This window comes from Hordeum vulgare, chromosome 3H (genome assembly GCF_904849725.1).
Source record: "Hordeum vulgare subsp. vulgare chromosome 3H, MorexV3_pseudomolecules_assembly, whole genome shotgun sequence".
NCBI classification, from domain to species: Eukaryota; Viridiplantae; Streptophyta; class Magnoliopsida; order Poales; family Poaceae; genus Hordeum; species Hordeum vulgare.
In genome coordinates this window covers 277,923,913-277,996,001 of record NC_058520.1, presented here as the reverse complement: position 1 = coordinate 277,996,001, position 72,089 = coordinate 277,923,913, and the positions used below count along the sequence as shown (strand labels likewise).

The 72,089-nt window shown below is 46.1% G+C and overlaps 1 protein-coding gene across 4 annotated transcripts; it reads left to right on the top strand.

Annotated features, from left to right (window-relative positions):
* Positions 1–33,018: 33,018 nt before the first annotated feature.
* On the top strand, positions 33,019–62,143 carry LOC123443654. Of its 4 annotated transcripts, none has more exons than XR_006630756.1 (10): positions 33,019–33,509; positions 33,619–33,681; positions 35,893–36,504; positions 37,244–37,378; positions 46,145–46,228; positions 46,826–46,882; positions 47,003–47,089; positions 47,687–47,735; positions 47,847–47,911; positions 61,746–62,143. XR_006630756.1 is itself a non-coding variant. In XM_045120130.1 (9 exons), exons 1-8 carry the CDS (start codon positions 33,087–33,089, stop codon positions 47,693–47,695), a joined length of 1,470 nt encoding a protein of 489 aa, XP_044976065.1. In that variant the 5' UTR covers positions 33,019–33,086; the 3' UTR covers positions 47,696–47,735; positions 61,746–62,143. The 4 variants fall into 4 exon arrangements, 2 of the variants coding, with proteins under 2 accessions (XP_044976065.1, XP_044976064.1); XR_006630755.1 differs by having other exon boundaries at positions 47,847–47,933; XM_045120130.1 differs by lacking the exon at positions 47,847–47,911.
* Positions 62,144–72,089: the final 9,946 nt, after the last annotated feature.

Here is a 72,089-nt window from a genome sequence, read left to right as displayed (position 1 = left end):
GATGAACACCTCATGTTCACCCTCTATGCCAAGTCATCCGACTTGACTACAATAGCCTCTTTCTCGTATACACCTTTGTCATGCATGCACACTTGGTTTATGCAAAAACGATTGGACATAGTTTAAGCAGGATTACCCAACTGTCCTTGACCATGGACATGGCTATTCGAATAGTTTTACACTCTGTGGAGGTTGTGCGTTGTACCCACAAGACTTGGGGAGCTTCCGTGTCATCCACGACTTGCGGTATATATCATACCCGAGGTAAGCACACGAACAATGCCTTTCCCCTGACGATACTAGACAAAGAGTCCACTCGATTGGTACCCAACCCACATGATGTACATCATACGAGCCTCGCTTTGGATCATATCATCCATGTAGGACCAACGGTGTGCTCGGAACCTGTAAAAACAGCATAGTTGTCCTACCTGGAACGACCCCGTCCCGAGAATGACGATGTCACTCCCATCACTAGTAGTGCAGGCTCTTTGCTAGTACCGACCAAAGTAATCAACAAAGCCCCATCCCATAAGGGGTATCATGGACGCACATGTGAGGTTGGGATGGTCGACACTTCTTAAATCTCGCCTTGTTTTTGAAACCACACATAGAAAACCTTCTTCTCGTACACCACTTCTTCCTCAAGTGGTCACCATCTCAACTACTCACCCTCGGGCATTAGTGGCACCCGACAGGGTTTTTGAAACGCTTTTGAAATCACCTATGTGTTACCATCAGCATGCATATGCTCATCCTATGCGTAGCATTACTATCAACCTACCGACTTTTATCCGCGTGACCCTCGTAGATGGTAGGGTCATGCTTAAATGCAAGTCCTATCGAGGAATCATCGGAAACACCACATCAAGGGGTTTACCGACTCAATCAGGATCATATGCATCGGAATGGAATATTAAACATGGCATGCATGAAATATTTTTCTCAAACATGGTCAAAGGGCAGCTTGCCTTGGTCAACAAAGTCTCCTGGGTCTTCAGGCCTTCGGGTCCAAGTCCTTCGTCAATCACGTGATCTATCGTTGCGATAATAATATAAAATAAGAAGAATCACAACAAAACCAAGGCACACAATCCACTTCTAAAACGTTACCCTATTCTCTAAAATACCAATTTCATTTCTATAAATATTTGTTTCTGATTTTTGAGTGAAAAAAGATTTTAAAAACATTTTTAACAGAGGCTGAAATATCTTTATTCTAGGTTTTAAAATAAACTCTGTACAAAGGTTTTTGTAAAAATTACAGAAATAGTTTTATTAAATTCTCTACATTTAAATAAGAATTGTGGTGGAATTATTTGAATTAGAAGTATTAACAACCCTGGAATTGAATTAAATAAATCCTAAAAATAAAAAGAAAAAGGGCCAAGTGGCCAGGCCAGAGCCAGCCAGCCAACCAGCCCACGTGTGTGCGTGCCGTCAGGTTTGAACCTCACGTGCGGGGCCCTGCGACCAGTGACTGGGAGGGGGGAGAGAGGGACAGACGCTGACACGTGGGACACCCCTCTCAGGTCGTCTTCTACCCCACGGCAGGGAGAGGGGAGAGCTCACCGGTGGCAACACAAGCGATGGCGAGGAAGGGCGAGTGCAGAAATGGGTTCCTTGCACTCCCACCTTTCGGGTGGTGGTCGAGGGAGAGCCGAAGATGGCTGGAGTCACCGACGACGAGCTAGCCGCGGCGGAAGCTTTCAGGAGATGGATGGCGACGACGTTCAGAGAGTGGAAACGGTCTCGGAAGAGGCGGAGACGAAGCAGCAGGCGACTATGGTCAGGATGGGGGCAAAATGAGCGCCGGAGCAAGCCTGTGTCCCGAGATCGACTGAGCTCCGACGCAGCGGGGCCTCGGTTGATCTCGAGCACTAGTGCTCGAATAGGGTGATTGGGGGGTTCGGGGAGGCGATTGGAGGTGTGGTGAAGTCGAAGGGGGTGAGAGAAGAGTCGGGGGAGGCCTATTTATAGGGGCTCCACGGTCCACCAAGTGGTGGTGCGCCGGTGAGTTTGCAGCAACGATAGGGGAGGAAGAGGGGGTCCTCGGGCGTGTCTGGGGTCTTCGTGTCTGATGCCTACTTGAACTGAGCGGGTCAAATAGGAGAGGGTCGCGCCTTTGATGCGTCGCAGTGGAAAGCTCCGCCTGACAGGCCCGGGTGCGCGCGGGCACACGCCGCCATGACAAGATAAAGGCGGGGAGAGAGGGGCCCTGTGCCGCGCTGGAGCCAGTCGTTGATTAAGAGGCTTTTGGCCAGGTTGTGGGGGCAAGGCCTGGTCGGGGCTAGCTTCCGTTGATGAAGGTGCACTCTATGGCACGTCCAGAGCGCCATTTTGGCATGCCATGGCATGCTGGCGTGCTCTGGCATGTCTAGATCATATCTGGTAGCACCTGGGGGTTATGGAGATGCTCTCTAGAGGTTTTGGCGTCGAGGGAAACACTGATGGTCAAAGAGGGAGTGAAGAACAGGTGTTGCGAGAGTGCATTCAAAGTGAAAATTGAGGATTTTATCTTGCTCTCTCTAAACTTGACCTAAAGCTCTCGACTGCAGGTGTGGGGCTACACAGCAACATGTGATAGAGATTCTGGGTGAAGGAGTGGTGTGCAAGGGGTATTTGTGGCTGATTTACAAAATCAGCATAAGGTGTTTGATGCTGGTTTGGAGAAGTTAATCTTCCCCAACTGCAGTGAAACTTAACACGATTGGACAATGGGAAAAAATAACAAGTTTTACCAAGTTTGGGCTTATTTGAGCCAGTTTGATAATGTACACTTGGAAAACCCCGAAAATGGATAGTATTACAATCCGGTGGGCAAGTGTGATCAAATCAACACCCACAAATGCAAAACTTGGCATGCCCTCCTCATTCGGTGGTTTGAACACTCCTGTAAAGTTTGGGATCAATTGGACAAACTTGGCAATGTAGAGTTTTTCCAACTTGGTTCTCCAAAGAAAGGTTTTCTGGGTTATTGGGTGAACCAAACCACCTTATATGGGGATGAAACAAGGCATTGTAATCACATATGATATGCGGGACATGCTGGAATTTTATTGGAATTTATTGAGAATTATTCCTTTGTAAACATCTCAAAAGATCAGAATAGACAGAAATGGTTTTCAGGGGATTAGTTCGATATACTAAACATGACCATGGGTTGAAACTCACATATACGGAAAATATATGTCCTTTGAGTTTCCCTAATTTTCTCAGAATTTTCTAAGGCACGAAAATAATTTTCCCCTATGAAATACCATTTTTGACCTCACAAAAAGTCAGTTAAGTAATATAGGAAAATAACTTTTAAAATAATTCTTTTAGGGTTTTGAGAAGTTATTTTAATAATGGAAACAAGTGAAAACCTTTGGGGCCAAATATCTCCCTTAGATTAGGGACTTGTAGAACAAATCCCAACCTAGGGGTTAGGGAAATTAAAAATAAGAAAAAGGGGTTTTGTTGGATTAATATAATATAAAAGTTAATTCTAGTGATATACCCATGGCATGACCATTGGGCAGGGGTTTGGAGTCAAGGTGCAAGTTCCTTATAGGAAAACTTGTTTTAGTGAGCCACTCACAAGCATATCGAAAGTGCGTTATATCGACTAGAGGGGGTGAATAGGCGATTCTTACAATTTCATCACCCAGGAAATTCCTAGTGAGGAAAGTCCTCAATCATGAACTAAGTGCAGCGGAAATAGTACAGGATCAGGTGTGCAAAAACGACTACAGCAAAGTACTCGATGAGATTTCTGAGATTCGGTTTACACAGTTCGCAAGTAGAGAGTAAGCAGGTGAAGATTAACTCAAGTGAAGAATTTGAGGTTGAGGAAATTCAGAGAAAAGTCTTGAAACAGTACAGATGAAAGTCTTCAACGTACAGTTGAGAAAATGAAAGAGTTTAAGAAATAGAACATGTAGCTCGATGAAGACAGTTGTTGATGACCCAGTTCCAACTGCTATGACAGTTGTACGTCTGGTTCGGAACATCTTGGTATTGAAACCAAAAGGACTATGTCCCGGGACACACAGTCTCTACCATATTCTTCTTGAGCTAAGGACACACAGTCCTCGGCCAACACTTGTGGTAAGTCTTCAGGGCAGACTTCCAAACCCTCACAAACTCGGTCACCCGGCGATCCACAATTGACTGCTGGATGCTCTAGACCATGACGCCTAACCGTCTGGAGGATACACAGTCCTCAAAGGTAATAAGTGTCGGTTCCACACACAAACAACTTCTTCAGTGATGCTCAATCACTTGGTTTTTGGTTTGGGTTCGGTGTTTGGGGTATTTCCTCACTTGATGATTTTCTCTCGAAGACTATGAGGAATTTGGGTTGCTCTAAATGACAAGTGTCAGTTTCTCTTGAAGCAGCCAACCAGCAAGTGGTTGTGAGGGCGGCTATTTATGTTGGAAATATGCCTTAGAGGCAATAATAAAATAGTTATTATTATATTTCTTGTTTCAAGATAATCGTTTATTGTCCATGCTATAACTGTATTGAATGGAAACATAAATGCATGTGTGGACATATGGACAAAATAATGTCCCTAGTAAGTCTCTAGTTTGACTAGCGTGTTGATCAAGGATGGTTAAGGTTTCCTAGACATAGGCAAGGGTTGTCACTTGATGACGGGATCACATCATTAGGATAATGATGTGATGGACAAGACCCAAACTATGAACATAGCATATGATCGTGTAATTTTGTTGCTATTTTTTTCTGCATGTCAAGTGTACATTCCTATGACCATGAGATCATGTGACTCACTCACAACGGAGGAATACTTTGTATGTATCAAAACGTCACAACGTAACTGGGTGACTATAAAGGTGCTCTACAGGTATCTCCGAAGGTGTCCGTTGAGTTATCATGGATCGAGACTGGGATTTGTCACTCCGTATGACGGAGAGGTATGTCGGGGCCCACTCGGTAATACAACATCACAAACAAGCCTTGCAAGCAATGTGACTAAAGAGTTAGCCACAGGACCTTGTATTACGGAACGAGTAAAGAGACTTGCCGGTAATGAGATTTAAATAGGTATTGCGATACCGACGATCGAATCTTGGGCAAGTTACACACCGAAGGACAAAGGGAATGGTATACGGGATTATATGAATCCTTGACATAGAGGTTCAACCGATAAGATCTTTGTAGAATATGTAGGATCCAATATGGGCGTCCCGGTCCCGCTATTGGATATTGACCGGAGAGTGTCTCAGGTCATGTCTACATAGTTCTCGAACCCGCAGGGTCTGCACACTTAAGGTTTGGTGACGTTTCGGTATAGTTGAGTTGTGGGTGCCGGTGACCGAAGTTTTGTTTGGAGTCCCAAATGAGATCCCGGACGTCACGAGTAGTTCTGAAATGGTCCGGAAACGAAGATTGATATATAGGAAGTTGGTGTTTGGATTCTGGAAGGATTTCGGGCATTACCGACAGTGTACCGGGAGTGACGAATGGGTTCCGGGAGTCCACCAAGTGGGCCACCACTCCCCAAGGGGGCACATGGACTTTATGGTGGTGCAATATCCCTGGATAGGCTGACTAGTCAACCAAAGAAAGCCCATGAGGAAAAAGGTGGAAAAAACAAAAGAGGTGGACAACTTGGAGAGGAGTCCTAATCCAAGTAGGATTGGAGGAGAACTCCTCCCCTCCTAGTTCGGTCGAGCCCAAGGGAGGCTCCCTTGGTGCACAAGCCTACCCCCTCCTTCCTCCTATATATACTAGAGGTTTGAGGGGTTTTGAGACACAATATTCAACCATGTGCTACCCTCTCCTCTAGTTCGTAGTTCTTCCTCTAGATCGGATTTCTGCGGTGCTTAGGCGAAGCCCTGCAGGAATAGATCACCACCATCACTGGTGCATCGTCACGCTCACGGAGAACTCATCTACTTCCCTGTCTCTCTTGCTGGATCAAGAAGGCGGAGATCGTCATCGATCTGTACGTGTGTTGAACGCGGAGGTGTCGTCCGTTTGGTGCTAGATCGGTACTGATTGTGGGACAGCGGCGATTTGGATCGCGAAGACGTTCCACTACATCAACCGCGTTTCTTAACGCTTCCATCTTAGTGATCTACAAGGGTATGTAGATCTGATCTCCCTCTCGTGGATGATCATCACCATGATAGGTCTTCGTGTGCGTAGGATTTGTTTTTTGTTTCCCATGCAACGTTCCCTTACAATTTATAGCCTGGGAGCATCCCGACATGATTTGACATAAATATCCTTAAATAATATGACCGTTGGTTGGATAAGATTGGTGAGGTGGCGCGTGGTGCGGCAACGGTCGGAACTTTCAACTATAAAAGTCCTCATGTCTCTCATATTCCTCACTTTGAGGCTTTGGTAGATTTAGGCTTGAGTTGAGCATCATGAGGAAAATCATTCCGTAGTTTCACCTCGACCCCCTTTAACAGTATCGTGTTCCTATGACTCAAGTGTAAAGAAAATGAAACAGAAAGGGTAAACCTTCACGCTTCAAAGTCTTCAGAGTGTTATCTTCAGGACATATCGAATTCCTCATCTTCAATATCTTCATGAGGAATATCAATTTCTTTGCAATTTCTTCGTGATCAAAGTCTTCAAGGAAAGACCAAAGTCTTCACCAGAAGACATACATTTTTAGGGGTCGATATTCATCGGATAACTCAAACTCCTCAGCGACTTATAGGGCATGTGTACACTCACAAACATGTTAGTCTCTTAACCTATAAGTCTTTAAACCACCAAAATCACTAAGGGGCACTAGATGCACTTACAATCTCCCCCTTTTTGGTGGTTCATGACAATTAGGTTAAATTTTCAACCGGGATAATAATATGGAATGTAAGTACAAGTTTGAGGAATTTGAAATCAAGATACAGAGAAACTCCCCATGAAGATGTGCATATTTTGAGGAGTTAGCTTTGTACACCACATGCACATTGACGATTTATATCATGTAGATCTCCCCCTGTATCTTGCAAATTATGCATGCATTTTGCATATAGTATGACGAATTGGTGATGCATGATGAAAAATGGTATCTGGCGAATTTCAGCATGCCTGCATTAGTGAACTTTGAGGAATAAGCATGCGAGTAAAAACGTTCAAAAGAGTCAGAGCACCATTGGTCTTAAGTTACAACTCATTACATCAAAAACTTCACAAGAGCCAAGAGTTTGTAACTTAATAAAATATTTAAGCCCATAATGAATCCCGCTTGAAGATTAACTCTCATATTTCTCCCCCTTTGTCATCAAGTGACAAAAAGAGACAAAACTGAGGACTAACGCCCATGAAGAAATTCACTTCTTTGTTGATGTAGAGGCGTGAGCATCCTTGGCAACACACTTCTTCCTTGGACCAGTTGCAGTGTCCTCTAGTTCTTCATCTGATTATGCAGTGCGAAATGAAGAAAATGAACTGTCCTCCAAGTCAGGAACTGGAATAGGCTTGAATTTCTTCTTTGGAGGCCATGACCAGTCAAAGTCTTGAGTAAATTCCATTTCTTCAAGTTCCTCAGAAGTCTTCAGGTGAGCCAAGGTGGCCCAAGTGCGATCAAATACCTCATGAAGATAATAGTGATTTTTCTTCACCGAGTTTCGTTGAGGGTTTTCACAATGGCGCCAAACCGGCGTTTCACCCACTTGTGATTGCGATCGACTTTCTGCTTAAGACTAAGGAGAAGCTCTCTGTTAGTCATCACCCTTGGGGCAGTTGGGCTTGAAGGGTTGTGAGTGGTTGTGTCATCATATGAAGAATAAGAGTCAACCTTACGAAATTGACCATCCAGAGGCCGATTTCCTTCATCAATTACAGACTTGACATTGCCTTCAACTGGTTCAAACGATTCTTTGATGACTTTGATAGGAGGTAGATATCCGAGATGATTCTGAAAGTCAGCTTGGTAGTTGATGCCCGATCTGTTCCTGATGAATCTCATGATCTGATGTGCATAAATCTTCAGATCATATGGTGACAAAGCATTGTGAGCCAAAGTCCTCAAGAAGAAATCATGAAGATTCATAGGGATGCCATGAATGACATTGAAAAGGATATTATTCATGATGCCTACGACATCTTCTTCATTGGCTTGCCTTTGATAGGTGCGAAGGAATATGACAAGATCATATAGATAGTTCTGGGCTCATACTTCAAATCCTACACCAGGAATATAGTCCTTGGAGGTTGGCCCTTAGCCAAAGGCTTCATGAGGACTTCCATGAGCTTGTTGGGAAGTTCTCTTTCATCATACATTCTGACTGCATCTTCTGAAGGAATTTACATTGGAAGAGCTCGAAGCAATTCTGTGGTTGGAGCTTTATAATGAGTGTGATGAGTCATCCAGTCCAAGACCCATGTGTTGACGTCTTTGGGGTCTCCTGAGATATGCAGTGTGGCATAGAATTGAAGAATTATATCAGTATTCCAGTCACCGAGATCTGTACAGAATGGCAGTAGCCCTGCTTCATGAAGAACATTGAGGACTGGGGTCAAGCGAGGTATTTCCTCCATGTCATAGTGAGGAATATGAGTGTGATGAAATATCTTCTTTCTTCCACAGAGCACAGAAGCATAGTAGTTGAGTTGATTTCTGGTTCAGAACTTTCTATGCCTGATGCGGAGCTTGTCATAGGGATTTTCTCGTGTGAAGTAATGACGTTCATCATAGAATGCTTCCTTGTGAAACTCTGGCCTCTTGGAGAAGGGATAATGAGGTTTTGGTTGACGATTATGCTCTTGAGGAGTTGTGGCCACCACAATTGCAGTATCAGGGTTCACCACGACAATTGCAGTTTCAACATTTTGGGCAGAAGCATTTTCTTCAGCTTGAAGAATTTGCTGACCAAAGGAAGCAGTTGCAGTTTTGGTGTTGTATTTTCTTCAGATGATGCAGCTGATTCTCGGTGTTGTGCTGATTCCTCATGTGAGCTCTTTTCATCAGAGCCAGTCGGAATCTCCGTGGTTGTAGGAGTCTAAGGAATTTGAGCTAATCTTGGTGAGTTTGGATGAGTCTCTTCCCAGAACTCATCACGTATCACAAGTGTGATGCATCCAATTTCTTCATCACCCCCCTTTTCTTGAGTAGTCATTGGAGGTGCTGTGGTTTGAGGAATATCATCAACTTGAATTTCCTCATCCATTGGTGTGGATGCACGAGAGCGATTGTCTGCCATTTCTTCATCCTCTTCTGGAATGATGTATTCCTCACCGAAAGGAACAATCATATACGATGGTGCTACATTTAGAGGAGTAGCATCCACCGGGGCTGATGAATACTCTGAAGGCATAGTCTTCAGACGTTTTGCTTCTGAGGATTCTGAAGCAATTCAAGCTTTTCTCTTCTTAGCTTCCTTTTCAACAGCTTTGGTTTTCTTCACGTCTGCTGCAGATGGAGGAGTCACTTTCTTCACCTTCGAGGATTTAGGGGGAGGAGCATTTTCATCAGGCATTGCTTCATTAGTGCCAGGCCTGGCAGATTCTTCAGCTGGAATGTTTTGAGGAATTTCTTCAGCTGCTGGTTCTTCATTTGTTGGCTCCTTTGAAGCGGCAACCCTACTGTTGTATTCATCAACTGTTGCAGTTGCGGCTTTGACGAATTCTACTTTGGCGCCCTTTTGATCTGCATGAAGACTTGTATATCTGTCTGTGAGAGTCTTCAGCTCAGCCTGAGTAGAAACAAGTTTCTAAGGGGATAAGGTGAGGAGGTTCTGTTTCAAGAATTTCTCCTTTTTGATCTTGGCAGGCCTAGCTTGTTTGGCTTGTTGATCCTTCCATTTAGCTTCATTGATGAAAATGGCAACCATGTGGCTGACTCGAGGAGGAAGCTTCAAATCATCAATTGGAGTGTTTGGATTCTCATGCCAACGATCAATGAAGTTTAGCAATTCCTTCGGATCCAGCACGAGAGGAATGGTGCTACGAGTGGATTGTGCAACTCTTTGTTGCTTGTTTCTGTCTTTCTGATGATGGCTTTAAGAGTTTCATCATCATATTCTTCACTTCCTTCTGATGCAGAAGGAATATTGACGACTTTGCGAGGGCTTGGCCTGGTACCTCTACCAGCAGTCATCTTAGTCTTCAACGGACTTGGTGAAGACTTTGACGCAGAGCCAGTGGCAGATGGCACAGAGTAACTAGGGTTTTTAGATTGAATCTTACTGAGCTGCTTTTGCGGAGGAGGTGAAGACTTTGCTGCAGTTGAGGATTTTGCAGTCGTTGCAACTTTCTGAGGAAATTGCTCTTTTGATGGAGTTGTTGAGGCTTTTGGCTTGAGACTTGGTTTCTTCACCAGAGCCTTCTTTTGAGGAATTTTAGTAGCAGAGACCTCAGTAGGTGAAGAAGTGGCAGCAGTAGCTGAGCAACAAATTCCTCATTGAATTTCGTCACAACAGCTTTAGCCTTTTTCTGCAGTTTAGACAAATATTTGTCTCTTTCATCAGGGTAATCCACAATAGTGGCTATGCTTGAGGGATGAGCTGCTTGTTGATCTCCGTGTGGAAATTTTTTGCAGGGAGGCTTGAGGGCAAGTATCTTGGCATATTTTGGAGTAACATACCTATAATCCTTCCACTCCTTTGCCCATCTGAGTTCAATCTCCTGAAGTCTTATCCTGCGTTTTTCCATAGTTTCTTTGCCATAGATTTCTTCATCTGGCGTGCACTACTCGGCATAGATGTCCTTAGGGATCTCAAAGGCAGTGTTCTATTCTAGCTTCTTGCCACCTTTCTGTTTCCGGTCTTCCTCCATTTTCTTGAGCTGAGGCTTTTGCTGAGGAATTTGTATTCTTGATGATTCTGAGGACACATGTAATGTTTCTCTTAGAAATGCTGCAAAAGCTATGATTTGAGGAGTGTAGGTGCCTAGTGATTCATCAGCTAACATTTTACTTAAGTTGATGAGAACCTATTGATTCATCAGCTGACATTTTGTACCTGTGAACACAGTATAGGTGCGAAGAATTTGGAGAGGTCATATGCGTTCTCAGATTTGAGGAAATTGAAAAATTACTTAAGTTGAGGAAATTTGACCGAGTTGAGGAATTTGACTAAGCATCCTGATCTTGGGTTCCAGAGTTGTGCAGATTCGAAAATTTACACAATTCAGGAATCTTGTGAAGAATTTTAGTGACTTAGTGAAATTCATCAAGTGTTCTAGACATGGGTTTGCACAACTGAGAGAATTTCTGAGGAAAAACCATTTTCACGAATCTAAAGAGAATTAAGATATCAACATGGGCAGTAAAATAGGATTTTATTTACCCTATGCAAAGAACACGACGAACTGATGCAATAAAAAGAGGAAGTTCTTCGGTCCAGATCTTCAGTGCCCTAACTTGGCGACTGAAGACAGCTACGGCGGCGGAGGAGGAAGATGTCCTATAGTCGGCGTGAGTCCGGCGACGGCGAGGGTGAGGCAGCGAAGCTTTTCCTCACCAGCGACGAAGATGCTAGCGGCGGTGCTAGGGTTTGAGCTCGAGCGGAGAAGACAAGAGGAAGAGAAGAGTTTTGACTGAGGGGGGTAAAGGGGCTATTTATAGCTCAGGTGAAAACCGGTCCGGGCCAAAACTTTCAGACCGAACTGCTCTTGCCCTTTCGTCTTCGCATGACACGTGCTACCCACGATCGAAGCGGTGGAGATCGTGGTTATCCGAACGTGAGTAGTGGGTGTGGTTACTGTGGTAACGATAAAAATAAATTTTGAATTTTGAGGATTTTGTTGCAAAGTCCTTAGCTCACAAGGACTCAGTGAGTATTTTGAACAAGTTTCAAACAGAAACATATGAAGAATTGAGAATAGATTGGGTTGAGCTTAGCATAGAGGGGTGTCGGGTCCGATCACATTCACTTAGAGGAAATTCCAAATTTAAGACAGAGCAATGAGTGAATGTTCTTGAGGACATTGAAAGCTCAATAACACACACACACACATATATGTATATGTATATATATATATATAATTAAATGAAGATCGCCAAAAAGTTTTGAAGAATTTGAAGATTGTGAAGACTTTGAAAATTTTGAGGATTTTGTTACAAAGTCTCACATTGAAGAGTTTAACTTTGAAGAATTTCCAACTTAAAGAATTTAAAAGTTGGTGATACGTCCCAAACGTATCTATAATTTCTGCTTGTTCCATGATCTTTTCGGTGACAATGTTATATGTTTTGCTACACTTTTATATCATTTTACACATATTTGGACTAACCTACTAACTCAGTGCACCCAGTGCCAGTTTATGTCTGGTGATGTCTTTTTTGCAGGGGCTTTTACCCAATTTTCCGAAGCCCGAAAAAACCCAGAAAAATATATATAAAAAATTAGCGAAACAAAAGCTTCGGGATCACCAAAGGAGGACCACAGGGGGGGCAGGGACCTCCTAGGCGGCCTGCTGGCGCAGTGAGGGCCCAGGCCGCGCCAGGAGGTCGCCTGGGTGGGCCACACCTCCTCCGGTGCCCTCCTTTGGCCTATATTTAGTGTTTTGTGAGGAAACACTCACAGATTTTCTGGAATCACGAATTTCTCCATCGTTCTGCCACCGCAGCGCTTCCAAGATCGGGAGCGTCAGGAGACCTCTTCCCGGCACCCTGTCGGAGGGAGGATTGACCTCCGGGAGCTTCTCCACCGTCATGGACGCCTCCCGGATTTGCCGTGAGTAGTTTTCCTTGGACGATGAGTCCATGACCGGTAGCTATGTGATGTCTTCTCTCCAATCTTGTGCTTCAATGGTTAGTCCTTGTGAGCTGCCCTACATGATCAAGGCATCTATGTAATCCTCTTGCTTTTTCTATACTCGGTTTGTTGGGATCCGATGGATTATGAGATTATGTTCAGATTGTTATGAGTTATATATTTGATTATCCTTTTGTATTATGTTCCTTAGTAATTTTTGCATGTTCTCCGTTGCTTTTTATTGCTTTGGCCAAGTAGTAGATCGTAACTCCAAGAGGGAGTGTTATGCATGATTGTGGGTTCGGGCCCCTCGATGTCTAGCTTGAGCGACAGAAACATGGGACTAGGGGATGTGCTTGTTGCCACCAGGGAGAAAACAACGGTGCTTGTAACCACGGTTGCAAGGATTGTTTACCTTACGCATAGTTTGTTAATGCAGTTGTCTGTTGCTTTGAATTTACACTTTGGGTGGGGCTCGCAACTTAATACCGGAGAGTTGTTCTCGATAGATATCTCAAGGTGGATGATTAGTAAGTAGATGCTGATGAATAAACACTCTACTTGTCTTGGTGTATTGCCCATTACCATTGAACCTCTAACTATCAAGGAGCATAATTAGCATTGTGGTGCGATCATAATTCTGTCAATTGCCCAACTGTGATTTGTTTACCCTAGCATAGTTGTTTATCGTCTTTTGGGAGAGAGACATCACTAGTGAACATCACGTGACTCCGGTTCATATCACCATCATTGCTTACACCGCCACCATTTACCACTTTTATTTACTTTTCCGTTGCAATCACTATTACCTTCCTCTTGTGTTTTGATTTGCAAACTACAAGGCCGGAGAGATTGAAAACCTCTCTATACTCGTTGGGAGCAAAGTTATTTTTTGTGTGTGCAGGTCCACGTCTTCTGCTAGCGCCAGGGTGGAAGACACCTACTTGTTGAGCCTAGGAGTCCTCCTAGTTCGATAAACCTTACAGTCTCTGTGTGAGGGAAATTTGTTGCTGACTACATCTCTACCTTCTACTTGGGGTCCAACGAGGGGCGAGAAGCATATACATCACCTTGTCATCAAGCGAATTTCTGGCGCCGTTGCCGGGGACTCCAGTCTTCAAGATAGGGGAGTTGCACGCTATCCTTTACCTTTTCTTTTTAGTCTTGTTAGTTTGCTTTCTTGTTTTTGCTTTAGAGTCTTATACCAAAAACCACAAAAAAATAGTTCCTTTGTTCTTGCTTGTCGCTGCTGCTATGGGTTCCACTTAGAACACTAAGTTGTGTGACTTCACTAGTTAGGCTTATGGAAAACTGCACTCTTAGTTCGCTGCTTGGGGAAGGCTGCTTTACTACACCCGTGGTAGAGAAGTCTCCTCCACCTACTGAATGTATCCCATTCAAAATACCACTTGGGATAATTGAAATAATTAGAAATGATTGATATGGAGGAGATGGAACAGTCAATCCTAGTATTCATTTGTTGAAACTTACAGAACTTTGTGAGTTGTTTAAGATTTCAGGTTTGACAAGAGATGGAGTCATGAGAAAATTATTTGCCTTGTCACTAAAAGGAAAAGCATTGGAATGGTATAGGCTACTATATGATTCTCGCCTACGGGGTTGGGAAGAGATTCAGTCTCTCTTTTACTCCAAGTTTTATCCTCTTCATGAAGTCCATGTGGATCATGGTAACAATGCTTTATGTGATACTTGTATTGTTGAGTTTATTCATGATCCCACTGAAAATTATTATGATAAGGGAACATATGCTTATAGATATTTCAATAATATAAATTCCCTCTCTTTATAACAAAGGTTTTGAAGCTGCACTTGTTTTGCCTTCCTATGCTTATTGCTTTGTGCTTCAATGAATTATTCTATTGCAATATTCCTATGCATAGGAAGCATGTTAGACTTAAATGTGTTTGGTATTTGCTTCTTGATGCTCTCTTTTGTTCTACAACTCTTATTCCTACGACAGCATCATTAAAATCTTAAGCCTATCTTTATGGCTATAAAGAAAGAGCTCTCGGGAGACAACCCTTGTTATCTTTACTTTGAGTTTTTACTTTCAGTTTTAGTGGTCTTGATGCTTATTACTACTGTAGCAGCATAATTGTATCTTTATTTTCAAGCTTTGTGCCAAGTTTTAGCCTCCGATTGCAAGAAATTTCAAAAGTTCTCACATGCTGTCCAGAAATAGGTTCTGTCTACCTGACGGAAAAATTCGCCAAAATTCACCAGATCATCTTTTTTATCTGAATTGTTTTGACATCATGATCTATATAATTGTATATCTAGCATCTGTTCTAAGTTTTTTGATTTCCGTTGCAGAAGTGCCCCGAATAAATTATTTACTACATGTTGTTCTATTTTTCACAGATTCTGTCATGTTTTGCGTTTCCCTTGTTTTGCAAATCCTAAGCTTTCTTTTTATTTGCAAAAACCTTTTGGCATTCATAATAAGCAGTAGATTTTCATGAAAATCTATATTTCCAGCAAGTAATGAATTATTTTATTAAGGGAACTAACCACTCTAATCAACTTATGATGAGTTTCGTATGAAGGGAGTATTCAAGTATGCGATGGGAGAGATGATGAAAGAAGATACAGGAGTGTCAAGCGCTCAAGCTTGGGGATGCCCCCATGCATCCCAATAAATATTCAAGGATACTCAAGCGTCTAAGCTTGGGGATGCCCCCCGTGCATCCCCTTCTCTACCAACAATCATCAGTTCGTCCATCTCCATGCTATATTTTTATCACTTCATATGATATGTGCTATGCTTGGAGCGTCCCGCTACTTTATTTTTAGTTTGTTTTAGTTTTTCTTGTTGGTCATAACAAGTCGGAACCTAGCCTACCTTGTTTGGGAGAGAGACACGCTCCATTCCACTCTAGAACATGACATAGTTTTCATGCTCATTTTTTTCGTGTGGTCTTCATCTTTTCGTAGCTACTGTCATGCTTAGCTATTAGTTTTCATGCTTATATTTTTAAGAGATATTATTTAGGTTGATTTTGGAACTCTCTTGAGTTATCATGCTTATCTTGTTTAGAGAGTTGGCTCGTTGCATTTAGTTGTGTGTCTTGCATGAGTAGGTAATTGAAGTTGCTATTTAAGTATAGTAGTAACTTGCAATAGTTTTGATGTATTGATTTGAGTAATGTATAGACTATTGGTGCCAAGAGCTTGAGCCTATTAGTGATAGGTGTCGTATTTTGGGAAATCCGTGTGTTTTTCAAAAACTAAAAATTAGTTGAGAACTCTCGCTACTAAATTGATCGCTAACCTTTGGAGGGGTTGGAATATATAGAGTACCCTCACGTTACCATGAGTCGAGGATGCGCAAGGATAACCAAACCCCAAAACATTCCTCCTAGGGGTACTTGTCTTTTTGTGAATTTCCTAACTAGATAGAGAGTTACCGATAATAAGTCTATGAGTTCTTCGGACTAATGTGAGTATTTTATTATTGGCACTTCCAGCATCCATATTTTGCTAGCCTCTTCGGTACCGTGCATTGCCCTTTCTCACATTGAGAGTTGGTGCAAACTCCGCCGGTGCATTCAAACCCATGACATGATACGCTGTGTCATACATAAGCCTCATTATATCTTTCCTCAAAACAGCCACCATACCTACCTATTAAGGCATTTACATAGCCTTTGTGAGATACATTGCCATGTAACATCCATCATCTCATGAGTTGATCTTCATGTCATACATGTTTTTGCTTGATCATAGAGCCGCATGCTAGTTGGGCCTTGCCCTCATTACTGCTACATGACGCGCTAGTATCATTTCATATCCTGTTACACTTGCAGAGGCATACATTTGCATACATCATGATAGTTTGCACTTGTCTTTATGTTGAGTACTTCTTATAAAGTGTGATGATTTTTCTTTCTATTCATGTAAAACATAGAGCGTTGCCCTTAAGAGAGGAAAAGATCCCAAAGAGGACAAAACAAAAGATCCCAAAGAGGACAAATGAGAGATAGAAAGAAAGAGCCAAAGAGGCCACAAAAACATAAAAAGGAGAAAAAGAAAAATAAAAATAAATAAAAAGAGACAAGGGGGCAACACTACTATTCCTTTTGAAAGATCCACACTCGTACTCCATTACTATATTGGTACTACACAGAGATTATCATTCATGCATAACTATGTGGGGACCCTTACACTATAGAACCTAGTTTGCATATCCCAATGATGAGCCTCCTCAAATTAGCTCTAGGTCTTCATGAGCAAACAAGTTGGATGCACCCCCACTAGTTCCATTGGAGAGCTTACGTTACCTCATATGTGCATCCGTTACATGGCAATCCCTACTCCTCACATCATATCTATCATTTGGCTTTCTCTCGCCTATGGTTGTCCTCATTGATGTGAGCCTTTCACACCTTTTTGTATTCCTTACACATCATTATTCTATTTTCCATCCTAAGTGCCAACATATCTTTCTTACGCTCATCCATTGCATGAGTGCTCAAAATCGAAAGGGAGAGGATCATTTTGACTTGTGCCTCACAAGTGCTCTCGGGATGAGTCAAAATAAGATTCCGAAGGAGACTAAGTGTGAGGCTTAGTAGATTCAGTTTTCAATTAAAAAAAATAATTTATCTAACCCATCTCCCACTTCTTGCACGCAAACAACATTTGGAGACATTCGAGTCACGGACAACGAGAGCTCTTGCACCTTTATGTTCTTACTTTGCTAAACTCAATACTAGATATAGACTCTTGCTTGTTATTATCTTGACTTGAATTGCATATCGCACTTGCTTTAATTTGAAGTTCTTATACGTGTGTTAGCATGTCACCACACAAATTATTGTGTTATCATTTATCTACTCGAGGACGAGCCGAAATTAAGCTTGGGGATGTTGATACGTCCAAACGTATCTATAATTTCTGCTTGTTCCATGATCTTTGGGTGACAATGTTATATGTTTTGCAACACTTTTATATCATTTTACACATATTTGGACTAACCTACTAACTCGGTGCATCCAGTGCCAGTTTTTGTCCGTTGATGTATTTTTTGCAGGGGCTTTTAGCCAGTTTTCCGAAGCCCGAAAAAATCCAGAGAAATATATAAAAAATCAGCGAAACAGAAGCTTTGGGATCACCGAAGGAGGGCCAGAGGGGGGCCAGGGGCCTCCCAGGCGGCCTGCTGGCGCGGCGAGGTCCCAGGTCGCGCCAGGAGGTCGCCTGGGTGGGCCTCACTTCCTCCGGTGCCCTCCTTTGGCCTATATTTAGTGCTCCGTGAGGAAACCCTCGCAGATTTTCTGGAATCGCGAATTTCTCCATCGTTCCACCGCCGCAGCGCTTCCAAGATCGGGAGCGTCAGGAGACCTCTTCCCGGCACCCTGCCGGACGGAGGATTGACCTCCGGGAGCTTCTCCACCGCCATGGACGCCTCCCGGCTGTGCCGTGAGTAGTTTTCCTTGGACCATGAGTCCATGACCAGTAGTTATGTGATGTCTTCTCTCCAATCTTGTGCTTCAATGGTTAGTCCTTGCGAGCTGCCCTGCATGATCAAGGCATCTATGTAATCCTCTTGCTTTTGCTATGCTCGGTTTATTGGGATCTGATGGATAATGAGATTATGTTCATATTGTTATGAGTTATATATTTGATTATCCTTTTATATTATGTTCCTTTGTGATTCTTTCATGTTATCCGTTGCTTTTTATTGCTTTGGCCAAGTAGTAGATCGTAACTCCAAGAGGGAGCGTTATGCATGATTGTGTGTTCGGGCCCCTCGATGTCTAGCTTGAGTGACAAAAACATGAGACTAGGGGATGTGCTTGTTGCCACGAGGGATAAAACAATGGTGCTTGTAACCACGGTTGCAAGGATTGTTTACCTTACGCATAGTTCGTTAATGTAGTTGTCCGTTGCTTTGAGTTTACACTTTGGGTGGGGCTCGCAACTTAATACCGGAGAGATGTTCTGGATAGATATCTCAAGGTGGATGATTAGTAAGTAGATGTTGATGAATAAACGGTCTACTTGTCTTGGCGTATTTCCATTACTATTGAACCTCTAACTATCAAGGAGCATAATTAGCATTGCGGTGCGATCATAATTTTGTCAATTGCCCAACTGTGATTTGTTTACCCTAGCATAGTTGTTTATCGTCTTTTGGGAGAGAGACATCACTAGTGAACATCATGTGACTCCGGTCCATACCACCATCATTGCTTACACCGCCGCCATTTACCGCTTTTATTTACTTTTCCGTTGCATTCACTATTACCTTCCCGCTTGTGTTTTGATCCTTTGCAAACTACAAGGCCGGAGAGATTGACAACCTCTTTGTACTTGTTGGGATCAAAGTTATTTGTTGTGTGTGTAGGTCCACGTCTTCTGCTAGCGCTAGGGTGGAAGACACCTTCTTGTTGAGCCTAGGAGTCCTCCTGGTTCGATAAACCTTACAGTCTCCGTGTGAGGGAAATCTGCTGCTGACTACATCTCTACCTTCCACTTGGGGTCCAACGAGGGGCGAGAAGCATATACATCACCTCGTCATCAGTTGGGTAGTTGCGTGACCCACCGTATAAGAATGACGATTTCAGGCGCCGCGTATAATTGTCATAGGGCCCTGAGAACCAAATTATTCATCCATTTCTTCAAACTTAGAGTGATATTCTGCATTGATTGAAGAAAAATGTTACTTTGCGTGTTGCACATCTAAGTCTTCAATTTTGCATAAGTGTTAGGATGTGTGCATGTTTACAAGACATTCAAAAATTATAGGATATTTAGCTCACATCATAACTTGCAAAACCTTCTGTCATCCAAGGGCTTTGTGACGATATCTGTGAGTTGAACGTCAGTCTTCACATGGTCGATGATGATATTTCTCTTGAGGACATGGTCACGAAGAAAATGATGATGAATATGGATGTGCTTGGTCTTCAAGTGTTGTACTAGGTTGTAGGCAATCTTGATTGCACTCTCGTTGTCACAGTAGAGGGGCACATTCTTCATGTCGATGTAGTAGTCTCTGAGGGTTTGCTTCATCCATAGCAGTTGAGCACAACAGGATCTAGCAGCAACGTATTCAGCTTCAGCGGTGGAAAGTGATACACAGTTTTGCTTCTTTGAGGACCAGCAGACTAATGTTCTTCCGAGGAAATGGCATGTGTCTGACGTTGACTTGCGATCCACTCGGTCACGAGCATAATCAGAATGAGAATATCCAACAAGATGAAGATTTGAGCCCTTGGGGTGCCATAATCCTAGTGTTGGTGTGTGAGCTAGATATCGAAGAATATGTTTCACAACCTTATGGTGCGATACCTTCGGTTTTGCTTGAAAACGAGCACACATGCAAACACTAAGCATAATATCTGGCCTAGATGCACATAGGTACAATAAAGAGCCAATCATAGAATGATATATATGTTGATCGAAATCTTTACCATTTTCGTCATTGCAGAGATGGTCGTTGGTAGGCATAGGGATCTTGACGCCTTTGCATTCATGCATGTCAAATTTCCTCATAAGGTCCTTGAGGTATTTCTCCTGAGATATTAAGATGCCATTGCATTGTTGACGAATTTGCAGACCTAAAAAGAATTTCAGCTCCCCCATCAAAGACATTTGATATTCTTCACCCATCATGTAGGCAAATTCATCACTCTAACGTTTGTCAGTACAACAAAAAATAATGTCGTTGACATATATTTGACACACAAATAGTTCATTGTCATAGGATTTTGTGAAAAGAGTAGGATTAAGTGAACCAGGTTTGAAACATTTCTTCATGAGGAATTCCTTCAATGTATCATACCATGCCCGAGGGGCTTGCTTGAGTCCATAGAGTGCCTTTTTGAGTCTGAAGACTTTGTCAGGGTGCTTCGGGTCTTCAAAACCTGGGGGTTGAGCAACATATACTTCTTCCTCAAGCCTACCATTGATGAATGCACTTTTCACATCCATTTGATATAGAGTAATATTGTGATGGTTAGCATAAGCAATTAATATTCGAATAGCTTCAAGTCTAGCAACAGGTGCAAAAGTTTCATCGAAGTCAATTCCTTCAACCTGTGTGTAGCCTTGGGTTACATGCCATGCTTTGTTCCTCACAACCTGACCATCCTCATCTTGCTTGTTTCGGTAGATACACTTGGTGCCGATGATATTGTGCTTGCGAGGATATGGTCTTTTGACGAGTTCCCACACGTCATTTAGCTTGAACTGAAGAAGTTCATCTTGCATGGCTTGAATCCACTCAGGTTCCATGAAGGCTTCAGCAACTTTTGAGGGTTCTGTGATAGACACAAACGAGGAATGCATACAAAAGTTAACTAAATGTGAAGCTTTTGAGCGAGTGAGAGGACCTGGCGCATTGATGTCATCAAGGATTTTGTCAGTTCCACTTCATTTGAAATCCTTGGATGAGTTAGTTGAAGACTTTGGTTGGGTTGAGGAATTTGATCTGTAGCATTTTCCTCAGGTGCACCTGCTTGAATTTCCTTGGTGTTGGGGACAACTTCTTCAACATGGGGTTGTTCCTCAGTAGGAATGATATTTATAGTTGCCTTGATCTTGATGGCTTCCTCATGAGATAATTTATCTGGCACAAGAGGTAGTTGCTCTCTTTGCGAGCTATTAGTTTCATTGAACCGCACATCTACAGTTTCAACAACCTTGTTGTGATAGGTGTTAAAGACTCTGTAGGTGTGCAAGTCCTTTCCGTAACCAAGCATAAAACCATCATGTGCTTTAGGTGCAAACTTTGAGCTATGGTGAGGATCTCTAATCCAGCATCTTGCACCGAAGACATTGAAATAACTTACATTGGGTTTCTTGTCAGTGAGGAGTTCATATGAGGTTTTCTTGAGGAATTTGTGCAGATATACCCGGTTGATGATGTGGCAAGTAGTATTGATTGCTTCAGGCCAGAAGCGACGAGGAGTCTAATATTCATCAAGCATGGTATGTGCCATTTCAACCAGAGTCATGTTCTTGCGTTCAACGACGCCATTCTGTTGAGGAGTATAAGGAGCAGACAATTCGTGAGTAATATCCAATTCATCAAGATAATCATCAAGACTAGTATTTTGAATTATGTCCTATTATCACTCCTGGTGTGTTTGATCTTGACGCCGAAGTTCATCGAGGCCCTTGAGGAAAATCGTTTGAAGACTTCCTGCACTTCATTTTTATACAGAATGATGTGTACCCAAGTATAGCGAGAATAGTCATCAACGATAACAAAGCCATATAAAGATGCTGCATTTGTTAGAGTAGCATAATGAGTAGGTCCAAACAGATCCATGTGAAGCAATTCAAACGGACGAGTAGTAGTCATGATAGTCTTTGAGGGGTGTTTGGATATGGTTATTTTTCTAGACTCACAAGCACGATAGAGATGGTCCTTGAGGAATTTGACGGATTCGGTGCCAATGACATGCTTCTTCTTTGCCAGCGTGTGCAAATTCCTCATGCCTGCATGACCAAGTCATCGATGCCATAGCCATCCTTCTGAGGTTTTTGCTAGTAAGCATGTGGCTGATTGAGGACCTGTGGAAAAATCAACAATGTACAAATCTACTCTCCTAAAGCCTTCGAAGACTTTGGACTTGTCAAATTCTATGATGAATAGACATCTATATTTTCCAAAGATGACAATCATATCAAGATGACAAAGCATTGAGACTAGCATGAGGTTAAACCCAAGGGATTCGACAAGCATGACTTTGTCCATGTGCCGGTCCTTGGAGATAGCCACTTTACCAAGTCCCAATACCTTGCTTTTACCTTTATTAGCGTAAGTGATTTACTTCAGTGGTGATGGAGTGAGTGGCATATTCATCAACAATCTTTTATCACCGGTCATGTGATTTGTGCAACCAATGTCAAGAACCCACTTTGTATTCTTGGGTTTGTCATCTTGCATATGAATTAGTACAGCTTACCATCTCATATGCTTCAGACTTGAAGAATATGATATCAATTTCATCAAATAAGAATTTCATCATAATCAGTAAATTTAAGGACGTGTGAAATGTTATCATTTCATCATTTTAGCTTGCGTCCAATCAAGCAATTTCCTCACGTCTCCAGCAAATTCTTCAGATGATGACTTTCATCGGGAGACCTGACCTGCAAAGGTGATTAGTTCAATTTCTTCACCACCCACGTCTGAAGGGCTGGAAAAGAGTTCATCATCGTGCGAGCACCATATGAGAATGGAGGCATTGAAGCTAAGGCACTTCTTTTCACAGTATGGGGGTTAGAGTACTCAAATGAATAGGCAGATAAATTCTTTGAGGACTTATGAACATAATGATTTGAGGAATAACGCTCATATTCATGTCCCTTGTAGTTTCCCTACATATCATAAGCAATAGTGCGAGTACGAGCATAATATTGACCATTTGAGGAATTTGATCCTCGTGAAAACTTTGGTCCACCTGAGGAATTTGATCTCGGGTTCTAGTTCTTCACAGGTGGTGTCATGTGGACATTCACCTGAAGATTTTCCAAGTAACTTTTGAGGACCCAGATTTTCCTCAGGGGTGGTCCATTCCTGTAGTTAGTTCCAACATATCGAGCAAATACTTTACCATATTGATTTTTGAACAGTTTATAGTTGGAGTTAAATGACTCATCAGAGGAATAGGATATTTCACATGCAAAGCCTGTTAGAGTGGATGGATCGACATGAGGTCCTTTAGCAGCAACCCATGAGGTTTTGGGGTACTGCTCAGGTTTCCAGTATGATCCATCGGCATTCAATTTCCTCTAAAAGGCAATGCCTTCTTTCCTCGGGTTCCTGTTCAGAATCTGCTTTTTGAGCACATCGCAAAGGGTTTAATGCCCTTTGAGACTTTTGTATATGCCTGTCACATACAATTCTTTCAGTCCTGCATTTTCGTCAGTAGCGTTTGTGGTTTCCTCAAGCGAAGAATTTGATACCACAGGAATAGTTGAAGAATTTGCAGCGATAGAAGAATTTGATGATTCTGGTGAAGAATTAGCAGCTTCACGCTCGATGCATTTCAAACATGGTGGAATGAATTCAACCTGAGCGGTACTGATCTGTTGAGCAAGCAATGAATCGTTTTCCATTCGAAGATCATCATGAGACATTCTCAATTTCTCAAGATCAAGTTTCCTTTGAAGAAATTCGTAGGAAAGTTTCTCATGATCATCCAAGAGTGTGCCATAACGATCTTGAAGACTATCAAATCTAGACCGAAGACTTTTTACATCTCAAGTGAGGACTTGAGTATGATTCGTTTCATCATTCAACAGATCATCGCTTCTGTCTAGCAGTTTCTGAAGCTTTTCAATGGCACCTTGTTGCTTAGTGGCAATGTTGGCAAGTTTATAGTAACTCGGTTTTGATAATAATCAAGTTCACAGTCACTAGAATCAGAGGAGGAAGTATGGTTTGGTACCTTTGAACCTTTTTCCATGAAGCAATAGGTTGGAGCGAAGTCATCAGCATATTCATTAGTGTAGATAGTGTTGCCATCTTCTTCAAGGTTGAAGATTGACTTGCTGACGAATGTTGTGGCCAGTGCAAGACTTGCCACACCAGACTCTGACTCCACTTCAGAACCTTCCTCTTCATCACATTCCTTAGATTCTTCTTCAGAATCCATTTCCTTGCCAATGAGTGCGTGAGCCTTTCTGAAACTGGTCTTCTTATGCGATGAGGACTTTGAAGATGAGGATTTTGAAGATTTCTTCTTTTTCTTTGAGTCATCAGAACTATCATCCTTGTACTTTTTTATTCCTTGATTCTTTCACCCAGCGAGGACAATCAACAATGTAGTGACCAGATTTCTTGCATTTGTGACGGGTTCTTTTCTTGTAGTCCTCAGATGAAGATTTAGATTTCCTCATATCTTTCTTGAAGATTTAACAAACTGGCCACGCTTTGTGAACTTCTGGAATTTCCTCACAAGCATTGCAAGTTCCTGTCAAAGTTCTTCAGGGTCACCAATGCTGCAATCTGAGTCTTCTTCTTCAGATGAGGAAATAGCCTTAGCATTCCGCGCACGAGGTCTTCAGTAGCTTGGTCCATACAGATCTCTCTTTTCTTCTTGTTGGAATTCGTGAGTATTGAGTCTCTCAAGTATATCAGCAGGATCAAGCATTTTGTAGTCTCTTCTTTCTTGAATCATTAGAACCAGTGTATCAAATTATGGATCAAGAGATCGTAGCAGTTTTTTCACAACTTCATGGTAATTGATGTCTCTAGCTCCCATTGCTTGCAGTTCGTTTGCGATGTCAGTGAGGCGATCAAAGGTATCTTGGCATATTTCATTGTCAAGCCTCTTGAAGCGATTGAAGAGATTTGCGAAGAACATCGACACGAGAGTCACGCTATGTCGAGAATCCCTCGTTGACTTTGGACAGCCTATTCGAGATAAGCTTAGCTGTGCCCAAAGCACTCACTGTGCCATACTGACCTTTGCTTAGATGGCCACAAATGATATTCTTCGCTTGTGAGACAAGTTGCTTGAACTTCTTCACATCAATGGCAGAGATAGTAGTAGTGATGGAGGGAATATTATTTTCAAAATGTACCAGAGATCATTGTCTATTGCTTGAAGATGCATCTTGGTCTTCCAGTAGGGGAAGTCCTTTTCTTCGAAGGTAGGACATCCTGCAGTAACCTTGATCATATCTGCGGTCGACATAACTAAAACTCTAGGCGGTTAAACCAAAATCACACAGGAAAAGGGAGTACCTTGCTCTGATACCAATTGAAAGTGCGTTATATCGACTAGAGGGGTGTGAATAGGAGATTTTTACAATTTCATCACTTAGGAAATTCATAGTGAGGAAAGTCCTCAATCATGAACTAAGTGCAGTGGAAATAGTACATGATCGGTGTGCAAAAACGACTACAACAAAGTACTCGACGAGATTTTTGAGATTCGGTTTGCACAGTTCGCAAGTACAGAGTAAGAAGGTGAAGATTAACTCAAGTGAAGAATTTCCGGTTGAGGAAATTCAGAGAAAAGTCTTCAGACAAATTCTTCAAACAGTACAAATGAAAGCCTTCAACATACAACTGAGGAAATGAAAGAGTTGAAGAAATAGGACCCGTAGCTCGATCAAGACACTTGTTGATGGCCCAGTTCCAACCGTTGTGACAGTTGTACGTCTCGTTTGGAGCGGCTTGGTATTGAAACCAAAAGGACACATAGTCCCGGGACACACAGTCCCTACCATATTCTCCTTGAGCTAAGGACGCATGGTCCTCGACCAACACTCATGGTAAGTCTTCAGGGTAGACTTCCAAACCCTCAAAAACTCGGTCACCCGGCGATCCACAATTGATTGTTGGATGCTCTAGACCATGACTCCTAACCGTGTGGAGGATAAACAGTCCTCTAAGGTAACAAACATCGGTTCCACACACGAACAACTTCTTAAGTGATGCTCAATCACTTGGATTTTTGGTTTGGGTTTGGTGTTTGGGGTATTTCCTCACTTGATGATTTTCTCTCGAAGACTCTGAGGAATTTGGGTTGCTCTAAATGACAAGTGTTAGTTTCTCTCGGAGCAGCCAACCAGCAAGTGGTTGTGGGGGCGGCTATTTATAGCCTGGGAGCATCCCGACATGATTTGACATAAATACCTTTAAATAATATGTCTGTTGGGTGGATAAGATCGGTGAGGTGGCGCGTGGCGCGGCAACGGTCGGAACTTTCAACTGTGAAAGTCCTCATGTCTCTCATATTCCCCACTTTGAGGCTTTGGTAGATTTAGGCTTGGGTTGAAATCTCAGCTAAATCCTCAACTAAAGCCTCGTCAGCCTTACTCCAAAAGGCCAAAGTTTCAGAAGGAACTATTCTATGATGAGCATCACTTCTTCATTGGTCCAAATCCATATGAAAAATATCGTATCAGGCACAAGAGATTTTGAACAAGAACACAACTCAACTATTATAGTCCTGTGCTTGTAGACAAGAACAAGATCTTCCATCATTGACATATTATTCAATGAGATATGGAAAAAATTCCATGCTTTACCCCAGCTCTGAATGTTCTTCATGACGCAGGGTTACTATAATTCTGCACCGACCTCTGTGATTGGAGTGAAGAGCTTATTCTTGAATTCTATGCCACCCTGCATATCTCTGGTGATCCCAAAAACATCAACTCTTGGGTCTTGGACTGGATGACCGAAAATACTCATTTTACTGCTCTAGCCACAGAATTGCTTCGAGCTCTGCAAGTTCCAATTCCTTTAGAAGGGGCAAGGTGTTTTTATGACAAAGAGCTGCCTAATCATCTGATGGAAGTGTTCATGAAGCCCTTAGCTCCTGGAAAGCTTCGAAGGAATCAATTCCCGGTGAAGGAATTGAAATATGTGCCGAGGACAATGTCCAAGATCTTGGCCCAAACATTCACTCCCATCAAAGGTCATGACTCTAAAGAAGATGTTGTGGGGATCATGAAGAACATGCTCTTTAACATCATTCATGGCATCCAAATAAATCTTCACGATTTCTTCATGAGGACCTTGGCTACAAATGCCTTGTCACCATTTGAGCTGAAGATATATGCGCCATGGATTATGAGATTCATGAGGACCACATACTCAATCGACTATTAGAATGATTATCTGAATCACCTCAGTTACTTGTCTCCCCTTGAAGTCCTCAAGAAATCTGTTGAACTGATTGAAGGCAAAGGAAAATCTATGATAGATGAAGGATCTAGGCCACTGGATGGTCAATTTCATCACGTTGCATCATATTCTACAACGATGACACTACATCACAAGAGTCTGATGGTAAGGCAAAAGCTCCAAGCACAAATAACCCACGGGTGATGACTGACCAAGAGCTTCTCCTGAGTCTTCATCGGAAAGTTGATCGAAACCATAAGTGGGTTAAGTGTCAGTTTGGCTCCATTGTGAAAACCCTCAACGCAACTCGGAATGTTGTGAAGAAAAACCATTACTATCTTCACGAAGTATTTGATCGCACTTGGGACAATCTGTCACACCTCAAGGCTCCTCAGAAACTAAAAGAAATGGAATTCACACAAGACTTCGGTTGGTCATGGCCACCAAAGAAGAAATTCAAGAAGATCCTTGTTCCTGACTTGGTGGAGAGTTCATTTTCCTCATTTCACTATACTGATGAAAATGAAGATCTTGATGACACAGTTGTTGGTCCAACCAGAGAGAATGAACAGAAGAATGCTCGCGCTCCTCCTCCATCAACAAGTTGATATTCTTCAGGGGCATTAGTCCTCAGTTTTCTTAATTTTCGTCACTTGATGACAAAGGGGGAGAAATCTGAGTTAGTCTTCAAATGCGTGTACTTTATGGGCTATTATAAATTTTTTAAGTTACAACTCTCGTTCTTCTGAAGTTTTTGTTGTAATGAGTTGTAACTTAAGCCTGGTGGTGGTCTGACACTTTTGAACGTTTTTCCTGGCATGCTTATTCCTCAAGTTGATAAAATGCATGCATGCTGAAATTCGTCAGACACCATTTTTCATCATGCATTTCAAATTCCTCATACTATATACTCCCTCCGTTCTATAATATAAGTCTTTTTAAAGATTCCACCAGAGGACTACATACAGATGTATATAGACATATTTTAGAGTGTAGATTCATTCATTTTGCTCCGTATGTAGTCCCCTAGTGAAATCGCTTAAAAGACTTATATTTAGGAACGGAGGGAGTATTAAATGCGTGTATGAATTACAAGATATAGGGGGAGATATCCATGGTATAAATCATCAATGTACATTTGCAGTACAAAGTAAATTCCTCAAACATGCACATCTTCAGGGGGAGTTTCTCTATATCTTGCAATCAAAATCCTCAAACTCTATACTTACACTTCATATTTTTATCCCCGTTGAAAACTTAACCTATTTGTCATCAACCACCAAAAAGGGGGAGACTGTAAGTGCATCTAGTGCCCCTTAATGTTTTTGGTGCATTGAAGACTTATAGGTTAAGAGACTAATATGTTTGTGAGTGTACACACGCTCTATAAGTCGCAGAGGAGTTTGAGTTATTCAAAGAATATCGACCCCTAAAAATGTATGTCTTTAGGTGAAGACTTTGGCCATTCCTTGAAGACTTTGATAGCGAACAAGTTGCTATTCCTCATGAAGACTTTCAAAGTGAAGAATTTGGTGTATCCTGAAGAAAATGCTATGAAGACTTTGAAGCTTGAGGATTTCCTCTTTTTGTTTCATTTTGTTCTTTCTTGAGTCATAGGAACACTGTACAATTAAAGGGTGTCGAGGTAATACTAAGGAAATATTTCCTCACGATGCTCAACTCAAAACCTACACATACCAAATCCTTTGAGTGAAGCCTTTGAAAATATCTCATAGCTTAGTCAAAGCCTTCAATGACCGAGATGAAGTTCTTCTGGTCGCTGAAGAAATGGCACTAATTGAGGAGTTAGGATTTCGCTAGTGCGAACTGCCTATCAGTGAGGAACATGAGAGACATGAGGACTTTCACAATTGAAAGATCCGCCCGTTGCCGCGCCGCGCGCCACCCGTCCCCAATCTTATCCACCCAACGGTCATATCATTGAGGGCATTAATGTTAAACACATGTTGGGATGCTCCCAGGCTATAACTAGCTGCCCACCCACAACCACTAGTTGGTTGGCTACTCCGAGAGAAACTGAGACTTGTCATTTAGAGCAACCCAATACTCGAGGACTTTGAGCGAAAATCATCAAGTGAGGAAAAAACCCCAAACACCCAAACCAAACCCCAAAACCCCCAAAGTGTTTGAGCATCACTAAATAGATTGTTACTGTGTGGAACTGACGCTTATTACCTTTGAGGGTTGTGCATCCTCCAGACGGTTAGGCGTCATGGTCTAGAGCATCCAACAGTAAATTGTGGATTGCCGGGTGACCGAGTTTGTGAGGGTTTGGAAGTCTGCCCTGAAGACTTACCATGAGTGTTGGGTGAGGACTGTGTGTCCTTAGCTCAAGGAGAATACGATAGGGACCGTGTGTCCCGGGACTGTGTGTCCTTTGGTTTGAATACCAAGCCGCTCCAAACCATACGTACGACTGTCACATCAGTTGGAACTGGGCCATCAATTCATTGTCTTCATCGAGCAACGGGTTCTAATTTCTCAACTCTTTCATTTCCTCAATTGCATGTTGATGACTTTGATCTGTACTATTTGAAGAATTTGACTGAAGACTTTCTCTAATTCCTTACCTCAAATTCTTCACTTGAGTTATTTATCACCTGCTTATTCTGATCACGCGACCTATGCAACCTGAACATTTCACCTCACTGAGGACTAAGCTATAACCGCTTTTGCACATCAGTGTGAGTACTTATTCCGGTGCACTTAGTTCATAACTGATGACTTTCCTCACTAGGAATTTCCTCAGTGATGAATTTGTAAAAATCTCCTATTCACCCCCTCTAGTCGATATAACGCACTTTCAACGATGCCTCCGATCTGGCCGAGGCGTCCGGTCGGGTCGGCACACAACGTGAAGCTGCCAAATGTGAGAACCTACCCGGGGAAAAAGATATCCCCGTTGCTGATTCGATCGTTTACGATTAAGCGAACCATCAATCCTTCCAGCGATCTTACAATAGAACTCTCAATGAAAAACTAATGTCGGTGTCAAAATCGGCGGATCTCGGGTAGGGGATCCCGAGCTGTGGACCTTGGATCGATGGGTTGCAGGAGACGAAGGTTGCAGGAGACGAAGGAGACAATATTTACCCAGGTTTAGGCCCTATGTATCGCTTGATTATATTGATGGTGTATGTTGATCTATCTCGAAATCGTATGAGCTAAACCCTAGATGAGTCAACTGGCCTACGCGGACGAAACCCTCTGGTTTATATAGACACCAGGGGTCCCTATGGTTACATACAACCGACCTTCAGCCGGGGACAGATGCGTCGATCTAGCCTACTCAACTTGGATGGCATGACAGTCTTCGGAGCTTTCCTCCTTGTCCACGAGGTCGTCACACAGTCTGGTCTTCAACAATGAGGCCCATTAGGTTGACGTGTAAGAAATGGGCCGACAGTCCGAGGACCCCTCAATCCCGGACTCCCTCAGCGGGCGCGGCGACAAGGTGGCGCTGTCTGGGCTGCGCACGTTGCGGGAGCACCTGCGCCAAGCATTGTTTTGGGGAAGACCGCTTCCACCATCACCACGGGGGGCGGCGGAGGTGGACGCCAGGGTGGCCCCTTCCTCCGTCGCGGCGACCACCTATGCGGTCGGTGGCGATGTCACAATCTCGGCGTCAAGCAGCGCGCTTCCTGTAGGGGACCCTGGCTGCCTGACAATCCTTCGTGTTGTGGGTGTGCACAATGTGCTGGGCGCACAACATCCCGCCAACCTATCCATGCGCGTCACCGCGAGGGGCCGGTGGAGGCCCAAAGCCGGTCACTGGGACCTTGAGGAGCAGGAGCATGGTGTGAGGCGGGGCCTACTCGGGCCCCACGGGCTGTGGACCGAGCGAGCCACCGCGCGGGGGCGGGATGGCTCGTTGGTCGAGCCCCTGCCTCCGACAGTGGGGGTCGAAGCGGGCCATAGGGCACCAAGGGCTTCCTGGTGACGGTGACGAGTTCGGCGATGTGGTCCGCCCAAGCGTCGTGCCCTCTATCGGTCGGGCGGTGGCGAAGCAGCTCGCTCACCATGAGCAGCGCGTGCTGCGCGTTCAGGTCTTCCACGTGAATGCAGGTTGAGACAGACGCCGCCGGGTACGCAGCAAGGCGGCCGCCTTGTTGCGCCGGTGGACACACGAAGCCCTGTCGCCCGTAAGCGGTGGGGGCAAAGACATTGGTGGCCAAGACACTAGCAAGCCGGTGACGGCCGTCCGACGCCGAGCTCCCGGGGCGCATGCAGTGAGCGTCGGCCCTGGGGTCGGTGAAGCCGGAGCGAAACTGGAGCCGAAGAGCATTTACACACCCCTACCTGGCGCGCCACATGTCGGGATCGAGGCTCTGTAGACCCAAGAAAAGATTCGAAGTCTAGGGTGCGCTCGTTCTCCTACCCTGTTCTACCTCTCAACTTCACGGTGACTCTCCGATGGCTCGAGCTAAGGGAAGCAAACTAGGACGCACATCAGTTTACCCAGGTTCGGGCCACCTTGTGGTGTAAAACCCTGCTCCTGCTAGCATAGATTGCTTGAGGTGGAAGACGAGTACAAATGCGGGTTCTTGCCCTAGTCGAGATAATGTGGAGCCGATCCTCTACCACGGAGGCCGGAACTCTCTTTTATACTGGCCTTGGTCCTCTTCCCCTCTGAATACATTGGCGGGAAGGGTTGCCACAACGACCGTTTTGAAAGGGGGCATGACTACAGTCCGCCCTGACAAAGGTGGTCTTCGCGTGCAAAAGCCTTTCTCCGTGACGCGCTAGTGGGCTCAGGGGTGACCTCCGTCCCGCCGAGCCCCCAGCCTTAGGCTTCTTGCATCGACCAAGAAACTTTTGGGAGTCGCTTAGGGAGCATGCCAGCTGCCCCGACTCTCTTAGCACGAAAGAGAAAATCCTCCCTATCCGTGCCTGCTGGCACCGCTGCTGCGTCGCCTGCACAGCCTGCATCATCCACGTGAAGGCGCAGGATCACGGGACCCTGCCAGGTTGCCCTTGGCAGGCCCTCCCCATAAGAGTCTCATGGGTTACCCTCCGGACGCGTCCTCGCAACGGACACCCTCTCGAGGCCCTTGGCGACGTTCTTCAAATGCTCACCTTGCGAGGGTCCTCCTTGCCGGGCTCGACGATGGGTAGGACCAGGCTGGCCGAGCCGCGTCGCATCTAGGGTCGCAGGTCGACGGGCCTGGGTACCCCCGGTGCGAGGGGCCCGACAACGATCTATGTGCGGAGACCCTCCATTTCCGGCCCTGAGTCACGTGCCTCGTTGCCCGTGGGAGTCTTCCTCCAAAATGACAAAACTAACGTGAACTTCATCAAGTCTCATCATATCTTGAGACACACAATATATATATGCAGTATTTTTATCAAACTTTAGGTATGACGGCTGCCAAACCTCGTCATATAGCTGGCTTCGCCCGTGCTCGAACCGATAAGCGGTAGATAGATATTTGCGAGGGAGAAAGACATTAGAGAAGAAGAGATGGAAGTTGGAGGAATCACTCGAGGAGGGGGGGGGGGAGTGAGAGATTTGGTAATGTTAAATTTTCTGAGAATCATTTTTTGCATCGTGTATTAGGATAGAATTTTTCATGTGTCCAAAACCTTTCTTTCTCCTGCCCTAAAACTATATTGGCACCAAATATTTACACGATGTGTTGGAGATGCTCTAATAATAAACACAGTAAAATGGTGAAGGGCAATCATTTTTCTCGTTTCCTTTTATAAGACTCGATCCAACTCCAGTCCTTTGCCACCCATCTCCGCCACAACCTTCCGAATCGGTCGCCACGAAGAAATGGCAAAGCGCCGCCGGTTCGCGCTGCAGTACATCAGCGACGGCGACGACGAGGACGAGGACGACAATGCTGCACCCGAGGCGCCCAAACCCACAGTCCCCGACTCCTCGCGCCACAAGAAGCAGCAGCGCCGCTACCGCGACGATGATGACGCCGAGGCGGACCTGGAGCTCGCGGAGGAGGGAGACGATGAGATGAGGAACAACGAGGAGGAGGAGACGCAGGCCCGCCGCCGCTGGGGCCGCAAGCCCGCGCGCTCTGCTGAGAACAGCGACGGGGAGCTGGGCCACAAGGCGGAAGCGGATGGGGAGGGGGACGACGGAAATGGTTCGGATGCGGTGCCCTTGGGCAACCCCGTGGAGGTTCCTGGCGAGGGGAAGCACTATACCTCCTTCGAATACGAGGGCAATATCTACAAGCTCGTAAGCTGCCACCCTGCTAATTTTCACCTCCTTTGAGCTAGGGGTTTTAGGGTTTTGGAGGCTCTCAACTTTTATGCTTTCCAGTGGGTGATTGTGGTGGCTTGTGCAGGAGGATTCGGCGATGTTCTCGCCTGATCAGGAGAAAGACAAGCCCTATGTCGGCATCATCAAGGTATGTGCTCAGTGGCGGACCCAGGATAGGCCCTAGGCGAGAGAAACTAAGGGCTAAAAACTACCCAGAAAAAAATCTAGTTTGAAGGCATACAAAGACCAATCTATGTTGCATAACTAATAAGAAACCAAACATAATATTCAATGACAACATTTTTTTCATGATGAGTCAACTAATAAAGCAAGACAAATCAGAAGACAATATGTACCATAGATAGATGATACAAAAGATTGATACCAAATCAAAGGATTGGTTGATGTGAGCCTCCCATGGCTACATCTTCAATAGCAGAAGAAGCTAAACCTTCAATCATCAATTTTGAAATGCAAATCAATGCATAATATAACAGGTAAAACTAGTTAATAATAGTTGGAAAATGGGCAAACTTATGTCTAGGACGAGGCAAAACGCCTTTACGTGTGCGATAACCTTGAAATCGCTCGATGATCTTTTGATTCTTCAATACTAACAAATACATCTCGCTCAATGTAACATACCATTCTATGATTCATCCAATCATCACCCATTTTGTTCCTCAATCCAGTCTTGATAATGCTCATTGTTGAGGATGCTCTTTCCACTGTTACGGTTGCAACATGTAAAATCAATGCTAACTCAATAAGACGGTAAACCAAGGGAAAAGCTGTGTGCATATCACTTTTAACCATATTCATACAAGATGACCAAGATCATTGCAATTCATCAAATGTGGATCAGCTCTTGCTTCCCGAATGAATGAGTCTAGTTGGTTTCTAAGGACAAAAGTAACTTCATGTGTAGAGAAGTCAGCAGCATACATATTAGCAAAATCTACTAGCTTGTCTTCATTATAATCGGCAAATGAATTCTTGGGATCAAGACAAGCAATGCATCTCAACAATTGAGTGGACCTTTCAACAAAGCGGTTGTTTAACTCCACAATAAGTTGATCATGCAACACATTGAATATTTCAATTTTGAAATGATGGATGTAAGTTACCAATTACCCACAGTCCTTGAAGGCCCATTAGCAGTTCTTGTATCTTCCATATATGGCACTATAATGTTGTATTTGACACAAAAGTCTGTTACCTCTTTAAAGAGCTCATCCCAACCATTCTGCCTTATCTCTTGAATATCCTCGCGACCGGGCAGGCAGCAACCGGTGGAGAGGCCAGAGGGGGGTCGGGTCGCCGCCTCGCGCCCTCGCCGGACACAGCGCCGGCAGACAGGGCAGCAGGCCAGCAGCCAGCAGCCTGCGGACAGGGCAGCAGCCAGAGCCCAGAGATGCAGAGGGGGGGGGGACCGAGTGCTGGAATGGGGGTGGGGGCGCTGGAAGGGGCGGATCCCGCGGGGAGGGGGGGGGGGGGGGGGCGCTGGACGGAGCAGACCGGCGAGGCGGGCAGCGAGATGTAGGGTTCGTCAGGTCGGGGGAACAAAGACGGAAGCGGCACCCGTGTCTGGCTGGTCGTGACTTCTAGCGGCAGGCGGGGTGAGTCAGCCTGGGCGCCTGGGCTTGGCCCCAGGCCAATATTTTTTTTAGATATATAGGTCCAGGATTTTTCCCACGCCCCAGGCAATGGCCTGGGCTGCCTGGGGCCCAAATCCGCCCCTGTAATGTGCTTACGGACCCAACGTTACGAGTTGTGACTCTTGATAATATTAGTACTACTACTTTGGCATGTGTGTCGTACATTTTTTTTCTTGTCACAGCTTAGTTTACACACACAAATTATGTACGATGTTTTTCACATAAAGAAATGACAAAAAATTGTGTGTGATAAAATTGTTCAGTTTTCCTTAGATTGCTGAACTATTTTTCTTAATTATAGTTGAGCAATCGTCCTTGCTGAAAGAGTGATTGGTTAACCTTGATTCCAGCCTTCTAGGCTCAGTTTTGCTCTAGGCCCTTGGTTCTTGGCCTCTAGCCTTCTAGACATGTTGGCTGGCTGGCTGGCTGCACTATTTACTTCTAAAGTTGCTTCCATAGTTCAACAATGTATGCCATGATTTTTATCAAGCAGCTTCTTGTGAAGCCTATCTTACGTTCTATGGCTGGAGCCATTTTCTATTTTGAGTACTTGCTGAGCCAAAGTTCCCATCTATAATGAGCTGTATGAATGTGTTTCTGTTCTAATGGTCCTTATTTATTTCACTTAATTCCGTTATCTTGGCCTACTTGCTATAGTATTTATTTCTCAATAGAAAATTATAATTATTGTCTTGCGACAGGATATAAATGAAATTGATGGGAGCTTATCCGTAAGTGCTCAGTGGTTTTATAGACCAGAAGAAGCCGAGAAAGAGGGTCGTGACCCAAGGGAGTTATTTTATAGTTTTCATATTGATGAGGTGCCAGCAGAGTCAGTTATGCACATGTGTGTGGTCCATTTCATTCCTGAGCACAAGCAGGTGCCAAGTAAAAAGGAACACCCTGGATTCATTGTCCAACAGGTGTATGACCACAAAGAGGAGAAGATGTATAAAATAACGGATAAGGACTACGAGGATGACAAGCAGCATCAGATTGATCTCCTTATTATGAAAACAATGGACCGTATTGGGAAGCTTCCGGATCGTGATCCTGAAGATATACCTGGCGACAACACTGATAACTTATCATGGCGAAGCTTGCGGAAGAGACCTCTGAAGCCTAAAGATGTTCCAAGAGATGCTTCTACAGGCACATCTGAGCAATTCAGAAAAGAAGATACACCCGTGAATGATAATCTGAAATATTTTAGTATCCTTGTCAGACATGAAGTGATTACTGGTAACCAGTATCGTGATTGGTGGCTTGATAAATTTGTAGACACTATTCTGGCACTCCCTCATTCAAGAGATGTAAGTTGTACTTGCCATCTTAATTTGTCCCCAAACGTAATTCCTTTCTTTTGGTACTTTTTTGCACAACTCTCCCTGTTACACCCCCATGATAATTACGCTGATGAACAAATTGTACATGTTTGAACAAGGTTTGAGGCCTTGGCCTCTGAAGCATTCAGTGTAAATAGTCTGTCATGTTATACTCTGTTATATCTTCATTGGTCAATAACTGTGCAGTATGACTTCCTTCTTTTACTATGAATATAAGTAACTGCATATAAGTACCTAGCATGTCCAGCTAAGCTATACAACTAAAATCGAAGGGGTGGGTACGTCCTCACTCCTCAGTAGCCTTCGTGTTGGTACTCCAAACCTCTACTTTAAATGGTTATTGTTGGATCGTAGGCCCATAGTCCCTTTAGCAGTGGCGTTCACAAATTACATGGTCTTTAAACTGTATATGGATTAGAAACTTGGGTTAACTAGATTGAGACACCTGATGCACTAGGCATAAAACAAAGTAATCTGTGTTAGAATATAAACTGTTAGTTCCACACGTCTTGCTTTGATTCATTTTGGCATGCTAAACATACGTGCATGCTTTAGTCTATACTTCAGTGTCGAGAAGTAGTGCATATTTGTATATATATTGCCTTATGAAAAGACATATGTTTCCAAAGCCTTCTAGGTTCTTTGATTCGTTCTGTTCTCTTGTCTTCCTTAGATGATTTTACTTGTGATGATCTTCTATTTCCAGGATAATGAAAATTCTTATGCACCTAATGAGGTTGTTCCGATAGTAGCCTCCTTAGAAAGATCAACATTTGAGGCTCTTCATGCAGACTACCATAAGTATAACCAGAAAATGAGAACATTATTGTTCAATATCAAGGTATGGTTTTATCCATAGCCACTTTTGGGCATATGCTCTTGGGAACATCTAAATCATATGCCTTTGGATAATTGTAATGTTAACTCATTAGGTTATACTGCATAATGGAACTTGAGTATTAGTTGTGATTAGCCCATGAGCATTGATAGTTTGCTGGTATCGATATGCATATCAATGTGCATGAGCATCTTATATGTGGTCAAGCATGGTACTGAGCATGCTTCAACATATATTGATATAACGTAAGAGCTAAGATGGTTATATATTGGAAAACAAAATAAATAAATAAATTTCAGGTTATTCAAGTTGGAAACTTGTCCCACCCTATTGTTTATTTTGAACTGTCCTCTGATTCCTATTTGGGCACTTCTCGTTCCCATCACTATAAATATAAATATGCTTTAAAATCTGTTATATTAGTACACAAGTAACGGCGCCTATGTTTTTATTAGTTCGTTACATGTCTCAAATGTATATGCTTTTCTGTTATGCTCTTTTTACTGTCATAACTTGCGATGGTTCGAGCAACCGTAGACTGTGTAGAGCTAACTTTTTATTGACCCTAGCCCCTAGGTTATCAAGCCATGGTCATTCCATCCACCACTTGCTTTCACCACATCCATAACATTTGCATTTCATGCACTACAAAGTTACATATCTAAACATGCATTTTGTAAAGACTTCGTTGGATAAACCCTCGTGAAGCATAAATACTAAAACAACGGGCATCTCCTTGATCTTTGCAGTGCTACCATGCCCTTCTATCAATTGAGAACCTTTTCCCATTCTATGGTGCTGTTTGCTTACTACCTCAGTTTGATTGATTTGTTACCATAATTTGGGCGGGGCACGATCTCCAAGCCCTCGTTTCAGAAATATAGCTTCTTGCCAAAGCTTGCCACACTTGTAATGGATCATTTGTTCGCCACATAAATTGTCACCAGTCTGAATGCCTAAGCACGCCAAACTTTTTGGCTAACACAGCTAACTTGTGGCCAATTAAAATGGAGCCTCAAATGTGGCTAGCATAGCTTAAAATGTGTGTATGGCACATGGGCCATGATGCTTGTTAGAGTAATCCTTGCTGCAGTCAGTCAATGAGTCAAGTCTCTTCCTTAGGTTGTAAGCTAGTGAGTTAAGTCTGTCTTAGGATACAAGTCAGTGGGTCAAGCCAAGATGTCTTAGGATGTAAGAAAGCCACTGAGGTGGTTCTGTACTAGTTGCTTTCAGCTATAAATAAGGGGTGAAGCCTAGCCAACTGCATCCATCGCAGCCCAGAAACAAGAGTCCCAAATCAGAGTTACCGGTGCTCTTGCTAGTTGCTACTAACAATTGGCATCAAAGCTGGTTAAGGTGAGGATCCTGAGAGATGTCAACTTCAGGCCAGGGCGCTGTCCATAGTCCAACTCCCCAACCACAGCACCGTTCCCCTTCACCGCCAGCAAGACGACCGTGCCACCTTGATGCCGGAAGGCATGAGATTGTTGTTGAGCGTGTCGTGTTGGAAGAGCTGACCGGTTGGCTGAAGGCCTAGAGGACCATCTCGAGTCGCAAGAGCCTCCTCGTGAGCATGGCAAACATCTCACCGAGCATCAGTGGCTGGAGAAGATGAAGGCGTGCCAAGGGAGCAGCTCCTCCTGGCCTGCGCATGGGACAACGACGAAGACGACCGCGACAGAAGAGGGGTGGAGAAAGTGCGCATGGCAGTGGACAACGACAAAGACGACTGCAACAGAACAACGGTGGAGAAAGTGGTGACAATCGCGTGGCATCCGGAGATGGCCCGCGTGATAACACATGCGACAATTGTGGGCGTCATGACCATTGGGCCAAGGAGCGCAAACAGCCTACGAGAAACATGGCTCTCCTGGCCCAAGCAAAGGAAGAAGATGACGAGCCTTCTCTCCTCATGGCGTAGGTCCACGCCACTCTAGCCCCAGCCATGAAGGCGAAGGTGCAAGACAGCATCACTCCAGCCCTAGCCATGGTGGTGCAGGATAGCATTGTTCCAGCCCTAGCCATGGTGGTGCAGGATAGCATTGTTCCAGTCATAGCCATGGTGGTGCAGAACAACACAACTCCAGCTCTAGAGCATGCTCCTCTTCACCTTCGTACAAAAAGCGGCGATGAGCGAATAGAGGGCAGGTACCTCGACACCGGTGCCACAAATCGTATGACGGGCCACGACAACGTCTTCGCTAAAATTGACCGAACGGTCACTGGCACCATCAAATGGCGATGGTTCCGTCGTCGAAATTAGGGTCATCGAGACCATCATCTTTGCTGGCAAGAAGGCCCTCAACGATGTCTACCGTTAAGGACTATTAGTATTAGGTTCTAAGAGTCCTATTAGGCTATGTTTCCTTTCATTGTACTCCAAGTCTTTGAAATATATATATAAGCCCCATAGTCTATGCAATAGAGATAAGCTGCATCAATAATATAGTACTAGAGCCTAGGTGATGTAGGATAGAAACCCTAGGTGGCCTAATCTTTCACAACTTGGAGGGGATTCAAGAGGAACACAAATCACACAGGGAAAACACTCAAAGACAAGTCCAATCATATATCCACTAGATAAGCGAACGCATGCGACCCACAAGATTACACTATCAACAAGAGGAAAATAGTAGCAAGGGTAGTTTCTTCCCAAATCCTATGGAGATGGGGGCTTGATGATCTCAAGAGATCCTTCTCCCATGGGAGGTCTTGGTGATCCTATGATGGGGATCCTTCTCCCTTAGGATGGCTTGGTAATCTTGAGGGTTCTTCCCCCTTATGAGGGTTTGATCCGCAAAACTCTCCCAATTTAGTTCAATATACTTCGCCAACCCTAGGAAGGAAGAGGGTTTCGTCTATTTATAGTCTAGGGCTAGACATGGTTAAAAAAGGCGCGCCTAAGCGAGCGCTTAAGTGCGCATAGGCTCTAGGCGATAGCAAAACGCCTAATGCATAACTGTGCTCAATCTGCGCATAATTGCGCATAAGCATACAATTTGGTCAGAAAAGCGCAAGGCGGTGGCAAAACACACAATTAACGCCTAGTGCTTTTTCCTAAGGGGGTGAGTGAAGGGTTGCAAGGCCCTTGGCCCGAGCTATCACTCACATGCTCTGGATGTCCGACTCCGGCCCGAAATTGTGGTGCTGAATGTCTGACCCGTGGCTGGGGCACTGGATGTTCGGGACTTGGCTGGATGTCTGGCCGCTGTAGAGTTGTTGGCCGTCGATTCCTTCGGGATCTTCCTCGTCTAGGTGCGCTGGATATCCGGGCCTTGGCCGGATGTTCGGCTTCTATAGCAGTGTCGTGGCTCCACTTCCGTGAGGACTTGTCCTTCGCTCTGAGCAGCTTCATGAATGTTCTCTTGATACCTAAGCACGCATAATGTCTTCGTTTGAGGTAGTAGCCATGTCGCACGAGAAAGGAAAGGGAATGCACTTAGGAGCGAGTTCACCTCATGTTCAATGGCGTGTGCGCGAGCTCTTGTCATATGTGTACTTGGTACTTGGGGAGTTGGTGTAGTATCCATGGGGAAGACCTTAGGGTGGTCTGCACCATCTCCCCCCTCCCCTTTGGAAAGATCCCCTCCGGATTGTGATCTTCATCACCATGGTAAGGGGCCAAGTCGGTGACGTTGAACGTCTCGCTCACGTAGTACTTGTCGAGCGGTATGTCGATTTTGTAGGTATTGTTATTGATGCGTTGTAACACCTTGAATGGACTGCCAGCTCGAGGTAGGAGCTTGGACTTGCGTTTGTTGGGGAAGGGACCCTTTCGAAGGTGAAGCCATACGAGATCTTGGAAGTGTGCCGGTCACTGTTTTGGATTTTTCTCGGTCCTAAATGAGATGGCCGAAATTCAGACATTTCAATTTTTTTGGTATAATCAAAATTTGAATTTGAACCAAATTTGACCAAAAATTTAAGCAAAACTGAAATCAAGTGGAACAAGTCCAACATTAACTATCACGAGTACAAAAATACAGTGTTTGGCAGACTAGCACCGGGCATTAGTTTAAGACTTAACTGTCCACCCAAACATCTTTCACAAGTAATACATTCAGATCGATGTGGAGCACCATGCCGCAGCTGCAGCATTCAAGAACCAACAGAAATGAGGAAGTTTGTTGAATGCATCAACCATCAAGCGAAAAAAGCCTCACAAAGTTACAAACACCTCACACAAAACCATATCCTTACCTCGTTCTTCCTGTGCGATGGAGCTGTCAATGGCTTCAGCGGCAGCCATCAGAGGTAGGCGGTAGGGGCCGCGAAGGCGCGAATGATGCAGGAGCGGGAGGAGTGAGCTGGGAGGCTGTCGGCGACGAGTCGGGGACGCTCATTGCTGTTGTGCCCTGTGCGCCGTGGCGCCACCTCGCACACAGGAGGAGCAAATTTGAGTTGTTCAGGGTTCGGATGGTTGACTCGGTCGTTTTGGGTGAGGCCGTGTAATGGGAAGCCTCCAGAAGTTGGGTTGGGCCACACAAATTCAAATTGAGCCAAAATATTCGTCTGGCAAAAACTTTTATCGGGCCCAAGCGAGATGGTTGTATTTCGGCCGAAATTTGTTTTTTTCGGCCGAAAATCAAAACTCTGGTGCCGGTTCACTTGACACTCTGTGCTGAGTCTTTTGTCTTGGTGCATCTTCTTGATGTATGTGGCACATGCACTTGCATCCATGTTCGTGCGTCAAGATGGGAATAGGCCTGTTCGCGGGCCACTGACCCAGCCCAAAAAGTCGAGGCCAATGGGCCTAGTGGATTTGCTTAAATGATGTATGTGTCAATGGAGCTGGCCACCGTGTGACTCGATGGGTCAGACTGGTCGACCAATTCGAATGGCTGTGTGCTAGCCACATTGTTGGAAACACCCCTATACACAAGCTAGAACCTGTACAAAAGAACATCTATGATATACGAAGCTGACCAAACTAGACTGATTCGGTTGAAGACACGCCCGTAGGTGGATTGATCCTTACGTGAACTAGTACATGCATGTAGAAACAACCAACCTCTTGTTCGTAGTCTCGGTCGCCGTTGAGCTCACCACCCCGGTCGCCGTACTATACCTCTCCAGCTTGTCGTCGTCTCGGTGGACTTCCCGGTCGAAAGCAACTTATCTGTATTGAAGGCCCAAGGGGCATATATATATATTACACATGACTTGAGGTGCAAGGAAAGTAAACATAGACTAATAAGGACTCCTAGACTAATACTAATAGACTAATAAGGACTCCTAGACTAATACTAATACTTCCTAACACCCCCCTCAAATGCAAAGCGTATGCAATAGCATTGCATTTGAAGAAGTGTAATACTAAAAAACAATGATAATCCAAATCCGCGTCTTGAGAGTGTCGTCGTAGCATGAAGAGTCTTCAAAACTTGTCGAGTTGCCGAAGGAGAGAACAAAGAGATGGCACATCAGAGGTAGACACCGCATCACTTGAAGATACAAGATAAGTATCAAGAGAAGATGGGTTGTCAAAAGAAGATGGCACATCAAGAGAATAAAGCATTGTGCAGAAAATCATAATCCACGACAACCGTCGGCGAAAGAAGCTCGGCGGATAAGACACGATGGACGTAGATCGACAATACAAAAGAAGTCCAGAAAATCCTATAGAAAACAACAAGGGCAAGTAGGCCACAAAAGTTGCATAGAAAGGATCAGGACCGGTATGGTGGACTCGCATGGCATGAGAAACACATAATATCGACGGATTTGGTGGACGCAGCGGAAAACAAGAAAGCTAAAAGCTAGGAAGCATACACGACACAAAGATGCAAAATCCATCGTGTATGCAGAAGACATTGTACTTTTTTTTGTATTGAAAGCATGTAAGTAGCTAGCAACAGGTAGCACCACGTAGCAGCAAGCAACACCAGGTGGTAGCGAGTAGCAGCTAGCACCAGCAGGCAACATGAGGTGCAGCGGGAACAGAGCATGCAGATGGAACGGACGGGCGGAAGACTGGCGGCGGGATCCGGCCTGGGACGAGGAGCGCCGAGGCAGAGGGATGAACACGAACGACCGTCTTGCGGAGGTCGGACCTGTAGATCGAGGCCTAGCAGAGAGATGACGACCGAAACGGACGGATCCGGCTGGATCGCGCGTACGCACCAGTGGAACGCCGGCTCGCGCAAGCCCAGTGCGGCCGCCATCTCGCAGTCGGGGCAGGGTGTCGAGGGGCGGGCCGGCCAGCGCGCCGCCGGCGGGTCGTCGAGCAGCTGCGGGAGGAGGTACGACTGCAGGCACCAGGGTGCCATCACCCGATCCGATCTGGAGGAGGAGCAGAGCCGATCCGGCGGGAGAGGACCTAGACCCGTAGTGGGCCGCCGTCTTCCTCCAGCACGGCGCCGTCGAGGCCCTTCGCGACTGCGGGCCATCGCCGAGGTCGTCGACATCCTGCTGCAGTGGGCCGCCGTCTTCCTCCAGCACGGCGCCGTCGAGGCCCTGAGCGATTCGGGGCTGCCGCAGCCTGGAGGTGGAGATGCGCGTGAAGGAGCGCAGCCTCCGCGAGGCGCATGTTGGCGCGCGCGGCTGCCACGCCCACGACATGGATCGGCGCCTCGATCCAGCGACGAGCCCCCTGCTTCGAGCGAGCAGGGCGAGACGGGAGCTCGTCGGTCTACCGCATGAGGAAATGCGAGACGGGAGCTCGTCGGTCTACCGCATGAGGAAATGAACGCAGTGAGCAAAACATGACATGGGAGCTCGTCGGTCTACCGCATGGGCATCGACCAATAGTCCTCAAATGGGTCTGAAGAAAAGTGAAGCTGACAAGGTGATCAAGCAAAAAGCACGCAGGTCGCATGAGGTTTTGTCCAGCAAGCTGGCACTGACTTCAGCTGCTGCTTGTTTTGGCTGACCAGGAGGAGTGGCCCGTCCACCAGGTGATGTAAAATCAGCCTTCCTTAATGGAGAATTGAAGGAGGAGGTCTACGTGAAGCAGCCGCCTGGTTTCATCGTCGCCGGAGAAGAAGGGAAAGTCCTGCCGCTGCGTAAGGCACCATGAGCATGGAATGCAAAGCTGGACTGCACGCTCAAGGAAATTTGCTTCAAGGAGAGCGAGCATGAGCACGCGATCTACCGATGCATCACCGGGACGAAATGCTGCTCATTGGAGTTTATGTAGATGATTTGATCATGACTGGTTCATCCAAGGGAGCTCTGGAGAGCTTTAAGCTTTAACGACGAGATGAAAGCAAAATTCTAGATGAGTGACTTTACACTGTTTGTCATTCTATCTCGGAATCGAAGTCCAGCAAGATGGCGATGGCATCAGCCTATGTCAGGGATACTATGCCTCACACATAATTCAGCTTGGAGGAATGGAAGGCTCCTAGCTCACACTCTGATGGAGGAGTGACTCAAACTGAGCCGTGAGAGCACGGCGGAAAAGGTGGATGCCACAGAGTATTGGAGAATATTTGGCAGCCTCCGCTATCTTCTCCACACACGTCCGGACCTGGTGTTTGTCATCGCATCCGTGAGTCGTTTCATGGAGCAACCTACATAAGAACACATGATGGTAGTGAAGCTCATCCTTCGCTATGTCGTTGGCACCAGCCACTACGGCCTACGCCACACGCGGAAGACTGGAGAGACGGGGCTGATTGGCTATAGCGACAGTGACCTTGCCGGTGATATTGACACCAGGAAGAGCACAAGTAGCACGGTGTTCTTCCTTGGTAGTAGTTTGGTGAGCTGGAGTCTCTCAAGCAGCAAGTAGTGGCTCTGTCCTCCTGTAAAGTAGAGTATGTGCCTGCGACATCTGCCACAACACAAGGACTTTGACTGGCTCGGCTGCTTGGTTAACTCCATGGTAGAGAAGCTGAGGCAGTTGGGCTATGGTGGACAGCAAGTCTGGCGCTGGCCAAGAACCCAGTCTTCCATGAATGCAGCAAACATATTGACATACGGTACCATTTCATCAAGGATTGCTTGGAGGATGGGAGTGTAAACGCCAAAATGAAAAGCACTAGGGTGGGTGAAATTCCATGAGCTGCGTGCTAGGATTGGGATCGTCCAAATCAATTCAAGTCTGATTTGCAAGGGTTAGGGGGAGAATTGTTAAGAGTAATCCTTGCTGCAGTCAGTCAATGAGTTGAGTCTTTTCCTTAGGTTGTAAGCTAGTGAGTCATGTCCGTGTCTTAGGCTACAGGTCAGTGGGTCCAGTCAAGATGTCTTATAGGATGTAAGAAAGCCACTGAGGTGGTTCTGTCATAGTTGTTTCAGCTATAAATAAGAGGTGAGGTCTAGCCAGCTGCATCCATCGCAGCCCAGAAACAAGAGCCCCAAATCAGAGCTACCTGTGCTCTTGCTAGTTGCTACTTGCTACTATAACAATGCGAAGGAAGTGTGGCAAGGCACACTTCATGGCAGGAGTCTTTGTTCTGCCTGTTCACCTTCCAAGATATAATGATCTTACATCAATGTTAGGCTTTTCTATAACTACCATTGTTTACTTGGGTGAGACTAGAAATTTGTTCTCGAACTAAGTTTTTACTGCTAAACATAGTTTTTCAGGCTAAAAACCTGATAGATTTGTAGTAGTTTGAAACTGTATGATGTAATTCTATGGCGCCTTTTATTGTTACTGTATTGTCATTATAGTTACAATACCGCCGTTCCATAATGACAATGTCATATGTACTAACAACAGTTTATGATGCGTCCTTAGCCATTTTAAGTCACGTGTTCTACACCTGTATATATTCTTATTATTTCAGAACTTGACATATCATTGATTTTATGGATATACAGAAAAGCTCTGTACTGTGCAAGCGACTAATGGACAAGGAGCTTGATCCTCCGGTTCTGTTAACAATGACCCCTGATGAACTAAAGGTCTAATCATCTTATTTTCATTCTGGTCTTCACAGTAACCATTTTCCATCTCTTCACATTAGTGATTATAATTAGTTTTTGTGGTGCATTACTACTCTTATAATCTAGTCGATATGACATGGTTGCTGGGACCAAAATGGTTCTGTTTAGTTGAAAGCATTTAACTATTAAATTTGAACAGGGGCATGTACTGGACTGATTTGGTTCAAGCATGAGTGCATTAGTAAATATCAGAAGTCCTTCAATATTTCGGAAGTTAGTCTGAAATTTATTCGAGCAATGTTTAGAAAAACTGAAGAGCTTCAGACATTAATATTTGTGGGAATTTATTTCTTTGTTCCCCCTTACTAATTGTGGTTTCAACCTCAAATTGTGAAGGGTACTAGTCAGTTGCACTTGCACAATTGTCCAGAATTGCACCTAGTGAGTGTTTCAGACTAGATATGTCCCATCTTTTCTGAAACCACCTGTTGAGCCAGGAGACCACTTCGATAAATGTTGGCTGTTATTATAATTTTCTCTTGATTCGGTTTGATTACTCCCTTTTGAGTGTGTATTTCTCTAAATTCTAAGGTACTCGCTTCCTGTTCATTTCAGGCTGGGTTGACACCAGCAGAGATAGCGTCTGAATCAGAAGAATCAAGGCAGTTGCAGGTATTATACATCATATGCATTGAGTTCACAATCTGCCAGGGCCAGATAATGAAAAATATCCAGTGCAGTAACTGAATTTTCAGGCAAAGTTTAATTTGTGTTTCTATTTGTTTTAACTAGATGACTGAGGCCCGGTGTAGAAGATGCACAGAAAAGAAAGTAGGCATACTTGATATTATTCATGCCAGCCGTGGAGATCGCTATCAGGTATTTCCGTGTTCTTTTTCCGCTTCTTTTTCCGCGTTTATGAAGCGCTTACTCTATTTCTGTTCTTGGTTGTATGCTGTGGTGCTTTCCACATTACTTGTGCCATCTTGTAGTTTCTGTTGAAGTGTATATGTGGATTGCCTAGCCCTTTCCATTAGTACGGATCATTGGTTGCGTTGGCTAGTGCATGAAGCTTACCATGGTATAAGAGTCTAGGGTCCTGAGTTAAGTCCTGGCTTTCGCAGTTTATCTAAAAAATTGCTGCTGCCCCCCTTTGTTCACGTATAGGCCTCTTGAGCCATACCTCTGAGTCTATCCACGTGTTGGCTTTCCGCGTCACACGTGAGAGGGGGTGTTGAAGTGTATATGTGGATTGCCTAGCCCTTTTCATCAGTTTGGACTTTTGGTTGTGTTGGCTAGTGAATGAAGCTTATGAAGCTTATCAGTTTCAATTTAAATCAAATATTTGATTTTAGGGATGATCAATGTTCTTGTTGTAAGGTGGGTTCAAAGGGTTTTAAAATCATAACTATGCTGTTACGCATCGTAAAAGAATCCCCAAGATCCATACATGTGTAACATATTTTCATTGAATAGACAAATTGATGCGCAACTCGTGCCACAACCATCGCAGTTGAGGCTTGAGGTATGATTCCTAGCTATCAAAAGTTTATGCGCTCCTTTTTTTTGAACATGTTATGTCCTCCTTTTGAATGCTTGCTTGATTGGTCCAACTCTGTGTTGGGTTCTACCGTAGGTGCATCGCAAAAAAAAGGGCAGCCCGGTGCATGTAGCTCCCGCTTGCGCAGGGACCGGGGAAGGGTATGACCACTTTGGATCTATTGTACGTAGCCTTTCCCTACATTTCTGCAAGAGGCTGTTGTTTTCAGGACTTGAACCCGTGACCTCATGATCACATAGCAATTTGCCTACGCGCAGTACAACCAAGAACATGCTACGGAGATGGATCACATATCATTATCACTAAACGCGCAGTGCCGTGCAGCGGAAGTAGAGTTGGGGCAGCGCGTTCGCGTGGTCCGTCTCCTCCTCGTTCGATCTCCCTCGAAGAGCCGATTGCCGGACACTCTCCCTCGAACAGCCGATCGCCGGATCACACGTACATGTTTGCCGGAGCGACGCAAGTGCACCGTCTCTAACGGTATCCGCGCGTGCAGGAGGAACACCGTGTGGCGGGCTGCTAGGTCCGGATCACACAGTTGGCGGCGACGAGTGGAGGTGGCTAGGTGCAACACATGCACAACCCTAATGATGGTGCGGAAGCGATCAATCGAATGAGTGTGCCGCACCTTCACTATTTATAGGCATCCACCATGGCTCAATTCTTGGGCCTCGCACGGATCCTAAAGCCCACAAGTAGTTCCTTCCCTTAAACGCGTGACCCCTTAGGTTCTAGCAAAGCATGCCGACTCCAAGTGTTCGATGAGGCTGGTTAGGCGAACCTGTACTTCATACTTCTGTTTCCTTTGCCACATGATATATGTTGTCATGCACAAGGCGACATGGTCATCCTTGTTGCAGCATGACCTCTTTCTCGTTCCGGTGAATCCGACCAACATTCAGATTATCTCATAATCCTCATCACATGGCCATGCTTATCCAGGTCAGATCACTTGAGGGGCCCAGAGTATATCTTTCCTGATCGGAGGGGCAAATTCCATCTTGCTCGACCATATCTCGCGGCATGGGTCTGGACGAACCCGAAACCTACCTTTGTAACTACCCAGTCATGGAGTAGCGTTTGGTCGGTCCAAAGCAAGTCTTGTCACCATCCCGAGTACATGCGCCAGCTCAGGTCTTAGGACATAGAACGTATGTTGTATTAGAGACTCATAGATGACCGATCGCTGCGTCTCATAGTTGGGTCTGTCCAACTCAGACCTTATCTCGATTCGGATCGGACTACGTCGAATCCGACCAGATCTTTTTGAGTCCATATTATTCGGCTAGCATCCAATGCTACATGGTTAGTGAGACCAGACCATCCACCGTGTCATATGCTAGTCTGACTGGTTGCGGGTCCACACAACCCTTTCGACTAGGGATCATTTATGACACTTACCATACAATGTATAGTCTCACAAACAAGTCACGTACTTGTTAATACACATTATTGATAATGTCCAAGGACTATCTTTATTCATAAACACATAGAAAATATCATCATACATCATTGACTCTAGGGCATATCTCCAACACTCTGGGCTTTCAAATTTTGCATGTGCTGAGTGCACCAACCTGTTTGTTGTTATAGTTGTTGCTAATTGAATTGTTTCATGTTCTTTGTTATGCAAACATATTTTTTTTCTTTATATTTAAAAATTAGAGACTTTCGTATAGCTCAATTCATAATCAGGAGAAATGACTAGGAATTCCCACGTTAGTAAACTGGGCAAAATTTGAGGAAATGATATTGCAAAGGGTAGAATGAATGGCTCACTAAAGTAATGTCAAGGGAAGGCGAAGTTTCTGACGGAATGGATATACCTTGATCACACTTGGACCCTGTTTAGAAGCTTGCCGGCTCCCAGCTTCACTGGCTCTGCGCACGGAGCCGGCCTGAACGCCACAGCTCCAAGAAGGCCGCTTCGCCATCACTCCTTGCATATAATTTCGTGGAGCCATGGAAGCGTAGCTTCGCCAAATGTCAAATGTCGAAACCGGAGTTGGTTGAATTTACATGAGAATGCCACTCCGAATTGGCCTACGTACAATTTCGACCTGAAGAAGCCCTCTCGAGCGAACCAGTGACCGCGGGACCCCATAGTCAGATCAGCCCTGCCTCTCCTCTCTGGCCCATGCCGCCGGAACGTCGCTGCTGCCGAACGCTTCTGACGAGGAACAATAGATGAGGAAAAAGAACAAAAGAAGAAAATCCCATGCTAGACCTGTTTGGCCACTTCTAGATACTTCCACTCTAGTATAGTATTTCTTTTCTTTTCTTTACCTTACCTACTGTTTCTAGAGTTCTCTAGTTATAAGCAGCTGTGAGTAGAATGGTGAATTCTAAATAATATTTTCTAGAGTGGTCCAGCTATAAGTAGAATTCTGTGAAGGCTTCCCAAAGCCCTATAAATAGAGGTCCTCACCTCTTGTTTGTAACGAGACGTACCTACTTGTATGGAAAGAAGGATGTCTTCCAGCTCCTCTAGTTATAGCAAGTTTGTGGAAGCAATTCAAGACTGAATTGAAATTTTCTAACATGACCCATCCACAATCAGATGGACAAACGGAAGTGGTGAACAAGTTAATGGGTAATCTGATCCGTTGCATTAGTGGAGAAAGAAAGGGACAATGGGATTTGGCTTTATCTCTTGCAGAGTTCTCCTACAATAACTCCAAGCATAGATCCACAAGAAGTCCTTTTTCCATTGTCTACACTAAAGTTCCCAACACATGTGGTGGACCTGGTGAAGCTACCATCAAAGGGAAACTCAAAATCAGCATTGTCCTTTGTTGATAATTACGTTGAACTACTTGAAGAGATTCATGGTGTTTTGGAAGCACAAAATTAGTAATATAAACAACTTGCTGATTGAGGAGGCCAGAATCATTCCAAGTTGGTGATAAGGTGATGGTCTACCTCCGAAAAGGGAGGCTGCCTTTAGGTGTTAAAGGGAAACTTAGGCAGTGAAAGTATGGGCCCTTCTCTATCATGAGGAAGACAAATGATAATGCCTATGTGATAGCTCTTCCAAGTGACATGGGTATATCCAACACTTCCAGTGTTGTGGTCTTGATCCTCTACCATCGAGAAGAAGCGCTCTATGAAGATAACTTGAGGGCGAGTTCCAAACAACCAGGGGAGAATGATGAGGTACAATAGACGAGGAAAAAAAATCACATGCCAGATCTGTTTAGCTACTTCCAGATACTTCCACTCTAGTGTATTATTTCTTTTCTTTTCTTTTCTTTACCCTACCTACTGTTTCTAGAGTTCTCTAGTTATAAGTAGCTGTGAGTAAAATGGTGAATGCTAAATAATGTTTTCTAGAGCGTTCCAACTATAAGTAGAATTCTATGAAGGCTTCCCAAAGCCCTATAAATAGAGGTCCTCACCTCTAGTTCGTAACGAGATTATGTACCCACTACCTATAGCTATAATAGAACTTGTTATTCAGATCATGTGCTCTAGGAGTTTTGGATTGAACTCCTGCTGGCATATCATCCCTACCTCTCTAGCGCAACACGTTGAAGTAGTTCCTTCAACACTTGTGTTGTACACATTGTAGCAGCCAGGTGGAGTTGCTCCTTCACAACCTTGTGCCGCTTCAGCTTCACAACTCCCGTGCAAAGTTGGCTAACGACTGTCTGGCTGATCAAGAAGCTGTCCAGTTTGGGAACCTAGAGAGCTTCATGAAGTTGGGGATGACCGGCTTTGCTTCCGGTTGAAGGTGTGAAAGGATGAAGTGGTCGTCGACGATGATGTACTTGGTGGTTGTTGATGTAGATGGTTCCCAATGGTCATTCCGGTGATGCATGAATGATGAAGCGATGACTATCACGATGGTTGGGCGAGGTGTATGACGTCGATGAAGTTCCTCCAAAATTTCTCTGCCCAACAAGACCCAAAACACTCAAATAGGAATCCGGAGTGGAAGTTCTGGCCGAAACGATGAAGGGTTATGATGCTGAAATTTCTGGCGTGCTCTCTGGAAATTCTAGAAGTTCCGGGGTAGGGGTCGGAAGTCCTGGGATTGTTCGGAAGTTCCGAGCTTCGCACAGAAGGTGCGGGTTGACCTGAAAATTCTAGATCAAAGCATGGGGCGGAAAAATTTGATTTCCAGTTCGAAATTGATGGGGTAAAGGAAAAAAATGGGCCATAAGAATGCAATGGAAGGTAGACCAACAAGTTTGGCAAGAGATCCATGGATCTAAACCAAGCAAATCACAAGAAATTGGGTATGGCTATTTTCTTGGTGGGGATTTTCTAGTTAGGCAAGAATGAAACAGAATTAGGCTAGAATAGCGAGGGAGAGGGGCTCCAATCATGGCAACCTTGCTCATGATACCAAATGATATAGGACAAACCCTAGGATGGCCTGATCTTCATGAACTGGAGGTGGATTTAAGGAAGGACGTGAAGATCACAAAGAACATGTGCAAAACAGGGGAGGAATCACAAGGGAAAGAAGCACAAATCAATGCACATGTTGAGTTGCAAGATACAAAAGGATAAATACTTATATCCAAATCATCCACAACAGAGAGATGGAACAAAAGGATAAATACTTTATGCAAATCATCCACAAGAGAGAGACTGAATAAGCTAGGGTGCTTCCCCAAGTCCCAGGACAAGGAGGGCGTGACGCTTCAATGATGCCTTTCTTCTTCACAAGTGGAGGTCTTGAACTCCTATGGAGTCTTCCCCTTAGGAGAAGGCCTTCTTCTCCATGAGAGGAGTCATCTCCACAATGGAGGAATCCCAGAAGGCTCTAATGTCTAGTTCTACTTTGCTAACACTAGATTGGAGGAGGAAAGGTATATATAGGTCCACCCATGAAGGGGTAAGTGGGAAGGGGCCATGGGCCCAAAGTTAGGGAATATAGTGCATTAAAATAATTGAATGGGAGTGGTTGAGAAATTGTTGACCCGGTCAAAATTGGTTGAACCAATTCTAAATTGAATACCTCAATTAGTTGAGAGGGCTTAAAAATTAGTAAGCATAGTGTATAGTATATACAAAAATGAACGAGACATTTGAGAAATTGTTGACCCGGTCAAAATCGGACGACCCCATTCTAATTGGAGACCTCAATTGAATGTGTGCTCTTTAAAACTAGGGAGCTTAGTGTTATATATACTCCCTCCGTTCCTAAATATAAATCCTTTTAGAGATTTCACTAAGGGACTATATACGAAGCAAAATGAGTGAATCTACACTCTGAAGTATGACTATATACATTCGTATGTAGTTTTCTAGTGGAACCTCTAAAAAGACTTGTATTTAGGAATTGTATTTAGGAACGGAGGGAGTAGTATACGTATCAAGGGAAAATCTTGCATGCATGCACTCCTGTGCTCATTCCAATGGGGTTTTACCTATATATAAAGAGAGCACATGCATGAACGCAAGAATCTTACACATCATGCTGACATCGTCGCATTAATTGTTTTTTTTGAATTTTTAAAATGATATATCTTACAAGCTGTTAATCCAGTTAGCGATCTGTTTTCACAAGTGGGTTTGTCTTGACAAGGGCTTCGAAGCAGGACCCCATGTTGACATGCTTTGATTTTTTATGGTCGCCACCGGTTGCCAATTTATGCCACCATAGTTGTCATCTTAATTGTGAACAGTTGCCACGATGATTGTGTATAGTTAATAGGCAACGGTTTTGTATGTTTGTAGCATTGCAATGTTATGCATAGCTAGAGAGTGAGTATCTAGGTGTTAAGAATAAGTAAGAAGAGGTATCACTCCAAAATAGTACCATCAAGCAAATCTTTTAGTCGTCTATATCAGCATTCAACAATCTGGCAATGAAGTTAATGCAATCTTAATAATATGGCAAGTAAGTGGTAGTAATATGATAAGCATTGACGAAAAAATTACCGAAATATGCCAACATGGGATCCAATTTCGAAGAGCTTGCTGCGGGGAAGCTAATGGCGAAAGCGGATCATCAATCGGGTTAATGGTTTTGGTAGATAAAACAACAACAACAACAACAACAACAACAACAAAAACAACAAAGCCTTTAGTCCCAAACAAGTTGGGGTAGGCTAGAGGTGAAACCCATAAGATCTCGCGACTAACTCAAGGTTTTGACACATGGATAGCCCTGTCCATGGCTAGTTCTTTGGTGATGCTCCAATCCTTCAGATCTCTCTTTACGGACTCTTCCCATGTCAAGTTTGGTCCACCCCGACCTCTTTTGACATTATCCGCATGCTTTAGCCGGGTTTCTGGAGGGTTGCGCTGAATATGCCAAAACCATTTCAGACGATGTTGGACAAGCTTCTCTTCAATTGGTGCTATCCCAACTCTATCTCGTATATCATCATTTTGGATTCGGTCCTTCCTTGTGTGGCCACACATCCATCTCAACATGCGCATCTCTGCCATACCTAAGTGTTGCACATGTCGCCGTTTAGTCGGCCAACACCCAGCGCCATACAACATTGCGGGTCGAACCGCCGTCCTATAGAACTTGCCTTTTAGCTTTTGTGGCACCTGTTAAGCTTCATGCACTTGCCAACGCAACCAAAATTTCGAACTGATGGAAAGGGTTAGAGCAATCCACATATACTGTAACACCCCCTCTCACGTGTGACGGAGAAGACAAGTCAAAACGTGCAACCGGAAGAGAGCGACGGCGCGCGAAACTCACGTATGACTCAAGAGGCCTCTATGTGGACACAAAGGGGGGCTACTGGCAATTTTTTAATAAATTGCGAAAACCAGGACTTGAACTCAAGACCTTAGCTCCGATACCATGTTAAGCTTCATGCACTAGCCAACGCAACCAAAAGTCCGAACTGATGGAAAGGGTTAGTGCAATCCACATATACTGTAACAATACCCTCTTGTCATAGAGAATGCCAGAAGCTTGGCGCCACTTCATCCATCTAGTTTTAATTCGATGGTTCACATCTTCATCGATATCCCCATCCTTCTGCAACATTGATCCCAAATATAGGAAGGTGTCTTTCTGAGGCACCACCTGATCATCAAGGCTAACATCCTCCTCCTCGTGCATTATGGTACTGAAAGCGCACCTCATGTACTCGGTTGTAGTCCTACTAAGTCTAAAACCTTTCGATTCCAAGGTTTGCCTCCATAACTCAACTTCTTGTTGTCCCCCGTCCGACTATCATCGACTAGCACCACATCGTCCGCAAAGAGCATACACAATGGGATATCTCCTTGTGACCCCTGATGCAGCCCTATCTTAATCGGGAAGTCACCAGTGTCGCCATCACTTGTTCGAACACTTGTCACAACATCATCGTACATGTCCTTGATGAGGGTAATGTACTTTGCCGGGACTTTGTGTTTCTCCAAGGACCACCACATAACATTCCGCGGTATCTTGCATAGGCCTTCTCCAAGTCAATGAACACCATATGCAGGTCCTTCTTTTGCTCCCTATGCCTCTCCATAAGTTGTCGTACCAAGAAATTGGCTTCCATGGTCGACCTCCCAGGCATGAAACCAAACTGATTTTTGGTCACGCTTGTCATTCTTCTTAAGCGGTGCTCAATGACTCTCTCCCATAGCTTCATTGTATGGCTCATCAGTTTAATTCCACGGTAGTTAGCACAACTCTGAACATCCCCCTTGTTCTTGAAGATTGGTACTAATATACTCCGTCTCCATTCTTCTGGCATCTTGTTTGCCCGAAAAATGAGGTTGAAAAGTTTGGTTAGCTATAATATCGCTATGTCCTCGAGGCCTCTCCACACCCTATGGGGATACAATCAGGGCCCATCGCCCTGCCTCCTTTCATCCTCTTTAAAGCCTCCTTGACCTCCGACTCCTGGATTCGTCGCACAAAACGCATGCTAGTATCATCAAAGGAGTCGTCCAGATCAATGGTAGAGCTCTCACTCTCCCCATTGAACAACTTGTCAAAGTACTCCCGCCATCTATGCTTAATCTCCTCGTTCTTCACCGGGAGTTGGTCTGCTCCGTCTGATAGGAGCTGGCCTCCTACCAGGGTGTAGGCGTAGGTTATATGGGTGGCTGGACTGTTGGCGAGGCTGTAGGCGTGAGCGACGGCGCTGCGGCGTCATGGTCGCGAGAGGGAGAAGGCCGGCGACAGAGGCTAGGGTTTAGGGTTTCCCGGTAGAAGTCGAGCAAATAAGTTTGCTTCTTCTTAATCTCAGAATATGTCTTTACATGAGTATATATAATCTCATAGCTAGATGAAAATACGATAAGTGGGCTGGTAGGAACGACTTCCCTACCAGGGCGTGATCGCAGGTTGTAGGGGTGTTGCGGTGGACGGCGAGGCGGCTGGCGCGGCCGGCGGCGCTGGGGCACCGTGGTCGCGGCGAGAGAGAGAGAGATGGGCTCGGCTAGGGTTAGGGCACCGACTCCTAGGAACCGATCAAAATAGATTGATCTTGCTTAATCTCAAAGGTGTTCATTACATGAGTATATATAACTCCTCTAGGCTATCAACTATAATAAACTGGGCTAAGCCCCTAACAATATAAGATAATTGGGCCAGGTTGGCTAAGTGGGCCTCCTCCGGTTATAATGTAAACCGGTCATAACATCTCTCCCCGCCTGCGCAAACAACTCGTCCTCGAGCTGGAGTTCTGGATAATGCTGACGGAACTCCTCCAGGTTCTCCCACGTAGCATCCTCCTCTGCAAGACCGCAAAAGGCGCCATACGCGCCATACACCACGGCTTTTCTGGGCCTTCAATACCTTCAGAGGTTGGCGGGAGATCTGGTCCTAGCCGCCGGCGGCTACCCATGTAAAGGCTTCAATAAGCCGACATGGAAGACATCATGGAGACGTGCACCGGGGGAAGCTGCAGGCGGTAGGCGACGTCGCCAATGCGTTCCAACACCTGAAATGGCCCTGCATAGCGAGGACCCAGCTTGCACTTGGCGCGGGGGTCAAGTGACCGCATAGTACGGTGGAGAAGCCGCAGCCACACCCAATCTCCTACCGCAAACTCGGCCTCGCGGTGGTGAGCGTCATAGTATTTCTTGGACAGCTGCTGGGCCTGAAGAAGACGTTGCCGCACCTCAGCAATAATGATATCGCAGTCGCGAAGAAGTGCTCACGCTGCCTCTGTCCGTGCAGTCCCGGACTGGAGAGGCAGGATGGCTGGAGGGCCCCGGCCATAAACCACCTCAAAGGGGGTGGCATGCAGGGCGGAGTGATAAGAAGTGTTGTAGCAGTACTCCACCCATGAAAGCCAGTCCACCCAAGCTTGGGGTCGATCACCTGTGATGCAACGCAAGTACATAGCGATCACCTTGTTGACAACCTCTGATTGACCGTCAGTCTGGGGATGAAAGGCCGTGCTCAAGCACAACTTGACGCCTGCCAACCTGAAGAGATCCCTCCAAACGTGGCCAGTGAACACCGGGTCACGTTCGCCGACGATCGAAGAGGGAAACCCGTGGAGGCGGATGATGCCGTCGAAGAATGCTCGTGCGACGGATATGGCGGTGTAGGGATGTCCTAGCGCGATGAAGTGCGCATACTTGGAGAAACGGTCCACCACAGTGACAATGACGGACTTGCCACCCACCTTGGGAAGGCCCTCAATAAAATCCATGGAGATGTCAGCCCACACCTGGGAGGGCACCTCAAGGGGCTGGAGAAGGCCGGCCGGCTGCAATGTCTCGGTCTTGTTGCGCTGGCACGTCACACAAGAGCGCACCCAATCTTGTGCAAACGCGCGGTCGACCGGAAGATAGAAGTCGGCGCCGAGGCGATTGAGTGTTTTCTGCACCCCCTCGTGGCCGGCTGAGTGCACCAAGAGAATCGCCTGGTGACGGAGATCGTCGTGATTAGGCACAAAGATGCGCCTACCGTGGATGAGTAACCCGTCATCGAGTCGCCACGGCGCCGGCAAGTCGCCCTCCTCAAGCCGCTTCCTAAGAAGCTGAGCATCAGTGGTCGTGGCAGTGGCACGGTGAATGTCGTCGATGAAGACGAACGAGGGCCCGGAGTGGATGCAAAGGGCCGTCCTCTCACTGTCGGAGGTGTCGTCACCGGCGTCACGTCGCGATAAGGCGTCCGCCACGATGTTGAGACATCCTGGCCGGTACTCAATGGTGAAGTCATAGCCGAAAAGCTTATTGATCCACTGATGCTGCGGAATCGTGGACAGGCGTTGATCCAACAAAAAATTCAGGCTATAATGGTCGGTTCGAATCAGGAAGTGTCGCCCCCAGAGGTATGGTCGCCAGTGTCGCACTGCCTGTACCAAACCGATGAGCTCCCGTTCGTAGGCCGCGAGCTTATGGTGACGTGCGGCGAATGGTCGGTTGAAGAAGGCGAGCGGTCCCGCGCCCTGGTGAAGCACAGTGCCGAAACCCACTCCGGATGCATCACAGTCAGCCATGAACTGCTGCTCGAAATCTGGCATCTGGAGGACCGAACCGGTAGTAAGAGCCTCCTTTAGTGACTGGAAGGCAGTAGTAAGAGCCTCCTTTAGTGACTGGAAGGCGGTAGTAAGAGCCTCCTTTAGTGACTGGAAGGCGGTAGCTGCCTCCTCGTCCCATGAGAAGGCGTCGCGGCGGAGCAACCGTGTGAGCGGTGCGGCGAGAAGGCCAAACTCCCGGATAAATTTCCGGTAGTAGCCGGCCAGTCCCAAGAAGCCGCGGAGGGCCCGCGGCGAGTGCGGTGCTGGCCAAGAGGAGACCGCAGCGATCTTGTCGGCATCCATGGCGACTCCCTCCGCTGAAATGACGTGGCCGAGATACGCGACGAATGTCGTGCCAAACGAGCACTTCGGGCGCTTAAGGTGGAGTTGGTGCGCCCGAAGCTCGTTGAAGATGATGGCGATGTGCTGCAAGTGCTCTGCCCAAGAGGAGCTATAGATGAGAATATCATCAAAGAAAACGAGCACAAACCGTCGCAAGTAGGGTCGGAGTACGTCGTTCATCAAGGCCTGGAATGTCACCGGTGCATTAGAGAGGCCGAAAGGCATCACCAAAAACTCAAAGTGGCCATGATGTGTGTGAAACGCCGTCTTCGCGATGTCGTCCGGGTGCATCCGAACCTGATGATAATCCGAACGCAAGTCAAGCTTAGTGAAGAAGCGGGCCCCGTGAAGCTCGTCCAGGAGCTCCTCCACGACCGGTATGGGAAATTTGTCCTTTGAGGTCACGGCGTTGAGAGCACGGTAGTCGATGCAGAAGCGCCATGAGCCATCGGGCTTGCGTACGAGGAGCACCGGGGCCGAGAAAGGCGAAGTAGAAATCTGGATGATGCCCAGGGCGAGCATGAGGGCACACTGTTGTTCCAGCTCGTCCTTCTGCAGTTGTGGGTAGCGATATGGTCGGACGGCGACAGGTGCTGTACCCGGAAGAAGGTGAATGCGATGGTCGCAGACTCGGGCGGGCGGAAGGCCCTGGGTCTCGTCGAAGAGATCACTGTGCTGCTGCATGAGATGGGCCAATAGGGGCGGTTCTGAATCGGCGGTTGCCGCCGACAACTATGGTGGGGCAACTGCCGACGACGCGCCGCCCTCACCCTTCCACTGTACCTTGCGGCCTTCACGCCAGCATGTCATGGGCAGAGCGTCGAAGTCCCAAAGGATGGGACGGAGGGTCCGCAAGAAATCCACGCCGAGGATGAAGTCGAAGCAACCCAAGTCAATGCCCACGCAGGTAATGGCGAAGTGCTCGTCGCTGATGATGATGGGAACCTGCCGTGCAATCCCGTGGTAGCAAAGGCGGTCACCGTTAGCCACAGTAACCGAGACCTACTCTCCGCCAGTTGGTTGAAGGGCCGGCCGACGCATGGTAGACTCAGGCAGGAAGTTGTGTGTAGAGCCCGTGTCTATGAGAGCTAGGAGACGCTCCCCATTAACCGTCACGGCAGCATCATCGTCTTTTCCGCGCGGATGCCTGTGAGGGCATGGCGAGAGATCACGAGGGCGGTTGCAGCAGCCGGTTCCGTCTCCTCCGCCAGCTCTGGAGAGGCTGTATCCTCCTCGACGTAGTCCGCTGCCTCCAGTAGAAAAGGCGTGGGCAGACGTGGCCCGACACATAGGGTTTGTCGCAGTTAAAGTAGAGCCCCTGGCGGCGACGCTCGAGCTGCTCGGCTGGTGTGAGCCGACGGAACGGGAGAGTTGCGGCCGTGGTGGGGATCCTGTCGCCGCCTGGGCCGAGCGGGTGGGCGCGGACGTGGCCGCCCGAGGTGGTAGGCGAGGAGCCCGAGCCGGAAACGTCTGCTGCATGGCGACGGCGTGCTGCTCGAACGCGCGGGCGTAGTACATAGCCGTCTGGAGGTCCTGCGGTCTGCGCATCTCAACTTCCACGCGGATGTGGTCGGGGAGGCCGCCGACAAAGAGTTCGGCCCGTTGAACGGCCGAGATGCCCGGGGTGTGGCAGGCCAGCGCCTGGAAGCGCTCGGCAAAGTCCTGCACCGAGGAGCGGAACGGGAGGCGTCCGAGTTCCGCCAGCCTGCTGCCGCGGGCGGGTGGCCTGAACCGTAGAAGGCACAAGTCGTGGAAGCGCTCCCATGGCGGCATCCTGCCCTCGTCCTGCTCGACGGCGTAGTACCACGTCTGTGCCGCGCCCCGGAGGTGATTCAAGGCGATCCAGGTGCGGTCGGACGTGAGCGTCCGTTGCCCTCGGAAGAACTGGTCGCACTGGTTGAGCCAGTTCAGAGGGTCGCCGGTGCCGTCGTAGGTGGCGAACTCCAGCTTGGAGAAACGCGGCGGGTGTTGGCCGTAGCCGTCGGCCATTGTGAATGTATTAGGTCCTATGTAGAAATACATGTTATGTTGAACAGTGTGCATCAATTTCAATTAAGTCTATCATTGTGTGTGGGACAAACTTCCACAAAAATGGCTGGACAGAATGCATTCCAGATAAGATACATGCGTGCAGATTTAATTTAAGTTTTTCTGTAAATTTTATGCTGGACAGAATGCATTCCAGTTAAGCAATGACATTGGGATATGAGTCTACAAACTAACCCCTGATAGCAATATGATAAAGCCTCAAGTTTTTGCTGCAACCATTCTTACAACCATTAGGTTATCATGCTGTCACGTAATTGTAATACATATATTGTCACAAGTATCTAACAAAACTGAAAGAGTGCACATACATGTAAACCATCTAATCAGGAAGTAATTAGACATAGACAGAACCCAGGCAATAGATGTAACAACCATGTATGCCCACCATTAAGCTACCCAGGGATACCCCTGTTATGACCGGTACAACGTACCAACGGAGGAGGCCCAATGGGCAGGGTTAATTACGGGCTTAGCCCAAGTTATCTTACCTATCTTAGAGTCCAAGTTAGAGTCCAAGTTATCTAGGGTTTAGTGGAGGCTGTCCTCCTATATAAACACATGTACCCCTTTGATATTAAGCAGACAATAAACAGTATATTCTGTTGTCGTCTCCCTCAGGAGACGAGAGCCCTAAACCCTAGCCGCCTCTCTCTCTCTCTCTCACGCCGTGACGGCGCCCAACCGCCGACGCCGGCGTCCCCAACCTCGCAGCCCGCACTTTCACCCCTACAACCTACGTCCGAGACCTGGTAGAACCCTAGCCTCTACCAACCCCAATCAGTCATTAATCAAAACAATCTAATTGCTTTTTTCGTGCTTTGTAGCCAACCAAGGCAATCTGGTACATGTTTTAGTTATAATCATCAAAAAGCATATTTGCGAGTATTTTATATATATCTAATTCATACAAATTTTCTTGTAACACTACATTTTATTCTGATATTTTCTCTGTTTCCCATGGAGTGTTGGGATTCAGTAAAATATCTTTATTAATAGCTTTTTTTAATTATATTTACTTGAAAGATTTCTTTGAACATTCTAAAATTTCAGAGCCGACCTGCAGATGGTTTAGTTTACAGCATTTTAAAAAGTGCAGCAACTTTTATGCTTAGGGGTTTGATAAAAGCTTGAAATTGTCACATTTTTGCTGTAGCTGTCTCACGGACTTTGCCCAATATTTCAGGTCGAATGTATTTCCTGCGGATTCACATCCTTCGCGTCCAGAGATGACATCTTAAGAAATGTCTAGCGAGATCAGGTGATCAGCCAGACAACAGGCCTGATATTGATGCTCACGAGGAGAGCACAGCGGCTTACATGGAGAAGCAGATCATAGTCTAACAAGCGAAGCGGGATGAACCCTCCCCTACGCCTGCAACTAATGATGTGTAGTGATATGTAGAATGACTATTAAAAAAAAAAAGGATATGTAGGATGACGGGTAGATATCTGGTGATACGGTCCTAGAGATGCTCCCCTGACCCGAGGCCATGTGAGCCGTTTGATCTGGACTGAAGGCACAGGATTGAGCTGGCTCACCTGATGTTGCCATGCAAAACTAAGTGCATATCCATTTTTCAATTCGATTCGCAGCCCTGCCGCCTAGGGCATCTCTCCTACGGCCGCCAGCCGGCCACCATGGCATGCGGTATACGCCGAGGACCTCCAACCGGGCCGTTTTCTCCTCCTGCCGCTGGCCGCGGCCATGGCCCTGTCGTGCTGTGCCACCATTGCTGTGCCGTGTGGAGAGCATGCGAGGTTCTTGGGGTTTTCGGGGGAGGCAGTAGCAGAGCCTGTAGAGGACGAGAGACCTGCCTTCTCAAACTTGTTTGTCACGCACTGTTGCAGCCACCGGTTGTCAGCTTCTTTTTGACTCTCTCTCTTGGCCATTTTTACTCGAGAGAGATGCTTCCGTTACAAAATTTCTGACATTTTGCTATTTCTAGGAGGGAAATATGAAGGAAATAATATGAGGAAAATTGAACTTTGTAGAAAGAAGATTGACAGGCGCAACTCAAATAAATTTTGAATTGTTGGATCAATAAGCGAGCCACAGAAAACGCAGGTGCAGCTTTTTATCGGCATGGATATGAGGAGGTGATCTGGCGACCGCCGGCCGGTGGGGAGGAGGTGGTGCGGGCGTGTGGTGGCCGGCGGGTGAGGGACTGGGGGTTGGGTTGGGGAGCAGCCGAGCCGGGAGGGAGATGTCCCTTTTATTTGGTTCAGTCGCTTGCTCGTAGTTGGCAACGAACCAGAACCAGATTTGTGCTCCCAGTTTCTAGCACATACACATATATCAAACTGGTTTCCAAAATCATTAATTAAGGAGTACATCTTTTAAAGATCACTCTCATTTTATTAAGTTGTGACAAGTGATCCATTGCGTTGCAACCTGGAAGTTATTTTGTTTTCGATCCGAATTTTCAAAATGTTTTATTTTGTAAACCATGCGTTCAAATCTTGAATCATTTTCATAGTTGGGATTCTTGTGTCGAGATCTTTAAAATTAGATCCCATTTTAATAGGTTTTGACAATTTCTTTTCTATAAAAAATTCGGAAAAGAAACCGTGCCTCTCACGATAGAAAAACAACAACATAAAACGCGTTTTTCTTCTTTTCGAGAGACACGTCCTTCCCTTTCATGAAGGTAAAACCGCGCCTCTTATAAAAAAACACGTTTTTTTCCTTTTCAAGAGGCACGAGCATGTCTCCACGAAGACAAGTGTGTCTCGCGGAAAAAACCCAGAAAACTCATTTTTTTTCTTTTTTCGAGAGACAGGGCTGTGCCTCCCACGAAGACAAAAAACCTGCCTCTCGCGGAAGCAAAACCGTGCCTCTCGTAAAATAAAATAAAATAAAAACTACGTTTTTTTCCGCTTCAAGAGCCACGGTCAACGTACCTCTTGCGAAAGCAAAATCGTGCCTCTTGTGAAAAAAACATAAAATATGGTTTTCGTATATTTTTGTTATTTGTTTTTAGCAAAAAAACAAATAAAGCGTGATGTAAAACCAAGACACCAAAAAATCCGGAAAAAGCCAATCTAAAAAGCCGAAAACGCGTGTGGAAAAATAACAAAAATGAAATTCGGAGGAAGCGATCAAAGTGTGACACGTGGCGGCGGCTGAGAACGCATCGACCAAAGCGTGACACGTGACAATGGCTAAGAACGCGCTAAGTGACGACGCGTGAGAGTGCTCGCTGGAAGACTTCCGAAGGATCGGTCGATCGGTCGATAAGTGCTTGCTCTCACTGCTTTCTCTATAAAACCAAACGAAACCAAATTTAAAAAGCCTCAGCCCAATAAAACCTAAACCAGTTAAGCCGAGAATAAAAACCAAACCATTTAAACCAGTTTTTCTAAAACTCGGATTTTGGCATGCCCCATCTACTCTTGCTAGCCCAAATCTGCGTAGCGTGTAGGCTCTTGTGCGGTTCCTTCGCGTGGATCCGTTTAAGGCCGCGCTTGGGAGCCCTCGATTGTTCCACACCCGTATTAAAGATACAAATGTAATTTATTTGTCACTGAAAACAACAAGTGAAATACAGGTGTAATGAAACCGACGGACTAAGATCTGTAATGAAAACTGACAAGTTACGCGTGTAATATAGGAAACCGGTGTATATTTTGCGAGTCAAAAACGACCAACCAATTACTTTGCCAAAGACCATCCGCTTTTTTTTGCATGCGACAGTTTTACAAGCAGTTTTGGCTGGAAAACGACGATCCAATCACGACCTAAGTTTCATGGGAGCCAAGACGAATTTGTCCCCACCATCACTAAAGCTGACTGCGTCGCGGGAGTTGGAGACCCTCTTAAAAGACGACGAGGTAAGATTCTGAACCAGGCGTGAGTTGTAGTCCGTGTTTGCCCGCTGCCCTTTCTTTTGGAGGTGCAACACATATCTGAGGAGTCGTGCCCCATGTGGTTAGTTCATCCTCTAATTTCATAGTGCTCTCTATTGCTCTTCACAATGTAGCCCGTAATGGTTGTGTCGGTCGAGCGGAACCAGGGTACTACGACCCATCTACCGGCGGCCTAGTCAACTGTGCAAACAAGGCCCAATGCAACATCTAGCCCAATGGAAGACTCTGGAGGCCACCCCGCGAGGCTCCGGCTTCGGGAAGATGTTTCTCTCATAGAGGGATCCAGTGGACGCTCGTCCACATGCAGCAAGAGGCCTCAAGAGGTCTCCCCCGCGAGGCTGCTTCCCGCGAAGCCCTCCGCTTGGAGGGGCCGTTCAACACTGGCCACTCAACAGTCTGCCCGCCATGTGCGTGACGTGCATCACCAGCAGAGGAGGCAAGGATGGCGCCAACGGGTGCTACAGAAGAATATTTCCCCTTTGTGATAAAAGGGGAGCAATCAGCTGTCCCTATGAAAGGCGAGTCCCAACACTTGCCCGTTTGGTGCAAGGAGACCAAGGTGACATCGGTCGCGAGGAAGAATCGTTGTCGGATGTCTTGGTACATCTTGGTACCACCTGGATGGATAGAGTACGGTGTGTCATGAGCCTCTTGCAGGATCAAGTCCTTAAGTTCGGCCTTGTTAGGTACGCACAAGCGCTTCCCGTACCACAGTACTCCTTGCTCATCAATCGAGAATCCTGGGGCTTTGCCTTCTCGCACCTTCCTTTTGAGGCCTTCGATACTCTTGTGCCCCTTCTGGGCTTCCTTGATGTTGTCTGCCAGAGTAGGCTTGACCTCGAGGTTGGCCAGGTATCCTGGTTCGACTATCTCAAGTCCGAAGCCCTCCATCTCTTCATACAAGACGGGTAACCTTTCCTTGAGCGTGACGTTCAAGGAGCCTGCCTTCCGGCTTAAGGCATCGGCTACCACGTTCGCCTTGCCGGGATGATACTGAATGCTGAGGTCGTAATCCTTGATTAACTCAAGCCATCTCCGCTGCCTCATATTCAGCTCCCTTTGGGTGAAGATATATTTCAGACTTTTGTGGTCTGTATATATCTCACATCGCTTCCCCAGAAGGTAATGTCGCCACGTCTTCAGAGCATGCACTACAGCTGCTAGCTCGAGATCATGGGTGGTGTAGTTCTCCTCATGCGGTCGCAGTTGCCGTGACAAGTACGCCACGACCCTTCCATCTTGCATCAGGACTCCACCGAGCCCGGTTCCAGAAGCATCACAATATATCACGAATTCCTTGTTGATGTCTGGGGTAGCCAATACCGGGGCGGTAGTTAGCCTCTTCTTCAACTCCTGGAAACTTGCTTCACACGCCGGTGTCCACTCGGACTTCCGGCATTTCTTCAAGAGCTGAGTCATAGGTCGAGCGATGCTGGAGAGTCCTTCTACAAACTTGCGGTAGTATCCCGCGAGCCCGAGGAAACTCCTGACATCCTTCACGTCCTTTGGTGATTTCGAGTTGGTCACTGTAGTAATCTTGGACTGATCTACGGCCAAACCGTGTGCCGTCAGGGTATGACCCAGAAATCCAACTTCGTTCAGCCAGAACTGACACTTGCTGAATTTGGCATAAAGTTGGTGCTCTCGAAGCTTTCCCAGAACTAGCCTCAGGTGTTGCTCATGCTCCTCTTCGGACTTGGAGAAGATTAATATGTCATCGATGAACACGACGACAAACTTGTCCAAATATTCCATGAAGACCTTGTTCATGAGGTACATGAAGTAGGCTCGGGCATTTGTCAAACCGAAAGGCATGACCGTGCATTCATATAGACCGTATCGGGTCACGAATGCAGTCTTGGGTATATCTTCAGGTCGAATCTTCAACTGGTAATATCCCGATCGAAGATCGATCTTGGAAAATACCCTGGCCTCGTTTAACTGGTCAAACAGGTCTTCGATCTTGGGGAGCGGGTACTTGTTCTTAATTGTGACTTCATTAAGAGAACGGTAATCGACGCAGAGTCGAATGGTACCATCCTTCTTTGAAACAAATAGAACAAGTGATCCCCAAGGTGATGCACTCGGACGGATGAACCCTTTCCTGAGTTGCTCATCCAGCTGCTTCTTCAGCTCTGCCATCTCTCCGGAACCCATCCTGTAAGGCTTTTTATATACAGGCCTTGATCCGGGCATGAGCTCAATGATGAACTCGATGTCTCGGTCAGGAGGCATTCCGGGTAGCTCGTCAGGAAAGACGTCCGGGTATTCACAGACTACAGGCACTTGATCAAGCTCTACCTCGGATAGACTGTTGACTCGAGGCACTTGAGCCGATACTGGCTCAGAGACAAACTTGACCTTGACTCTTTGGTTGCTTGTGATGGTAATGGCCCTGTTGGCACAGTCCAAAAGACTATGGTGCTTGGCTAACCAATCCATGCCGAGGATTACTTCTACACCTTGCGATTTAAGCACAATGAGGTCTGCCAAGAAACTCGTCCCATTGATAACTATCTCGACCCTTCTACACCCTAGGTTGGTCCTCAATACTGCTCCCGGGGTTTGAATTGCCATCTGCCCACGAAGTAGAGTGGGTTTTAAACCACACTTCTCCGCAAACCCTTGAGTAACAAAAGAATGCGAGGCACCACAATCAAACAACACTGTTGCTGGAGTTGAGTTGACGAGGAACGTACCCAGAATGCAGTACGGGTCTTCCTGCGCCTCTTCTGCAGCGATGTGATTGATCCGGCCCCTGCCATTGAACTGCTGGTTGCGGGGGACCTGTTTCCTTCCTGGTGCACCTTGACCGGGGTTGGGTGCATTGGGACGCAGTGCGTCGGGCTTCTTGTTGGGGCACTGCCTGGAATAGTGCCTAGTCTGACCACACCCAAAGCAGGTGATCTGCCCCGGAGGGTTGGTCTTGACTCCACCGTTGTTCGGCGGGTTGACTACTGGCTTGGCTTGCTGCTGAGGCTGATAATTCTGGCGGAACACCGGATACTTGTACTGCTGCTGTTGAAAGTTGGGTTTCGCAGGTGCTGACTGCCATGGTCTTGGTCTTGCGTTACTGGGTCCTCCACTGCCTATCAGTTTGCGCTTGCGGGTGTCGTCCATCGCACGACGCTTGTCTTCTAGCATAAGCGCTTTGTTAACCAACTCGCTGAAAGTCTGGCAGTCGCAAACCACCAGCTGGTATTGCAGGGACTGCTGTAACCCGTCCATGAAGCGTTCCACCTTAGCGGCCTCAGTGTTAACATCTTCAGGCGTGTACCTCGACAAGAGGTTAAACTTCTGCAGGTACTCCTTAACAGTTCCACTGCCCTGCCTCAAGGCTCGGAATTCCCGCTTCTTAATGGTCATCAGTCCAGGTGGAATGTGAGCCGTGCGAAATCCTTCCTTGAACATCACCCAAGTGATGACTTGCCCTATCCGCATGATCTGGAATCCATCCCACCATGCCCTGGCGGTGCCTCCGAGACAGTGAGGACCTTCTCATGATCGTCGGTGCACTTGACCAGCGCAAGGAGGTCTTCAATGGTGCGGATCCAGTCATCGGCGTCCAGTGGTTTAGTCATCTCCGTGAATATGGGGAGCGTAGTCCGCATGAACTCAGAAAGAGTAGAGCGACCACCGCCATTCCCATTCCGCGGCGGGTTGTCCACCAGGACTTGAGTCAGCTGCTGAATAGCGGCATTGCTGGCTTGACGCTCCTCCCGAAGAGCTTGAAGGAATTGAGCCATCGTCAAGTTCTCAGGAGGAGGCGGCGGCGGAAGGTCTCTAGGCTGCTTGTGGTGACCTCCAGCGTGAGCTTCTCCTTCGGTTCCCTGCGGCGTCCCTGAGGAGCCGGCGCCGTGGTTGCCGAAGGTGTTGTTGCGGGTTGCGTTCACCATCCCGTCATAGAAACAGACAGGTCAAAATGCCACCTTGCTCGGGAATACAAGGATTCGCTCCTAGTAAGAGGGGGTCCAATACGTGCATGTGCTAAGTTTTCAAACCAAGGTTTTTGACAAACTGGAAATTGCATTCATAACAACTAGGTGATGTAGTCACTTACATGCTGCCTAAGGCAATAGGTGACTTACATCAAGCACACATACGCAAATTAAAAACAGATACATGGATACCCTATGCTCGGGGTACTCCTAATTGTCTACGCTAAATCCTACACGGTGGACTGCTCGGTCTCAAAGGCGGACTCAACAGGATCCTCATCTTTGTCCTCGTCTTCATCAACATCTTCTTCCTTTATAGGAGTGGAAGAAAGAATCCGCACATCACGGCGTCTCTTAGGCGAGGCGGCGAAGATCTCAGTGTACTCTTCCGCTGTCAGGCGGCGACTCCGAAGAGGTACTGCCTGGATGGGTAACACACCACCCCTAGTGGCAACGGCTGTCCTCCCTTCAGGTGCGCCTGCCTTCTTTACTTTGCGGTTCTGCATCTTCTCAGTGTGGAGCAGGCCCTTGACTAGATGCAGCTCTTGGCGAAGCTTGACTGATTCCTTAACCAGGAAGTGCGCCAGGGTGTCCAACGAGAGGCTGAAGTAGGTCTGAAACCTTAATGGCATCCCATCCTCCATGGCTGGGGTGAGTGTCTAACTCCCATCCACTCCTTCCTTAATGAAAGGTAGGTGATGAGTGATAGGCTCATTAAATTTTCCATACACATGTTGGAATAACAATCCTGATGATCCACTACTCCTGGTGGATTGTCTCGAGAAGTGCAACATGGAATACTTTTCTGCTTTGGAAAAATCTGATTAAATTTAGAGATGATCAGAATGAAATATATTTTCCATACATAGGATTTTAAACCCCATTTTATATTATATTTATTGATTAAAACTATAAAAGCTAATTCTGTCTGTTTTGGCATTTTGAGATATTTCCAGAGGAAATATTGTCAATAAATTCCTAGAAAATTCCAGTGATGTCCCTAAGCCTTGTTTGGTGTCCACATAAAGTTTCACCTTGATCAAAGGTGGATAAGGACCCCAAATAACTCAAAACCCCCGTCTGTCCAGAATCAACTTAGAGCAACTCTACATAGCAAAGTTTGTCCAATGAGGCTAAAACTTTGCAGGAGTTCCTAATACCTCAAATGAGTGTTCTACACCAAAAATGGGATTTGTGGGACTTAGTTTGCCCACACTCCCTTTGGAAGGAACATATCTGGTCATATTGGAGTGATTCCAAGTTTACAAAGCTAAACTTGTCCATTGGAGCTCAAATTTGGTGGAACTCCATGGTTTATCACCAAAACCAAACCTGTTAAGTCTCAGCACCAGTGGTGGGGTGCAACCCCCTGACACCACTGTCGAACACCTTCTGACAGATAGGAAAAAGGCACCTTAGCCATAGCTAAACCAAACTCCTTTGCTTCAAACTCTTAGATTAAGCAGCCATCACCTGTGTCTAACCCCAGTCAACTGGCCCCTCACTGGTTCAAGGTGGAAAGGCCAAAAACCCCAATTTAGACTTGAGTTCGTGACTGACAGCATCAGTATTTCTTGCCTCCTTTGACCAGCTGAAGCTCCCACTAAAACCAAACGGCTAGCCACACCCCCAGCAAGTGCCAGGACATGCTAGACACGTACAAAGTGTCTCAGAGCGCACCAGCATGCCGTGGCATGCCAAAACTGCGCTCTGGGCGCGCTACAGGGAGTCACCGAGGTGGGGCGACGCCCTCGGCCAGTTCCAGCCTCCCCGAGATGTCCAACCTCCTCCACGACAGCCCCTCTGTGTCGGGCAAGCCCTAGGGCCCCTCCTCTCTCGCGCTAGAGCTCATGCGACGCATGCCCCGCGCGCTCCAGATTCGGCCAATCTTGCGCGGCCACGAATGCATGGCTCTCCTCTCTCTCTCTGCAGCCGACGGTTCGGGCAATCCAGTACCACGTCCTGAGACCGTGGTTTCAACCCCCAACGTCTCTCTGCACCCCCATGCGCACCACGGTGAGTCACCGGCGCTCCCGAGTTTGCTCACCATCGCGGGCCTATAAATAGCCCTCCCCCTCGCTCCAGCACCCCTCAGATAGCTTCGCCGCATCCACTAGCACCTCCCTAGCCACCCCAGCAACCCAGCAGAGCCCTAGTGCTCGAGATTGACCGAGGCCCCTCCGCCTCGGAGCTCCGGTCGATCTCCAGTTACACGACGGCTCTTGCGCCCCTCGACCCACCAAACTGACCCCCTTGACCCCAGGAAGCTTTCCCCTAACTCGCCCGAGCTTTTCCGTGTCTCTAGCCACCCCCTCGACCACTTCCCGAAACCCCTCCACCACGGCCTCCTCGTCGCCGGTGAACCCCTGCCTCCCCATCGTTGTTTCGACCCCCAACAGGTAGGCGACGGTCAGGCGAACCCATTCCCGTGCTCATTGGAGCTTGGCCACGTCGACAACCTCGTCGGCCTCCTCCTCCTCCTCCTCCTCTCTGGCTGGAGGTAGGAGACGACCCCAACAGGTGTGCCCCACTTGTCGGTGGCCCAGCCTCCTCCCCCGCGCTGGCCTCGGCCACTGACCATAGGGCCTCGCGCGTCAGGTTCAAACCTGATGGCGCGCGCGCCTCGGCAGGCCGTCGGCTGGCCATGGGCCAGCCCAGCTCTGGGCCGAGCCAGGCCAGGAGTTGGCCTGTTTTTCTTTTATTTTTAAACCTGGATTTCTAAGATTTTTATAAAAACATTTAACCAGTGTAAAAATATAATTCTTCCACTGTTATTCTTCGAAAAATGTGCAGTATTTAATGATATGCTTAGATAAATTTTCCAGCAAGTAATCTATTTTACAATTTTAAAAAGGGCTAAAATGGAATAGTTTTGCTTCTGCTTGGTTGTTTTCAAAAATATTCCTTCAAGGAAAATTAAGGCAAGTATTTTTAGAATGATATCTTAGATTTATCAGTAATAGGGAACATTTTTAAAATGACTTTGTGGACTTTTTCTGTGTGAGCTATTCCTTATTATTGTTTTATCGACGATAGAAAATCCGTGTGACGAGGGAATCGGAGCAGAAGACATCGAAGACCCCAGATACTTAGCTGACCAAGGCAAGCAACCATTTGACCATGACTGAGCATATGTTACTTTGCATGTTATAATAGCAAGTATTCCCGTTGCATATGATCATAAGTGTCGGCAATCAGTTGATATGATTATACCGAAGGCACCCCCGGAGCACATGCATTGAGCTTGACTCTACCCTTAGGGTCATGCTAACACCATGTTGACAAGTAAAAGTAGCAGTAGTTCAATCATGAGCATGATGTTGTCATAAAGCAAGAGTTTATGAAAACCCCGTCGGGTTCCACTAATGCCCGAGGGTGATGATGAGTTAGGTGGTCACTTTCGGTGAAGTGATGCACCCAGTATTTGTGTGACTAAGGTTTCGGAAATGGGGTTAGATTTATGATGTGTCGACCATCCCAACCTTAGCAGTACGACCACGTTACCCGTTATGGGACGGGGCTATGTTAATTACTCTGGTCGGTGCTAGCAAAGAGCCACATTACTAGTGGCGGGAGTGATATGTGGTCACTCTCGTGATGGGGTCGTGCCAGGTAGGATGACTATGCCATTTTTATGAGTTCCAGTCACACCGTTGGTCCCCGCATGGTCGGTACTGTCGAGAGTTGGTGCTCGTAAGACGTACGACATGTGGGTTGGGTAC

Excerpts from the sequence above, each read along its gene's own strand:
- LOC123443654 (XM_045120129.1), top strand. The coding sequence starts at position 33,087 with ATGGCAAAGCGCCGCCGGTTCGCGCTGCAGTACATCAGCGACGGCGAC. Across the intron at positions 33,510-33,618 it reads AGGGCAATATCTACAAGCTC|GAGGATTCGGCGATGTTCTC; the intron begins GTAAGCTGCCAC and ends TGGCTTGTGCAG. Across the intron at positions 47,090-61,745 it reads GCCGTGGAGATCGCTATCAG|GTCGAATGTATTTCCTGCGG; the intron begins GTATTTCCGTGT and ends CCAATATTTCAG.